Here is a 72,089-nt window from a genome sequence, read left to right as displayed (position 1 = left end):
GTTCCATGCCATTTTTTAATGGAAATTGAAATCTAATATTCCCTTCCTTCACATCAATAATTGCACCAACCGTTCTAAGGAAAGGTCTACCGAGAATAATAGGGCAAGAAGGATTGCAATCTATATCAAGAACGATAAAATCTACGGGCACATAATTCCTATTTGCAACAATAAGAACATCATTAATTCTTCCAATAGGTTTCTTAATAGTGGAATCCGCAAGATGCAAGTTTAGAGAGCAATCATCAAAATCACGGAAATCTAGCAAGTCACACAAAGTTTTGGGAATAGTAGAGACACTAGCACCCAAATCACACAAAGCATAAAACTCATAATTTTTAATTTTAATTTTAATAGTAGGTTCCCACTCATCATAAAGTTTTCTAGGGATATAAACTTCCAATTCAAGTTTTTCTTCATAAGATTGCATCAAGGCATCAACGATATGTTTAGTAAACGCTTTATTTTGACTATAAACGTGAGGAGATTTTAGCACGGATTGCAACAAGGAAATACAATCAATTAAAGAGAAATTTTCATAATTAAATTCCTTGAAATCCAATATAGTGGGTTTAGCAACATCTAGGGTTTTAATTTCTTCAATCCCACTTTTATCAAATTTAGCATCAAGATCAACAAATTCCGAATTCTTAGAACGCCTTCTAGGTAAAGGTGGATCATATTCAGTCCCATCATTATCAAGATTCATATTGAAAAACAAAGATTTAATAGGGGATACATCAATAACTTTTAGATCTTCATCATTATTTTCATAGGAACTAGAAGAACACGCTTTTATAAAGGCATCTTTCTTAGCACGCATCCTAGCAGTTCTTTCTTTGCACTCGTCAATGGAAATTCTCATGGCTTTGAGAGACTCATTGATATCACGCTTAGGTGGAATAGATCTAAGTTTCAAAGAATCAACATCAAGAGCAATTCTATCAACGTTCCTAGCCAAATCATCAATCTTAAGCAATTTTTCTTCAATCATAGCATTAAAATTCTTTTGCGAAGAAATAAATTCTTTAATATTAGATTCAAAATCAGAGGGCATCTTATTATAATTTCCATAAGAATTGTTGTAGGAATTACCATAATTATTAGAGGGATAACTAGGATAAGGCCTAGGGTTGAAATTTCCTCTATACGCGTTGTTACCAAAATTGTTCCTACCAACAAAATTCACATCCATAGATTCATTATTATTCTCAATCAAAGTAGACAAAGGCATATCATTAGGATCAGAGGAAACACTCTTAGTAGCAAATAATTTCATAAGTTCATCCATCTTTCCACTCAAAACATTAATTTCTTCTATCGCATGCACCTTTTTATTAGTAGATCTCTTAGTGTGCCATTGAGAATAATTAACCATAATATTATCTAGGAGTTTAGTAGCATCTCCTAAAGTGATTTCCATAAAAGTGCCTCCCGCGGCCGAATCTAAAAGATTTCTAGAAGCAAAATTTAATCCGGCATAAAATTTTTGTATAATCATCCACAAATTCAAACCATGTGTAGGGCAATTACGTATCATTAATTTCATTCTCTCCCAAGCTTGTGCAACATGTTCATGATCAAGTTGTTTAAAATTCATAATATCGTTTCTAAGAGAGATGATCTTAGCGGGAGGAAAATACTTAGAGATAAAAGCAACTTTGCACTTGTTCCATGAATCAATACTATTTTTAGGCAAAGATGAAAACCAAGATTTAGCACGATCTCTAAGAGAAAAAGGAAATAGCTTCAATTTAAAAATATCATTATCGACATCTTTCTTCTTTTGCATGTCACACAAATTAACGAATCTATTAAGATGGGTAGCGGCATCTTCACTAGGAAGGCCAGAGAGCGGATCTTTCATGACAAGATTTAGCAAAGCAGTATTAATTTCACAAGATTCAGCATTGGTAAGAGGAGCAATCGGAGTGCTAAGGAAATCATTATTGTTGGTATTGGTGAAGTCACACAATTTAGTATTATCTTGAGCCATGATGACAAACAAGCAATCCAACACACGAGCAAACAAAAAGCAAACGGGCAAAAGAGGCAAATAGAGAGAGAGAGGGGGAGGATAGAGAGAGAGAGAGGGCGAATAAAACGGCAAGGGTGAAGTGGGGGAGAGGAAAACGAGAGGCAAATAGCAAATAATGTAAAGCGGGAGATAGGGATTGTGATGGGTACTTGTATGTTGACTTTTGCGCAGACTCTCCGGCAACGGCGCTAGAAATGGCTCATTGTCGGGAGTCAAATCTTGACTTGCGCGAACCTCCCCGGCAACGGCGCCAGAAAAGAGCTTGATGTCTACTACACAACCTTCTTCTTGTAGACGTTGTTGGGCCTCCAAGTGCAGAGGTTTGTAGGACAACAGCAAATTTCCCTCAAGTGGATGACCTAAGGTTTATCAATCCATAGGAGGCGTAGGATGAAGATGGTCTCTCTCAAACAACCCTGCAACCAAATAACAAAGAGTCTCTTGTGTCCCCAACACACCCAATACAGTGGTAAATTGTATAGGTGCACTAGTTCGGCGAAGAGATGGTGATACAAGTGGTATATGGATAGTAGATAAAGGTATTTGTAATATGAAATTATAAAAACAGCAAGGTAACTAATGGTAAAAGTGAGCGTAAACGGTATCGCAATGCATTGAAACAAGGCCTAGGGTTCATACTTTCACTAGTGCAAGTTCCCTCAACAATACTAACATAATTGGATCACATAACTATCCCTCAACATGCAACAAAGAGTCACTCCAAAGTCACTAATAGCAGAGAGCAAATGAAGAGATTATGGTAGGGTACGAAACCACCTCAAAGTTATTCTTTCCAATCAATCCGTTGGGCTATTTCTATAAGTGTCACAAACAACCCTAGAGTTCGTACTAGAATAACACCTTAAGACACAAATCAACCAAAACCCTAATGTCACCTATATACTCCAATGTCACCTCAAGTATCCGTGGGTATGATTATACAATATGCATCACACAATCTCAGATTCATCTATTCAACCAACACAAAGGACCTCAAAGAGTGCCCCAAAGTTCTACCGGAGAATCACGACAAAAACGTGTGCCAACCCCTATGCATAGGTGTGACGCCCGGATAATTAAGCTACAGTGAAACTCCGCTAATGATGCCACGTCACCTCGGTTACTGTTGATAAACCCGCGTAGTTCGAAACCTAGTTCAAAATTCAAATTTAAAATAAAGGCAAATAATAAAAGTTTTCAAACAATGAAACCAAAATGTTCAAGGTGGGTCAGATAAATCAGGTGTAAATACGATGGAGAAACCAAACCTTGATAAAATGTTTAAGGGCTCTAAACTAATTAAAACAGTAGTGAAAACAATTAAACAAATACCTATTGGATTTTATAAAATATTAAAAATATTTTATTATGGGTTAAGAATTGATGTGACAGCAGTTTGTTTATAAATACTACTTTAGGTACCAGTGGTGATTTTTGTAAAAACTAAAGATTAAAAGAAACTAGAAATAAAACAGAAAAGAAAATACAAAAGAAAAAAAAAAAACAAACCCCCCTGGGGCCATGGCCCCAACTGGGCCAACCCACCAGGCCGCCCGACCGGCCCACCCGGCCCAACCTACAGGCCGGCCCACTCCCTCTCCTTATTCCCCCACCCGGTGAGAGCCACTCCGCCACCGACACCACTCCCCCGAAAATATCTCCCCCTCCCTCTTCCCCCGATTGGATCGGGATCGAGAGGAGGAGGTCGCCCGACGCCGCCCCGCGCCCGGAGCTCGCCTCGCCGGACCTCCCTCACTGGTCTTCTTCCACGCCGTCGCCAGACCCCGCCGCCCTGCCTCGTCCCCGCAGCCCCTTTCTCGACTCCTCGTTCGACTCGATCTGGACGGCGCGCCGCTCCCAGCGCCGCCACGCGCTGCTGCCCGAGGACCTCGTCGCCCGGCGCCGCTCCACCGTCGCTGCCTCGCCTCCACCTCGACGGCTCCAACGAGCCTCGCCGACCCCTCTGCTCTCCAACGCTGGTGAGGGCCGTGCCCTCCTCCTCCCTCTGCCCCGTGCGCCATGGCCTCGTCCGCGCGACCGACGTCGTGCCCGCCCACTCCGACCGCTCATCGCACTCGCACGCCCGCGCCGTAGCTCGCGCCGCCCGCCCTCAGTGGCCTCATCCGTCGCACGCTCCACGCCACTAGGCTCCCCTGCCACGGCCCCTGATCGCCGCTTCACCGCGGGCAGCGCACCGCTCCGGCCACGGCCTCGCCCCGGGCACCGCTCGCGCCGGCTGCGCCCCTCACCTGCGCCTCCCCGCTCGTCACCGGTGATGCTGCAGCCCTCCTCCGGCCACGCCACCGCCCCCACTAGATGCGCCTCTGCGCGCTCGTTCGAACGAGCCCAGGCGTGCGCGGATCCGTGCCCTGTGCGCAATTTCCGGCGAACTCCGGCGGGTCTGCGCCGTGCTTTTGGTCGCCGGCGGCGAGGGCCGGCCCTGCTGACCTGGCACTGCGGGTCCCACCACCTGGGCCGCTGACTGGTGGGCCCAGGGCCCCCTGTTGACCGTTGACTGGGTCAACTGCTGACTGGGCCGCCCCTATCTCACTGACCTGTAGGCCCCACTTCAATAAACGAAATAAATAAAAAGAATAATTGGTTAACTAAATAGTTAGCTAATTAAAACCCTAATCTCTCACTAACTGTTGGGTCCCACCCTCTAATTAACCTGTTTAGTTAGTCTAAACCCCCTGTTAATGCCCCTGACAATGACATGTGGGTCCCACTGGACCCACCTGTCTGGTTTGACTGGTCAACCGACCAGTTGACCTGCTGACATCACTCTGATGTCATGCCTACGTCACCACACACTGTTTTGGATAATGTTGGACTTAAATATATAATTAAAATCAGAAAATGATTTAAATCTTTAGAAAATCATATCTTTTAATCCGTAACTCGGATGAAAATACTTTGTACATGAAAGTTGCTCAGAACGACGAGACGAACCCGGATACGTGGTCTGTTCGTCCGCCACACACCCCTAACCTATCGAACTCGCAACTTTTCCCCTCCGGTTCATCTGTCCGAAAATGCGAAACACCGGGAATACTTTCCCGGATGTTTCCCCCCTTCATCGGTATCACCAACTACCGCGATTGGGCGCACCTAGCATCGTTACTTGTCATGTCATGCATCGATATGCATTTGTTTGCATTGTATTCATTGTTTCTTCCCCCTCTTCTCTCCCGTAGACTACGAGACCGACGCTGCTGCTGCCCAGTTCGACTACGGAGTTGACGACCCCTCCTTCTTGCCAGAGCAATCAGGCAAGGCCCCCCTTTGATCACCAGATATCGCCTACTCTTCTCTATACTGCTTGCATTAGAGTAGTGTAGCATGTTACTGCTTTCCGTTAATCCTATTCTGATGCATAGCCTGTCATTGCTGCTACAGTCATTGATACCTTACCCGCAATCCTAAATGCTTAGTATAGGATGCTAGTGTTCCATCAGTGGCCCTACACTCTTGTCCGTCTGCCATGCTATACTACTGGGCTGTGATCACTTCGGGAGGTGATCACGGGCATATACTATATACTTTACACTGTTACATTACTTGTGATACTGTTCGGAGTTGGGGGCTGAAGGGGCAGGTGGCTCCATCCCGGTAGAGGTGGGCCTGGGTTCCCGACGGCCCTCGACTGTTACTTTGTGGCGGAGCGACAGGGCAGGTTGAGACCACCTAGGAGACAGGTGGGCCTGGCCCTGTTCGGCGTTCGCGGATACTTAACACGCTTAACGAGATCTTGGTATTTGATCTGAGTCGGCTACGAGCCTATACGCACTAACCATCTACGTGGGAGTAGTTATGGGTATCCCGACGTCGTGGTATCAGCCGAAGCACTTCAGACGTCAGCGACGGAGCGGCGCGCGCCGGATTGGAACGTAAGCCTGCTCTTGTATTAAGGGGCTAGTTCTGCTTCCGGCCGCCCACGCAACGTGCAGGTGTGCTATGGGCGATGGGCCCAGACCCCTGTGCGCTTAGGTTTAGACCGGCGTGCTGGCCTCTCTGTTTTGCCTAGGTGGGGCTGCGACGTGTTGATCTTCCGCGGCCGGGCATGACCCAGGAAAGTGTGTCCGGCCAAATGGGATCAAGCGTGTTGGGCTATGTGGTGCACCCCTGCAGGGAAGTTAATCTATTCGAATAGCCGTGATCTTCGGTAACAGGACGACTTGGAGTTGTACCTTGACCTTATGACAACTAGAACCGGATACTTAATAAAACACACCCTTCCAAGTTCCACAGACAACCCAGTGATCGCTTTTCCGCAGGGCGACGAGGAGAGGATCGCCGGGTAGAATTATGCTATGCGATGCGACTGGAGATGCGCTTGGAGATGCTACCTGGATATGCTACTTGGAGACGCTACTTGGAGGACTTCAATCTACTCTCTTCTACATGCTGCAAGACGGTGGTCGCGAGAAGCATAGTCTTCGACAGGATTAGCTATCCCCCTCTTATTCTGGCATTCTGCAGTTCAGTCCACTGATATGGCCTCCTTACACATATACCATGCATATGTAGTGTAGTTCCTTGCTTGCGAGTACTTTGGATGAGTACTCACGGTTGCTTTTCTCCCTCTTCCCCCCTTTCCCTTCTACCTGGTTGTCGCAACCAGATGCTGGAGCCCTGGAGCCAGACGCCACCGTCGACGACGACTACTACACTGGAGGTGCCTACTACTACGTGCAGCCCGTTGACGACGACCAAGAGTAGTTAGGAGGATCCCAGGCAGGAGGCCTGCGCCTCTTTCGATCTGTATCCCAGTTTGTGCTAGCCATCTTATGGCAACTTGTTTAACTTATGTCTGTACTCAGATATTGTTGCTTCCGCTGACTCGTCTATGATCGAGCACTTGTATTCGAGCCCTCGCGGCCCCTGGCTTGTATTATGATGCTTGTATGACTTATTTATGTTTTAGAGTTGTGTTGTGATATCTTTCCGTGAGTCCCTGATCTTGATCGTACACATTTGCGTGCATGATTAGTGTACGATTGAATCGGGGGCGTCACAAGTTGGTATCAGAGCCGACTGCCTGTAGGAATCCCCCTTTCCAACTCCTTGGCCGAAGTCGAGTCTAGTCGTTGAAAAACTTTTTACTAACATGGCTGTGTGGCCCATGGGCCCACGTCGCCATCGGGAGGTATTAGGATCTTTTATTCCTCGACCTTTACTCTGGGACTCTGACTCTCTTCTATTCGGGTTAAACGATTTTTACAAAAAACTAACTTTAGGTTCTCGTAAATACTCTCTCCCGGAGAGCCCCGTCAGTCCAGATGGTCACCGACTGCACCAGAAGATTTCGGAGATACTCTTTGATATTCTCTCGAGACTTTGTGCCCATCACTTTTGCTATTCCCGACCACCGATAAATCCTTATGGATAACTACTTACACTTGCCATTCTTACGATCATTCCCCATTGTTCTTGTTATTACAAGATACCCGAAGTTTTCTCTATTGTTCCGAGAATACTTCGTGCCTACTGCCTAGCAGTTCTTTGCCACATGAATACCCCTTCGAATAAATCCTCGCACTTGTCGAGTATCCGCTCATCCCTAGTTGTTCATGTGTTTCACAAGAGTCTTCGAAATAATATTCGATCTTCCGAAAATCCTTTGGGGCCTTTGGATCTTGAAATTCTTGCTTGCTTGCATTATGGATAATCCCATAAGTCTCGTAGTCATATTGACATTCCTTGTCATTACCATTTTGGGTCTGTTGACTCAATATGTTTGCGAATACACGCAATCATCATTGATCCTTATAAATTACTTTTCCGGCTGAGCTGCCATTCTTTTTACTGGAATTGGTTCTCGACCAACCCAATTGTCTTTGATTGTACCCTACGGCTATTCAACTTATCCACCCCTAATCAGAGCATTGCTTCTGATCCCTTGATTTGGAAATCATAATTCCTTTGCATTTGACAATTGAGTTAGTCAGTTGTTTCTATAATTTGCTTCCTCTAGTTGAGTACCGATGCTCACGTCAGATCCCTTGTGGACCACCAGATCCTTTGTTGGATTTTATCTGACAATGCCCTTCATATTCAATAAACTTGTGAGCCTTTTTCTCGGATACATAATGCCTTTGGTAAATTGTATCGTCTGCATCCTCAACCATGCTCTGCCATCGAGTTTGTGTTATTTACTCTTGAAACTTGTGGTATATGTTTCTAAGAAGCCCCTATGGGTTGAACATATGCCTTCTCTAAACCGTGTGAACCCGAAAGTTTTCACGAGTCATACCCTTCTGATGCTTCACCAGACAAAATTTCAACACTACAACTTCATCGAATGTGAGAAGTGAATGAAAGGTTATGCATTGGAGAAGTGGGAGTCGACCATGAACTTGTGTTCATGCCCATGGACGCGATATATATCCTATCATGAAAGCTTCTTGTAACAATAACTATTTCCTTGATAACTAACCTATGGTATCTGTGAATTGATCCCTTGCAACCGTGGTTCCGACCATGATTGTTCTTCTTTGATCTCATTTCTCGGACAAGTTAAAACAATTGTCTTCTATGGATCAATACACCAGTCCAACCTTTACTTTGATCTTGTGTCGAGTATTACCCCCCTGGTATCTCGAGATTATCATGGAACTGCATAACTTTTTATGAGTTCTTCATCAAGTGCTACCTTCCCATCGACTCCAATTTTTCGCGGGCTCTGAGTTATTGAACACTCAAAGACACCGATAACTGAACCGAGTCCGCTCTACGGTTCAACAACTCTTCAGTAAGCTTCTATAAGTACGAGTTTGTTACCCGATCACGCCATTCCTAGCCTGTTTGGCTATATCGTTGTCGTGACGAATTCTAACGGGGCTACCTGGTCCTTATTTTCGGAGCACCAATTTTCGACGATGAACTAACCTTACGTCGATTGTCCTCGTCATACCCTTTCACCTTAAACAACAAGCTTGAGTTCGAGTTTGTGTCGTAACGGTGGTTCCAATAACCTCTTGCTTCATCATTCCTTTGACTTGATGTCGTCGCTGATTGACTACATCTGCATGAAATCTCTCGACAATTGTGTCGTGATCATCATCAACCTTATGAGCTCTTCCAGGAATTCAATTGAATTCATGATGGGTAATACCATCCTTGCCCCTCGATGATTCCTGTTCTCATCGACCACTTTATTGCCTTCCGTTCAACACAACTTGTTCGTGTTTGGTGTAAACCTTGAGATCACTGCTACCCAGCAGTCGATCTTCCTTACCTCGGTAGTATTACCATCTCTTTTTGTCAAGAATGTGGTGAGAATTTCACCACCTCTTAATAATTCTTCATAACATAATACTTCTTGCCATCTTCGTTCATTCCTTGGTCCCCGTATTGTTTTCAACCGGAATACCGACAATGGAGCTATGACGTGTGAATTCAAAACTTCTAACAACCCTATTGCTTTGAAGTGAATGGGCAATAGTTCATTCTAAGTCCTTCGCTAATTGAATCACCATTCTGACATTGGTCGTGCAACCCAACCCATATTTCGGGCGCACCTTTCAACCAATGTTTAATTGTGTATGTTTTCCTCGAGCATACTTCCTTATATCATTTGATCTGACAAATGTTATCTCCTTGTTCACTTAATGATGGAAATCCATCTTTTGGGAATCTCGGTGAATTGCCGTTGAGTCCATCAGCCACCTCATCATCCTCTCCTTGGGTTAATGATGAACTCTTGTTAACGGAAATCACTTCTTAGTTCATTTCCCGAGAATCTTACAGTGTCATCCCGTCAATTTGTGTTGCACCTTTCTTCTCGGGCATCCTGAGCCTGAGGTATCCTGACACCCATCATATCTGAATCTCCATCAGATATGATGGTTGGAACATATTTTCAAGAGTTATAACATTGGTCCTTTGATGACCTGGTAACATGATGTCATGCCTAGCACCCCCCCCCCTGGGTGGAGGACCTATTATTGTAGTATCCTTTTTAGCAAGTTTAGCCATTCTTCCCTGAGGAAATTGTAAGACTTATCCTACACGTTGTTCCTAATGGATCCTTCCTATATCTAAAGTCTGACCTTTTGCTCGAAGCCCATGTCAATGCTATCTCGAAGCATGTCTATGGTACTCCAATTTTCAACAAGAACATTTGAAGCCCAATGATAAATGTTTCCTGCTCAATTATCCAAACACCGCTGTATGGGTAGTATCATGAAATTTTTCTCCCCTACCTAAGGAGTTTTCTACATAATATCCTGTCATGGATATCATGCTCTGCTTGTCCTTGGGAAGGATATACCCCTGATATACGTGTTTAAGCACATTTTCCTTTCCGTTGTTTTGTTCAAACTTACTTGTAAACTACTTAACCGAGCAGTGGTAATCCCCTGCTTAGGTAAACACCTCGGTGTACCCTCCTGTCTGGTGTAACCCTGTTTCTACTGTTGATAACTTCCGGTAACCGCCGATGGACGAGAACTTTGCCTATTGGTCCGCCTCGTTCAACGAGCAGGAAAATGGTTCTCTTCGTCCCTCGCCCTTGGTACCTATGTTGTTGCCGACATGACCCATAGACTCTCCTCTGACATGCCTTGCTTACATGGTTGTGCAAGACGTCACCGCCTTTCCTACTTTTAACCCACATGGTGGGCCCATAACCCACAGTTCCACAGGATCGAAACCTGACTCTCCTGCACCCCTGTTACTAAAGCTAATCCTCACGCTTGGCTTCGTATGAAAGATCACGAGCCACCTTCCTAGTGATCTATTCTGGTATCAGACGCAATGCTTATTCCCGTTGCTCTGAACCCCATTCACACTCTGTTTCAGGCAACGAACGATTGCCTATGCGCTTGAAACTTCTATTTTGCACCTTCTTGCTTTGCTCTCGATATTGTCTTGAATTTCAATTCAAGAGTTACTTTCCGCCACCTTCCTCGTTGTTGTCTACCAAATAATCTACCCTGCAGAGATCCATTCTTCGGTATACCCCCTTAATCTTTCGTTAGTACGATGAAATTTCCGAAGAAAGGATGATGACTTCATCATGATGACCTGAAGCAGAGAAAGGAAGACATCAATATAATGGGTCGACCTCTTCGAGAAGAGCAACCAAGACTGAGAAGATTCGTTAGGATTTCGTAACCAGACCTTCCCCCTTATACCCCCTCTTAAATCTCGGGACGAGATTTCTTGTAGTGGAGGAGAATTGTGACGCCCGGATAATTAAGCTACAGTGAAACTCCGCTAATGATGCCACGTCACCTCGGTTACTGTTGATAAACCCGCGTAGTTCGAAACCCAGTTCAAAATTCAAATTTAAAATAAAGGCAAATAATAAAAGTTTTCAAACAATGAAACCAAAATGTTCAAGGTGGGTCAGATAAATCAGGTGTAAATACGATGGAGAAACCAAACCTTGATAAAATGTTTAAGGGCTCTAAACTAATTAAAACAGTAGTGAAAACAATTAAACAAATACCTATTGGATTTTATAAAATATTAAAAATATTTTATTATGGGTTAAGAATTGATGTGACAGCAGTTTGTTTATAAATACTACTTTAGGTACCAGTGGTGATTTTTGTAAAAACTAAAGATTAAAAGAAACTAGAAATAAAACAGAAAAGAAAATACAAAAGAAAGAAAAAAAGAAAACAAACCCCCCTGGGGCCATGGCCCCAACTGGGCCAACCCACCAGGCCGCCCGACCGGCCCACCCGGCCCAACCTACAGGCCGGCCCACTCCCTCTCCTTATTCCCCCACCCGGTGAGACCCACTCCGCCACCGACACCACTCCCCCGAAAATATCTCCCCCTCCCTCTTCCCCCGATTGGATCGGGATCGAGAGGAGGAGGTCGCCCGACGCCGCCCCGCGCCCGGAGCTCGCCTCGCCGGACCTCCCTCACTGGTCTTCTTCCACGCCGTCGCCAGACCCCGCCGCCCTGCCTCGTCCCCGCAGCCCCTTCCTCGACTCCTCGCTCGACTCGATCTGGACGGCGCGCCGCTCCCAGCGCCGCCACGCGCTGCTGCCCGAGGACCTCGTCGCCCGGCGCCGCTCCACCGTCGCTGCCTCGCCTCCACCTCGACGGCTCCAACGAGCCTCGCCGACCCCTCTGCTCTCCAACGCTGGTGAGGGCCGTGCCCTCCTCCTCCCTCTGCCCCGTGCGCCACGGCCTCGTCCGCGCGACCGACGTCGTGCCCGCCCACTCCGGCCGCTCGTCGCACTCGCACGCCCGCGCCGTAGCTCGCGCCGCCCGCCCTCAGTGGCCTCATCCGTCGCACGCTCCACGCCACTAGGCTCCCCTGCCACGGCCCCTGATCGCCGCTTCACTGCGGGCAGCACACCGCTCCGGCCACGGCCTCGCCCCGGGCACCGCTCACGCCGGCTGCGCCCCTCACCTGCGCCTCCCCGCTCGTCACCGGTGACGCTGCAGCCCTCCTCCGGCCACGCCACCGCCCCCACTAGATGCGCCTCTGCGCGCTCGTTCGAACGAGCCCAGGCGTGCGCGGATCCGTGCCCTGTGCGCAATTTCCGGCGAACTCCGGCGGGTCTGCGCCGTGCTTTTGGTCGCCGGCGGCGAGGGCCGGCCCTGCTGACCTGGCACTGCGGGTCCCACCACCTGGGCCGCTGACTGGTGGGCCCAGGGCCCCCTGTTGACCGTTGACTGGGTCAACTGCTGACTGGGCCGCCCCTATCTCACTGACCTGTAGGCCCCACTTCAATAAACGAAATAAATAAAAAGAATAATTGGTTAACTAAATAGTTAGCTAATTAAAACCCTAATCTCTCACTAACTGCTGGGTCCCACCCTCTAATTAACCTGTTTAGTTAGTCTAAATCCCCTGTTAGTGCCCCTGACAATGACATGTGGGTCCCACTGGACCCACCTGTCTGGTTTGACTGGTCAACCGACCAGTTGACCTGCTGACATCACTCTGATGTCATGCCTACGTCACCACACACTGTTTTGGATAATGTTGGACTTAAATATATAATTAAAATCAGAAAATGATTTAAATCTTTAGAAAATCATATCTTTTAATCCGTAACTCGGATGAAAATACTTTGTACATGAAAGTTGCTCAGAACGACGAGACGAACCCGGATACGTAGTCCGTTCGTCCGCCACACACCCCTAACCTATCGAACTCGCAACTTTTCCCCTCCGGTTCATCTGTCCGAAAACGCGAAACACCGGGAATACTTTCCCGGATGTTTCCCCCCTTCATCGGTATCACCAACTACCGCGATTGGGCGCACCTAGCATCGTTACTTGTCATGTCATGCATCGATATGCATTTGTTTGCATTGTATTCATTGTTTCTTCCCCCTCTTCTCTCCCGTAGACTACGAGACCGACGCTGCTGCTGCCCAGTTCGACTACGGAGTTGACGACCCCTCCTTCTTGCCAGAGCAATCAGGCAAGCCCCCCCTTTGATCACCAGATATCGCCTACTCTTCTCTATACTGCTTGCATTAGAGTAGTGTAGCATGTTACTGCTTTCCGTTAATCCTATTCTGATGCATAGCCTGTCATTGCTGCTACAGTCATTGATACCTTACCCGCAATCCTAAATGCTTAGTATAGGATGCTAGTGTTCCATCAGTGGCCCTACACTCTTGTCCGTCTGCCATGCTATACTACTGGGCTGTGATCACTTCGGGAGGTGATCACGGGCATATACTATATACTTTACACTGTTACATTACTTGTGATACTGTTCGGAGTTGGGGGCTGAAGGGGCAGGTGGCTCCATCCCGGTAGAGGTGGGCCTGGGTTCCCGACGGCCCTCGACTGTTACTTTGTGGCGGAGCGACAGGGCAGGTTGAGACCACCTAGGAGACAGGTGGGCCTGGCCCTGTTCGGCGTTCGCGGATACTTAACACGCTTAACGAGATCTTGGTATTTGATCTGAGTCGGCTACGAGCCTATACGCACTAACCATCTACGTGGGAGTAGTTATGGGTATCCCGACGTCGTGGTATCAGCCGAAGCACTTCAGACGTCAGCGACGGAGCGGCGCGCGCCGGATTGGAACGTAAGCCTGCTCTTGTATTAAGGGGGCTAGTTCTGCTTCCGGCCGCCCACGCAACGTGCAGGTGTGCTATGGGCGATGGGCCCAGACCCCTGTGCGCTTAGGTTTAGACCGGCGTGCTGGCCTCTCTATTTTGCCTAGGTGGGGCTGCGACGTGTTGATCTTCCGCGGCCGGGCATGACCCAGGAAAGTGTGTCCGGCCAAATGGGATCAAGCGTGTTGGGCTATGTGGTGCACCCCTGCAGGGAAGTTAATCTATTCGAATAGCCGTGATCTTCGGTAACAGGACGACTTGGAGTTGTACCTTGACCTTATGACAACTAGAACCGGATACTTAATAAAACACACCCTTCCAAGTTCCACAGACAACCCGGTGATCGCTTTTCCGCAGGGCGACGAGGAGAGGATCGCCGGGTAGAATTATGCTATGCGATGCGACTGGAGATGCGCTTGGAGATGCTACCTGGATATGCTACTTGGAGACGCTACTTGGAGGACTTCAATCTACTCTCTTCTACATGCTGCAAGACGGTGGTCGCGAGAAGCGTAGTCTTCGACAGGATTAGCTATCCCCCTCTTATTCTGGCATTCTTCAGTTCAGTCCACTGATATGGCCTCCTTACACATATACCATGCATATGTAGTGTAGTTCCTTGCTTGCGAGTACTTTGGATGAGTACTCACGGTTGCTTTTCTCCCCTCTTTTCCCCCTTTCCCTTCTTCCTGGTTGTCGCAACCTGATGCTGGAGCCCTAGGAGCCAGACGCCACCGTCGACGACGACTACTACACTGGAGGTGCCTACTACTACGTGCAGCCCGTTGACGACGACCAAGAGTAGTTAGGAGGATCCCAGGCAGGAGGCCTGCGCCTCTTTCGATCTGTATCCCAGTTTGTGCTAGCCATCTTATGGCAACTTGTTTAACTTATGTCTGTACTCAGATATTGTTGCTTCCGCTGACTCGTCTATGATCGAGCACTTGTATTCGAGCCCTCGCGGCCCCTGGCTTGTATTATGATGCTTGTATGACTTATTTATGTTTTAGAGTTGTGTTGTGATATCTTTCCGTGAGTCCCTGATCTTGATCGTACACATTTGCGTGCATGATTAGTGTACGATTGAATCGGGGGCGTCACAATAGGTTCATGGGTGGAACCCGCAAGTTGATCACCAAAACATACATCAAGTGAATCACGTGGTATCCCATTGTCACCACAGATATGCACAGCAAGACATACATCAAGTGTTCTCAAATCTTTAAAGACTCAATCCGATAAGATAACTTCAAAGGAGAAACTCAATCCATTACAAGAGAGTAGAGGGGGAGGAGAAACATAAGATCCAACTATAATAGCAAAGCTCGCGATACATCAAGATCATGCCAAATCAAGAACACGAGAGAGAGAGAGAGAGAGAGAGAGAGATCAAACACATAGCTACTGGTACATACCCTCAGCCCCGAGGGAGAACTACCCCCTCCTCGTCATGGAGAGCACCGGGATGATGAAGATAGCCACCGGAGAGGGATCTCCCCCTCCGGCAGGGTGCCGGAATGGGTCTAGATTGGTTTGTGGTGGCTACGGAGGCTTCTGGCGGCGGAACTCCCGATCTATTGTCTGTTCTGGAAGTTTTAGGGTACGTGAGTATGTATGGGTGCAGGAAGTACGTCGGTGGAGCTCCGGGGGCCCCACGAGGCAGGGGGCGCGCCCTAGGGGGGGGGGCGCCCCCACCCTCGTGAGCACCTCCCTTGGCACCTGACGTGGGGTCCAAGTCCATCCGGTAGCTTTCCTTCCAAAAATAACTTCTCTAGTTGATTTCGTTCTGTTTCGACTCCGTTTGATATTCCTTTTCTTCGAAACACTAAAATTGGTAAAAAAACAGCAATTCTGGGCTGGGCCTCCGGTTAATAGGTTAGTCCCAAAAATAATATAAAAGTGGATAATAAAGCCCAATATTGCCCAAAATAGTAGATAACATAGCATGGAGCAATAAAAAATTATAGATACGTTGGAGACGTATCACTTCTTGGGGAGCATTGTGCCTCCACACCGCTCCAACGGAGACATACTTCCCCTCAAAAGGAAGGAACTTTGGTAACACATCCTCGTCTTCACCGGCTCCACTCTTGGTTATCTCGCACCTTTACTTGTGCAAGCTTATCAATGTTACTTCCCGTGCTTGTTTGTGTGCTTGTTGTTGTTGCATCATATAGGTTGCTCACCTAGTTGCACATCTAGACAACCTACTTTGATGCAAACTTTAATTTGGTAAAGAAAAGCTAAAAATTGTTAGTTGCCTATTCACCCCCCTGTAGTCAACCTTATCGATCCTTTCAGAAACCAACGAGGTTGCTCAAGCAGGCGGTAGCCCTTTGTGCCATTTGTTGATGTAGCCGAGAGCGTGGGTGGTGGAGCCGTGGTCGAGGTAGTCGTGCGAAGAATGCCGTGGTCGATGTCGAGTCGGGGTGGCCGGTGTCGAGGAAGTCGTCGTGAAGCCGCAGGCGCAAGGGGGCGCCGAGTTAGCATGGGCGCAGTGGTGTCGAAGTAGAGGTGCACCGGGAAGAAGATGTGGTTGACGACGCGTGGCGACGGGTTTGCCAAGCCCAGGGACACATCATGGACGAAGACATGCACAGGTGTTGCCAGCACCGGGCATACGTAGACGGACGAAGATGAAGTTGACGAAGTGCCGACCAGGCTTGCCAGGCCCGGGGACACGTCGTGGATGAAGGCACACATCGGTGTTACCAGCACCGGGCATGCGTAGACGAGGGACCTGCATGAGCTGTACGCCATGTCAGAGAATTCGGAGGGGCCATCAGAGAAGAACTCGACGACGATTGCGGCGTCCATCGGCGCGGGGCCGATGTCACCAACGGTGGTCGGAGTAGACGAAGTGGTCGCGCGTAGATGACGGCGATGCTGGCGGCTGGCTGGTGCTTGGACGAAGACGAAGGGGGTGGATGGGCAGCGGCGACTATGAAGGTAACGACGGCAGCGACCAAAGAAGAGCGGCGGCGGCGGCCTGACGGCGGCGGTTAAAAACCCTGACAGCGTGACGAAGACCGGCGCGGATGGTGGCATTCCCGCGCCAAGGAAGACGACACAGCGCATACCACGGGAGGTCGATGCGCTATGACGACGGAGCGGACCACGGGCCGCGACGCTACGGCCCGAGGGGGCAACGCAGCGGCGGCAGGTGGGTCGGGGTGACGGCGGGGACCACGGGCCGCGACGCTGCGGCCCGAAGGGGCGACACAACGGCGGTTCGCGAGTCGGTGCAACCACAGGGACGACCTCAGGGACCGCGTATCGCGACACTACGGCCCGAAGGGGCGACGCAGCAGCGACACACGAGTCGATGCAGCCGCGAGGAGAACCACGGGGCGGCGGCCCGACGGGGCGATGCAGCGGCAGTCCGATGCTCGATCGGTGGAGAGGCGCGCCGAACTCGAGGACGATCTTCACGGGACCAGCGGAGGCGCGCGTAACCGACGGGCCAGGTCGGTCGCGCGGCGGAGATGAGGCGGATCGCAGCGGCGAGCGAGTGATCAAGCTGATCGCGCGCGAGGTCGGGGACGCCGCTCGGTGGAGGCGTGATGGCGGCGGAGTCCGAGATGAAGCCGACGATGACGGATGGCGTGGGACATCGTGCGGACAATCTTGTCAGCACCGGCACCCGGGCCGCCAAAGCAACGCCGGCGCCTGGGCAGCGAGGCCCGAGCGACCAACGGAGCAGCAGCGTCTGAGTTGAGGCAGCCGACGAGCCTGACGCAGCCATCCCGACGCAGACAAGAACGAGGCCGGCGAGGTAGACTGCCGGGCCGCCGTGCAGACACGGCGGAGGCGGGTGATGTCATCGATGGGCGGGCCGGCGTGCGACCGACGACTATGATTGGCCGTTGCATGGTGCAAGGCCGCCGGGTCGGGGCGATGCAGGTGTCCCGGTCGGAGCAGGGCGGTGACGGCCGGCGCAGGGTGACGGCGGACCGACGCATGGACGGCGGCTGGCCCTGACGAGCCTCCTCGGGGCGCATGGCCGCTTGGTCGGAGGAGAGGCCGGCTGGTTGCGCCGGGGTCGGAGTAGAGGCGCTAGGGGTCGATGAGGGCGGTGGGCGACGCAAACCAATCAAGAATAGATCGGAAAACCAAAAAAAACCGTTCGATCAAGATGACCGGCGAGAGAGAGAAAACCCCGGAGCAAGGCTCGAGGAAAAGACTCTCTAGGATAGATGGTCAACACGACCGGCGGACGAACCCTAGGTACGGGCGGCGTGGCCCCCGACGGCGATCATGGAGGCCGACCGTCCCGGGGGCGGCGTGCGGGTGCGGAAGCGGCGGCGGCTAGGGTTTAGGATCGACTTGCGATAGATATCATGTTAGAAGGGAGAGAGGGATTTGGTGGAATAGTTCATTGTATTGCTTGAGCCTCGTGGGTATATATATAGGAGTACAATCATCTACTTAAAGTGCAAGACAAGCCAGATCAAATCTTAGTCTATCTCGTCTTTCCTAATAAATATTGTACTCAACACCTTCATCTAGCATCTCCAATGGAAAATAATTAACTCCCCAGAATCCATTCCCGAAATGAAACTCCTAAAAATCCTCAAGTTTTGGATGCTGCATTAAATTTGAAGTTGTCATTACAAACCATCCATGTTTTTCTTAACAATTAAAACAAACACGTAATCCAAATTCCAGTAGTAGATGAATAATTGCAAATTTGTGTGTGTACGAGATTAGAGTAACTTCAAAATAACATAATTTTGTATTTTCCTGATCAAAAAAATACATGAAAAAGAAAGAAGGTAGAATTAATTTTGGATTTATGGTTAAGGAAGAAAAATAAGAAAACAGAGGTTTTTATCGAATTTCAAGTATTCAGTTTCACCAATAAGATGACAACTCAAAATCTACTAGGAATTAGCAGCTTAATGGTGATATGAAACACTTCCAAAAAAAGTAACCTCAACACCACCTCTATGCTGACTCATGTTTCATTGCATATATGGAGTAAGTTTTGTCAACCAGAACTTAGGTCGAAACTTAATACTTGTCCTCACTTTCTCTTTTGCAGGGCCGGTTTCAAGTGAGATGAAAACTGGTATTTTTACATGGAAAACCCCCACGTTGTCGTGACCATGGGCCGAAACCACTCAAATCTTCTTTCACTATAATCAAATATGGTATACAACAAATTTTCATACATCAAGATCTCTCAATTATTGATGGCATTGAGAAGATTTGGCGCTCAAGAGCTAGGAATGTAAACAATCTCACCAAGGATGATGGAATCACAGGTTGAAGGAGAGAATGTAGTGGATCAAGATCATCGCACCCTTGGGAATAAGCTTCCTTTTCTTACTTGCACGCTCTAACTTCAATCTTCCTCTCTTGTTTTTCTCTTCTTCTTCTTCTTCTTCTTCTTCTCCAATGGAGGCTAACCTAATTTTTGTCACTTGTGGTGGTGGCTAGCTGCTGGATGAAGGGCTAGACGCCCCTTTCCCTCACCCACAAAGACCAAAATGACCCTAGGTCATAACCCTAATGTGTAGTGGGCTTTGGCAGAATTGTGGCCTGCCTAAAGGCTTCAAATGGTCATGGCCTTACATCCAACATGAGGAGTATCAATATCCTAACAAAATCCGAGTATTCTCGCCCTCGAATTCAATTGCTCTCTATGCATCTTTGCCCTAATCCCCCTAATTTGAGTTTCAATCTCAATTTCCTAGATTCTTTTTCTCAAGTTTGTTGTTCTTCTTTGCAACATCCCGAATCACATCTTTTGCCCTGTCTTCCCATACAACATCAATCCACTCCGTGTATTCACAAGCTTTAAAACCATTCAAATGAAAATCTAGAAACCTCTTCCCAGTTGCTCAGTCGTTCCAAACACGGCGAAAAGAGTATATGAGATGCCCACATCGCTTGCACTTCGGGAGCCCAAACTCAAATTCCGGCAAATCCTCTGTCTCCATCAAAGATGAATTTCATCCTATATAATTACATGTTGGGGGTTACCTTGGCTCATGACTCACCGCCGCCCACCTCTCCGGTGGGACCAACGGGCTTCCTCGATGTCGCTGACGACATCATTGCCGCCAAGGTAGATTGGAGGATGAATGGAGGCACACGAGTTGATTGGTGGTGGCGGGCGGCGACGACACTAGCGATGAGGCATTGGTAGGCCTTGAATGGGCCGGGAGAGGCAGCTTGGGTTAGATGGGGGTGGCACCACCGGTGAAAATAGCTAGGTTGACGAACTCGGGGTCGGCGACAATGGTAGTTGGGGGAGGAAAGTTCTCGCGTGCGCAAGTAGGGTCTTAGGCCAACTCCAACGCGCGATCCCATCCTGTCCGGGTGCATCCGTTTGGGGTAAACGGACGAACCAGACAACCCAGCGTGCGGGCTCAAACGGACTTTTGTCCGTTTTCTGTCCGCTTTCGACCCATCCCCGGCCCAAGTTTGCGCCGCTTTTGGGGTGGAACGGATAGTGCGCTGACGGGCGGGCCGTGTGCGCGTGTTCTCCCCTGGCCTGCCCGTCGGTGGCATAGGGACGCGTTTTTCTATCCGCCCCCTCCCTCCCTCCGGTCGCACCCCCTCCACTCTTCTCCACTCTTCCTCTCGCCACCGCCGCCACTGCCATTGCAGCTGTGCAGCTCGGACGCGCGCACACCCCGCCCTTTCCCCTTGGCGCCCTGAGCTACCCAACCACGGCCACCTGATTTGCGCACCCGGCGGTCGGATTTGGAGCGGATCCGGTCGGTCTTGAGCTCTTCCGGCTGTGGGAGGCCGCATCGCGCCATGGACTGGCCAGGCACCGGGCCAGAAGGCCCCGACAAGGCCGCAAGGCCGCATGCAGGTAGTGACTCCTCCTCTAGCCGCTTGGATCTACACCGTCGGTGGTCCGCCGACAGATACATGAATGGCGGTTGGCCGGACTCGGTGCTAGCCCAAAAGCTCGTCGGCGCACCGTTGCCACTCATTAAGTGCGACCACTGCCTAAAGAAGGTCGTGCGCCGCGTGTCTACAACGCCGGAACATCCCGGATGGGTGTTCATCAAGTGCTTAAACGATGGGGTATGTGCTATTTTTAGCTTCAGTTGTGCTCTTGGATTTGACTAATTGTGCTAACTTAAAATTTTATTGTGTAGCATGAATGCAAGTTTTGGTATTGGGAAGAATAGTACATCGATATATTGATAGAGCTCAATTTAGTAGATGTTCGTGCACTTGCTAGAGATGAGACTAGTGCACTTGTTGCTAGAATAGAGGCTAGACATGAGACTAGATGCGAGGAAGCAAGCTCTATTTCTTTAGACTCGAAGAAAAAAGAAGCATGCAACATCGAGCCTTCTCCACATATCAACAATGAATGCATCGAGAAGGCACTAATCCAACTTACAGGAGCAGTTATGGAAGTTGGATATCTTCTAAAATGTATTCTTGTAGTTCTTGTTTTACTTGGTCTTGTTTTTCTAGTTAAAATTTGGTGATGTATTCCCATGTGCCAAAAATGAATGATGAAAAAAAGTTAAGGGCTTGCAAAGAAAAATGTACGTGGACAGGATGCGGCCGGGATGCATCCATGCGTTGGGTGCGCGGCCACCGCATCCCAGAAACTGCCCGGACACGACCCCATTGCCCTACCTAAACGGACAGAATCCGGACAAAACAGACGTCCGTTTGGGGTCGTGCGCTGGAGTTGGCCTTTAGGAGGGGATTTGGAGGTAAAGGTTTCTCCGTATATGTTGGGAGGGGATTTTTTTTGCCAGCTCAAAAGGCCTTTGGGAGTTATAACCGATTAATTAAAAAAATAGTTCTCTAGGAATGAGAGATTTGCTGTGCTTCGACCGTTGCACACCTATAAATAGAGCCTCTACGCCACCCAATCTCGGCAACAACCATCAGGTTAGAGTTCCCCATTCCTCAAGACTTGGTGCTTCTACTACTAGCAAGTAGGTAGCCATGGCTAGGGTCCGAAACCCTCTCGTCGTCGGAAAGGTCATCGGGGAGGTCATTGACAACTTCAACCCCACGGTGAATATGACGGTGACCTACAACTCCGACAAGCAGGTGTCCAATGGCCAGGAGTTCTTGCCGTCGGCGGTCGTGTCCAAGCCACGCATTCAGGTCCCGGGCGGCGACATGAGATCTTTCTTCACTCTGGTTTGCGCTTCCTCTCCTCCTTGGCCACCTGACGCGTACACACAAAGTAAGCTAGCTAGCATCCAGCTGATAACCGAGTATGATTGCTGCTCTTCAGGTCATGACGGACCCGGATGTGCCAGGGCCTAGCGATCCATACCTGAGGGAGCATCTCCACTGGTAATTGTACTAACCCAACCTAGCTCAGTCGATCAGAAGTCCATCCAGTACAAAGAAATATATAGTTAGCTAGATTGGAAAAAAATATCTCATGAGCCATGTATATCGAATTGCTCAGTCCAAGTGATTGAGCACAAATTAATTATCTGGTGTCCCATTAGTGGCTATCCTATGGGCATCAAACCTGTTTTTTGTCTAGTGAGCATAAATTGGCACAAATTTATATGATCAGCTATGCATAAGAATATGTTTATGAATTATGAGGCTATGAGCTTTTGTGTACATGCAGGATCGTCACTGATATTCCTGGCACCACTGATGCTTCTTTTGGTCAGTGCCCCTTTTTCTGATTGACTGACTACATCCTTATTTTTTTCTGGATAAACATGATTAATGCATGCAGGGAGCGAGGTGGTGAGCTACGACAGCCCAATGCCCAACATCGGCATTCACAGGTTCATCTTCGTGCTGTTCAAACAGAAGAAGCGGCAGGCTGTGAACCCTCGAGCTCCCTCCACCAGGGACTGCTTCAACACTCGCCGCTTCGCCGACGAGAACGACCTCGGCCTCCCGGTCGCCGCCGTCTACTTCAACGCGCAGCGGGAGACAGCCGCGCGCCGCCGCTGATGTGAAAAATGCAACAAGCCTCTGGATCAAGCTATGGCTTAGCTACTGGTATTAGCTATATATATATGGCTCCGTTCAAATAAGAGTTTGCTCGTGGTCTTGTGTCCACTGTTTCTGGTAGTCTTCCTACTGTCCACTGTTACTCCTACTAGTCAACCTGTGAGCTTGTGTACGCCACAAGAGTGAATTTAGTTCAACTCCTATTTTGTACGTACGTGTTCACTGGGACTCTGGGAGCAGAATGATAGCTAGGAGAAGACCGTCGACGTGTCTGGTAGTAGTAGGCTAGTGAAAGGTGGAAAAGGCAATGGCTTTGTGGCCCACTACCTGCGCTACTGTTGTTGCCCTCAGGGCCTATAATCTTTCTTACCCGTTTGGAACCTCGTACTATTTTCATTCCTGTAAGGACCTCATCTTAAGGCCGGGCAAGCGTCCCCGCTCTAAAATATATATATATATGTCTTGGTTGATCTTGATTGTCTGATGAGTACGGAGTATATAGATACTAGATCTTGCCGTATCTGTTGTGTGTGTGTGTGCAATTTGTAATATTAATTGATATGGCTGGTTGTGGCTGGTGTGAAGAGGCATCAGTTCTTGGCCCTCCTTTTCCCACCATTTTGGTGTCCCGGCCCCTTTGGTCGATTTGGCAATCTTTGATCATTAGCATATATATGCGCCTACGCAGTAGCGGCGGCAGGAAAAAGGAACGCCCCAGGCAGCCTCCAGGGAACTGTAGCACTGTAGCTACAGTACTGCTACAATGCCCAAAGAAAATGCATCTCACGCCCCAGGCAGCAGCCCAGACTGCCTGGGGCCTGTCTCCGCCACTGCGCCTACGTATGCTTCCTTAATTAAGTTTGTGCACTTTCTGGGTCAACATGCATAGCTATAGTTTATATACACGAAAAACTAACGTTAATATATATGAGTCATAATATCTAACATGATGCATAATAGAAGATTTAACAACCTACTGGTTATAGCAATGGCTAACTAAGACAATCAACAAATATGGAAGGTAAAAGTAGTTTTAACGGATGAAGCAACTAGCAGCTAGTGCGACTCCACTATGGAATAAAGACCAAAATCCGAGTAATATAATCTAGGAATATATGCATCTGCTAACTAGGGTCTAGCCTCCTTTTCAAAAAAGAAAAAAAATGCATCAGCTAAATAGGCCGCATTTATGAAGACACTAAAGTGTAATATAAGCTAGGTGTATATGTATCAATCAAATCTCTCGTAGTGGGCCGGGATATCATAACCCAGTATCATACAGACTTAGTTATCCGATCCGAATTAATTGACATGACCACTATACAATTTAAGTATTAAGACATTTTATAGAGGTTGCATCAATTAATTCAGACAGGAGAGAGTATTAAGTTAGAAAAGAAAGGATACTAATATCATATCATGATACCGTGACATGGTATTGGAATACTAATATTCCCTCAGTCTGGAATTATTTATCGTAGAAATGGATTAAGATGGATGCATCTAGAACTAAAAGTACGTCTTCTAGCTGCATACATTTCTCCGATAAGTATTTCCGGACGGAGAGAGTATGTTTCATCTAAAATAATAAATGCAATCATTTAAAATACCAACACATAATATTATCTAGTCCCTCCCATTTTTGATTTACACCACATATTAGCTTTGTCTTAAGTCCAACTTTGTAAAGTTTGACCAAGTTTATAGAAAAAGTATTAACATCCACAATACAACATAAATATCGTTGGATCCTTCATTAAGTATATTTGCTATAGTAAATGTCGTATTGTTTTCTGCAATTTACAAAATTTGACTTAAAACAAAGCTAATATGCACAGTAAATACAAACAGAGAAATACTATGAAGGTGCAATATCATACACAAAGCTAAGAGCATCTACATGCGGGTGCCTCAAACCCGCTTCGAACACCCCAGCACATGGCCCGGTCAGTAACCGATAAAAGAAGCGACCCAGACCGGTGCATCAAACCGAACTCAAATGCTCGGGCTGACTGACAACCCTCATATCCAGCCCAAATAAGGGGCGGATATGGGGAGGCCCGGGCGTGATCGGACGTGTCCACTATGTCGGACCCTACTGGCCCACCTGACCCCATATATAATCATCCCCATCTGCTCCCTGGACCAAATCCTAGCCACTCCACTCCCCCGCCCTTCACTCCATTCCGCCTCCCTCCACTACACTTCGGCCCCATCCGATGATCTCCGGCATGGCGAGCGGCAGATCCGAGTCCTAAACCTTCAGATCCATCGAGCCCTAGTTCATCCCACGCGGCCCCGAGGAGGAGATGACTGTCCTGTTTGCGCTCCGCCGCTCCCTGGAGGACGACAGCGCTCGGACTCCTTTCATTGGGAATCTATTGCGTCCGCCAAATGGTGCATGGATCCGCGATGATGTGTGACATCGTTGCCCTCATCGGAGTCTGTGCAGTCCGTCCGAATGCGATGGCGGACGAGCAACCCCTCCGTTGGCGCGTTGAGGCGGAGGTGAACGCACCATAGATGTCGGCCAACGCAAACATGGCGCGGCGTGCCCGCCTTGTGAGGCAGCGGGCACGGGAGGCGGCGAGTTTCCTCGCGGCGATGGTTGTTGCAAGGCGGAGTCGCATTCTCCAGCTCCCTGTATGGTGCACCAGTTCGGGCTCCGTAGTCGCGTCGTGGTGGATGTTGCCGGCTCGTCCCAGGACGGATCCATCACCGATTTGATGTCCGCCGGCACCATCAGGATTCCGGGCTCCGGCGAGGAAGAGTAGGGCATGGGATACGATGTCGCCTTGAGTCACATGAGCCGGCTCGTCTCCCATGTCCCACTCTACATCATCGGCGACCGAACCAACACTCTGGGAGGCACAGCCGGCCGCCAGACATGGTCACGACGGAGCCAGACGAGCTCCTCTTAAGATTAGGTTTACGTTGCATGTAGTATGAATGTGAGGTTTCTGATTTAAAGTATTCAGTTGTGGCAGGATTATTTAAGACGTGACCGGTCACTGTCTATGGACACGTCCAGACGCGTCCACAAGTGTTTAAAGGATCGAATTTGCTAAGTCCGATTGTAGTGCTAATGTATGAACAGCCTTACGAGGCATCTGTTATAAAGACAAAGCCGGGTAGCTGTTCGGCCAGTCATCCACATTGTGAAGCATGTCTGACCCAACAACCGGTCATGCATGCATAACAGGGAAGGCTCATGTTCACCTAAAGGCTACATGTACGGATGCAAAAGGGGACAGCATATATCCTCAACTTCACGTCATGATCAATCATAGCATACATATAAACAAGTATGCACAGGAAAATGAACAAGAAAATGGATCCCATGCCTTTTGAGTTTTCTCGTTTCGTGGTCCTTAGTAGTAGGAGTAGTTGTTACCTGAGACTAATCCTGTTCAAGAAGAGTAATGCTAGACCTACGTATAACCGAGGACATGTACACTGATGATATTTTAAGAGTTTCATGTAGGATCAACATAATACTATGGGGACATCCACACCTTATACGGATCTTTTTAGCAATTCAATAAAAAAGTTAAAAAATCTGAAAATATTTTTGAAATATACTTGACCTTCCATTGTCCTCATGAGAAAAAATACACAAAAAGAAAATCCCCCTTTGACTTCTTTTCAAAAAGGGATAATTGGGTTTATGCCCCTAGTTGGGTCACACTCGGGTGGTTTACCCCTAGTTTCCGTAAACACGTGTTCCTGCCCAAACCACTTTGCTCGTCTTATCCTTTTGCCCTTTGACCATTTGACCGTCATTTTGAAACTTCATAACAAATTCATACAAACTTAGGAAAATGCAAATAATATATCAAAATATTCAGAAATACACCAACTATACGTGCATGCCATTTGCATTCACGACAAAAGTGTTGGAAAGTCCCCATCTCATTCATGAGAAAAGTGTTGGAAAGTCCCCATCTCAATTTTAGCTCATATAGGTGATGGGGACTTTCCAACACTTTTGTCATGAATGCAAATGACATGCACATATAGGTGACGTTTTCCTGAACATTTTGATATCTTATTTTAACTTTTCTGAGTTAGTATATATTTTTGATGAAGTTTTCAAATGATGGTCAAGCAGTCAAAGGGCAAAAGCATAAGACGATCCAAGTGGTTTGGGTAGGAACACGCATTTTTGGAAACTAGGGGTAAACCAACAAAGTGTGACCCAACTAGGGGCATAAAACCAATTATCCCTTTAAAAAAGGCAAATTTTTAGCCAAAATAGTGTGAATAGTGACCTATAATAGCAAATAAATTTTGTCTTTTTCGTTGTGAAATCAACTTTGGTTTTTTTCGTCAAAATTTATATACTAGTGCAAAAGTAAGTCAAGTTTACTCTAAAAATAGTTCTTACCTATTTTGACCTTTTGTTTAATTATTAAAAAACTCCCCATATAGGGTGTATCTACAACCAGAAACCAAAGTGTATTTCCTTGCATTTACTGTCATATATAAATTGCATGCAAGCTTTAAGATAATATTGTTTTATCAACTATTGTACATGCTCTAATTATGAGATTAACGTAAGAAGCAACATGGAGAATTATGATTGGCGATAGGGGGAGGAAGAGGCCCACCCAGGTGAGATTTGGGGAGGGGTGGGGGATTTAGTTAGAAAGTGTATGTAAATCTTTAGCAGTTGTCCGTAGATGTAGGATTATTGTTCAAGAAAGCCACACTATCACATACATACCGTATCAAGGAATACTTCCGATTAGAGCATCTACATCCGGCATCCTCAAATCCTCCTCAAATGTCCACGGACGTGACCGGTCAGTGATCAGATAGGAGAGAGAAGAAAAAAAAATGACCCAACCGGACCCCTCATCTCTTCCCGATACGTACGGGCTGTCCGCAAGCCCTCATATTGAGGACAAATGTTGGGAGGATATGAGGGCTCGCAGGCACGTCCGGACGCGTCCGATCAGTCTGCCACATAGGACGCGGCCCACTCTGGATCATATTTTTCTTTCTTTAGTCTTTTTTTTTTCTTTTTCTCCATCTTCATCAATCACGTACAAGTGACCGAAGATATGAGGAAAAAAATAAGTATGGGTGCATGACGAAAAATAGGGGTCCAAAACAAACACGCCTGGTTACTGACTGGGCGCCTTCACAGGCGTCTAGAGTTCAGATTTGGGAAGTCCACCTGTAGATGCTTCTATAGGGTGAGCGCGTACATGGGGTGCTGTTTAAGCTTAGGATGACCACGAATCACAAGATGCTTCCACACTAGAATAGCCAGTTGAAAAAGTGTATGCAAGTATCTCAAGAAAATAGGAATAATTACATGAACGGCTTCAGCTCAGAGTCACATATCCAAATGAACCATAGAGAGAGACCTGGTAAATCTAAGAGCCAAGCAGGTCGTGCCTGCCCTAAACTAATTACGATTTTTATCACTGGCACCCTCTCATCTTACATATAGTGGCTATTGCTAGTTGCTAGTGTTTTTCACTCGTAGTGCATTGAACCGATCCATTACGATTTTCCATGACGTCTCAACTCTCAACTTGGCGGCTCTCAAATGAACTGGTTGTTGAAGAAAATTTGGCGGCAGGAGCACATGCCTGGCAGGCGTAGTACAATCCATGCATGCACGGTGACTGAAAGTGTCAATCTTCTTCAGGGCTTCAGATTGGGTGGGTTCCTGACAGATAAGGCCACTAGTAGTAGCCTCGTCTCGTCGACGTGTCTTGGCAAGACTTGGCAACATCCTGGCTCACGGTGCTACTGACAAGACCTGCAACAAACAAGATACTCAGTCTCCAACGTAATAGTAGCCTCGTCGACGTGTCGACTGCGGGAAGTCGTCTCGACTCTGAGAACCCAACCCCACCCTCACGGAGCCCGTAGGAACAACAGCCGTGGAATCAAACCATGAGCGCCGAGCATTTTCCAGTTGTATAGATGTTTTCCGTACTAGCAAAAGCTGTCCCCTGCCGCGCACATATCCCAGTCCATTGAATTGAACCTATCATATGCATCATTACTCACAACTCTTGCATTGACAGATATGTATGTACCCCATGCAACTTTGTCAGGTACGAGGCTAAGCCCCCCTCTAGCTTTTACGAAAGAAAGACAATTGCCTGGAGCTATGGCCATGCAATTTGGTTTGTAGCTAAGAACATCTACAACCGAGCCCCTTATCGAGGGTCCTACCTAGAAAATGAGAGGCCCTGTGCGAATCAAAATTTAGGAGCATAGTTTGTTAATCGCTGCAGCAGTGTAATTTTCATGTAGAATTGCACCACCACACATGCACACAACTTCAAGAAAGAACAACAAACTGGATAGACTAGTCTACTTATAAACTGGAGTAATAATAAAAGAATAGGGTGCTGAGAAGTGCCACAACCTTCATATCTAGGGCTTCGGTTGTAGATCATGCGAGACTGCACATGAAGCTCCGATGAGTGATTCCAAGAGTACATGACCACAGTTTGCTGCCACTAACGCCTTTCTTTCGGGGAAATCGTAAAGCACATTAGCCCCGAAGAGAATTGGACAAGAAAATGGGAAGGAAACGATGGGTGCATGATTTAATTTGGGGCTTGTGAAATTGATTGTTTTTTGGAATAGCAGCAAAATGCGTCAGTGCATTTAGACTAGTCATAATGGGGAGTAAGATATGCTAGTGTCATGCATATGACACCAGTCTATATTACTATCTTCATAGTGAGGAGTAACATAGAAATAGTGTCATATGTGGTTGTATTTATTAGCTTGTAGACTCATCTTGAAGTGCTATGTGATGGTAACATATTATGTTAGACTACCTACAGTGGGAACAACATAGGTGGTAGGATCACACTTTTCTAGGCAAAATAGATGATGTGACACGTAACAAATGAAGAAAGAGAGGCATGTGATAACATAACTAGTTACTGTAATATATCACATATCAAAAAAGATGAGTCTATAACGTAATAAATGCAGTGATCCATGACACAATACATATGTTACTACCCATTGTGGAGGTAGTAACATAGATTAGTAACATATGCATGTTACTACTCTATGTTACTCCCCACTGTGACTAGTCTTACTCTAAACACCTCTCTCCTCATTAACTACATGTCATATAGGCAAATTTATCTTGGGGTGCGTTATGTTACTAGCTAAGTTACTCTCACTATGACCAGCCTTAGACTAGCCATAGTGGGAGTAACTTCAGCAGTAACATCGAGTCCAGCTCAACAAATTTGCTTATGTGGCAATGAGTTAATGATGAGAGAGGTAGTTTGAGTAACTTAGTTAGTTACTGTAACATCACATGTCCCAATGCAATATGAGTCTATAACCTAATAAATGTAGCTTTGCATGATACCACACTTATGTTACTACCTAGTCTAAGGATATGTGTATATTACTAGCGTATGTTACTCTCCATTGTGGCTAGTCTTAGAGATAGGGGGAGGGAGAGAATGACGCTAGGAGTAATTGACGGATCGATTGGAGAGAAAAGTGGGAGGTCACTTGGGGTGCGATATTTTCATCATTTTTACTCTAATTAATTCTCTGTTTAATTAACACCTTAATTACCTATCAAGTGGGGGGCCTCCAATTTTGAGGGCCATGTTCAGCCGCTCCAGTTGCACTTGCTAACATACGACCCTGCCAATCAGATTGAATGACAAAGATTTCTTATTTTATTTCTTTTTCTAAGAATGTAATAAAGCCCATATATATCTCACTCTAGCATTTACTAATGAAGAAAGATAATTGCCACGCAACTGGAGCTACATCCATGTTTGGTTTGTAGCCTAAGAGCATATACAGCCGGGCACCCCAAACCCACCCAAACGCGCGGCCGGGCCGCCTGGTGGCCCGCTCAGTCATTGACCAGTCACGAAATTTCAACCTAGCCACGCACCTCAAACATGCCTCAAAAGTTCGGACTGGCCAGCACCCCTCATGTCCAGCCCAAATATGGGGTGGATATGGGGTGGTCCGCGTGCGCCCGCTACGTCGGCTTGGCCCAGCATGGCCATGCTTGCCCCACAAATATCCCCATCCAGAAAACCCTAGACCGCAGTAAATCTGAACTCCACTTCACTCCTCCCTCTGTCCACTCCACTTCCGATCCTTCCGTGTGCATTCGATGACCGGCGACCGAAGCAGCGCTGCTTCCGATGGGGAATCTGGCTTCAATGATGACTGGGCAAGTCTGCTATGCGAAGCGGGGCCCGACGATGTGGAGGGGTCGCCCTCCGCATCGCGTTGATGCGTTCGATGGTCAACCAAGGCAGATCCGGCAGTGGCGTGTTCGTTAGAGCCTGGAGCCCGTCAATGCAGCGCTAGCGATGTCGCCTGCCCCTCCCGTCCGATGCGCAGCTCCAGTTGCTTCGCTCCTCGAGGTAAGCTGTCCACCACCACCGCCGCCCTTTGGTCCGGAGGTGGTACCCGGCCACGACTAAGTCCCCGTGCCCGTGCCGGGGCCGACGCGCACTGGACACCCTAGTCCAAGGCACGAGCAGCCTACACGTGAGTGACATAAGGTGAAGGAGAGGGTAGCGACAAGGGAGGTGATCCATGTCAGCGCGCCGGTCTATCCCGAGGCCATGCTCCTCACGTCGGTCCTCCATCGCTCTCTCACGATGGCAAAGACGGATGCGCGGTTTCTCCACCGCAAGAATGCCAAGGTGCTCTGACTTGCCATCGAGTTGTCGGAGCGCGATGCAAACAAGGAGGCGATGGCGAAGGTGGCCCGCCATGTGAAGGAGTAGGACCGCCTGCTCCGCAGGCTGTCGGGAATGAGGTGCAGCTCCGACTCTAACCTGACGGTCGGCTCCACCTCCAGCTCCGGCGACGACTCACCTTCGCACACCGACGTGATAATTTCATCTTTAACTATAACTGGCTCCTCAATCATTTCTTTAACAAGTGGATGATATTTAAACTATTTCTCTTTAGGAAGATCGACATGAGTAGCAAATGATTCACAAAAAGAAGCTAATATCTCAGAGTCAAGTCCATACTTACTGCTAAACTTGTGAAAAGCATAGGCATCCATAAAAGATTTAACACAATCAAACTTAAGTGTTATACCTGAGTCATTACCTTTGTCGAGTTCCCAATCTCCGAAGTTGCATTTAATTCTTTCCAGGAGGTTCCATCTGAATTCAGTAGTTTCCTTCATAAAAGAGCCAGTCGAAGAAGAATCGAGCATGGTTTGATCATTATGAGAAAGCCGAGCTTAAATTTTTTGTAAGATAATTTCCTTTGAGAGCTCATTATTGGGGCATGTATACATCATATATTTAAGCCTCCACCAAGCTTGAGCGATATGATGACCCACAAGTATAGGGGATCAATCGTAGTCCTCTTGATAAGTTAGAGTGTCGAACCCAACGAGGAGCAGAAGGAAATGACAAGCGGTTTTCAGCAAGGTAATTTCCGCAGACACAGAAATTGTCGGTAACAGGTAGTTTGATAGCAAGATAATTTGTAACGAGCAAGTAATAGTAATGGTAACAAAAGTGTAGTAAGGTAACCCCATCCTTTTTGTAGCAAAGGACAGGCCGGAACGGTCTAATAATAAGCAAAGTATTCTTGAGGACACATGGAAATTTCATCTAGTCACTTTCATCATGTTGGTTTGGGTGGACTCGAGAGTTGGTTGGGAGAGAGGGGGTTGATCGACGCCCCCTCTCATGTCGAAGTTACAGGAGTTTTCTTCTAGGGGTTTCGTGGCCTCGAGAGTTTGTCGAGTAGGGGCAGGAGGGGGTAGGAGATCGACAACGCTTTTTTTCTAGGGTTATGGTGGCCTCAAGAGTTGGTCGCCCGATATGTCCACCGCAATATAAAATGATACATAGATGACAACAATTCTTTATTAGAAAGCAAACCCGATATCCGACATATCTACATATCGTCTGATATATCTAGACTTGTTTTTCTGATATATCTAGACTTGTTTCGGTTTGGGGTGGCCTCAACAACACTTTTTCAGTCCCGGTTTGGGTGGACTCGAGAGTTGGTCGGGCGAGAGGGGGTCGATCGACGTCCCCCCTCATGTCGAAGTTACCAGAGTTTTCTATATGTACAAAAAAATTCCACATGACATGTCCGATGAGCGGACCGCCTCTCTCTCATGCATGTCCGACGCCCCCCTCATGTCAAAGTTATCGGGGAGGGGGTAGATCGACAACGACATCGCTTGCATACATATGAACAAATTTCTATGAACAAATCGATGAATGGAGCCAAGGGTCTAAAATCGGTCTATGCACGATAGAAAATCTGATAAAAATACATATAAAACATCTATTTTAAAAAAACATCTATGATCCCTCATACATACATGCATACAAAAAATACATTGATGATCCCTCATACATACATACATACATACATCTAAAAAATCATGAACATCTAAACACATCTAAAAACAACATATAAGAACATCTAAAAACATCTAAAAAACATATAAGAACATCTAAAAACATCTAAAAATAGCATTTAAGAAAAAAGAGTAATGGACGGCAGCAGCGGCGGGGCATGGCAGGGGCGCGGGGGAAGGCGCGGTGCTCACTAGGGGCGGTGTCGGGGCAGGGGGTATGGCGGGCGGCATCGGGGTAGGGCAGGGGCGCGGAGAGCAGCGTCAACGTCGGGGCAGAGGGTGTCGAGGGCGTCGGCGGCGACGACGACACCGACGAGGTGGAGCAGCCTGGCGGCGTTGGGGCAGGGCTCGGCGATGACGGCGACGAGGAGCAGCCTGGGGGCGTCGGGGCACAGAAGAACAAGTGATTTTGGAGAAACTGCTAAGTGTGGGCTTATATACCCAGAGCATTGGTCCCAGTTCGTGGCACTAACTGGGACCAATGCCACCCTTTAGTCCCGGTTGGTGCCACCAATCGGGACCAAATGTCAGTTTTCGTCAGCCCAAAGGGCGGGAAGCAATGACCTTTGGTCCCAATTGGTGCCACGAACCGGGACCAAAGGGGGGCATTGGTCCCGGTTGGTGCCACGAACCGGGACCAAAGGGGGGCATTGGTCCCGGTTCGTGCCACCAACTGGAACCAAAGGCCTTGTGCTGTAATTAACGCGGTGCTATGGGATATTTAGTGAAGGAAATATGCCCTAGAGGCAATAATAAAGTTGTTATTTATATTTCCTTATATCATGATAAATGTTTATCATTCATGCTAGAATTGTATTAACCGGAAACTTAGTACATGTGTGAATACATAGTGTCCCTAGTATGCCTCTAATTGACTAGCTCGTTAATCAAAGATGGTTAAGTTTCCTAGCCATAGACATGTGTTGTCATTTGATGAACGGGATCACATAATTAGATAATGATGTGATGGACAAGACCCATCCGTTAGCTTAGCACTATGATCGTTTAGTTTATTGCTATTGCTTTCTTCATTACTTATACATGTTCCTATGACTATGAGATTATGCAACTCCCGAATACCGGAGGAACACTTAGTGTGCTATCAAACGTCACAACATAACTGGGTGATTATAAAGATGCTCTACAGGTGTCTCCGATGGTGTTTGTTGAGTTGGCATAGATCGAGATTAGGATTTTTCACTCCGGTTGTCGGAGAGGTATCTCTAGGCCCTCTCGGTAATGCACATCACTGTAACCCTTGCAAGCAATGTGACTAATGAGTTAGTTGCGGGATGATGCACTACATAACAAGTAAAGAGACTTGCCGATAACGAGATTGAACTAGGTATGATGATACCGACGACCGAATCTCGGGCAAGTAACATACCAATGACAAAGGGAACAACGTATGTTGTTGTGCGGTTTAACCGATAAATATTTTCATAGAATATGTAGGAACCAATATGGGCATCCAGGTTCCACTGTTGGTTATTGACCAGAGAAGTGTCTTGATCATGTCTACATAGTTCTTGAACCCATTGGGTCCGCACGCTTAACATTCGATGACGATTGGTATTGTGAGTTAATGTGATTTGATGTACCAAAGGTTGTTCGGAGTCCCGGATGAGATCACAGACATGACGAGGAGTATCGAAATGGTCGAGACATAAAGATTGATATATTGGACCATGTTGTTCGGACACCACAAGTGTTCCGGAGAGTTTCGGATAAAACCAGAGTGCCGGAGGGTTACTGGAACCCCCCCCCCCCCGAGAAGTTAATGGGCCACCATGGGCCTTAGAGGAGAGAGGGCCAGCCAGGAGGTGGCGCGCGCCCCCCAGTCCGAATTGGACAAGGGGTGGGGGCGGCGCCCGCCTCCTTCCTTCTCTCCCCTTCCTCCTTCATTCCCCTCCTTGTTGGACTAGGAAAGGGGGGAACCTACTCCTAGTAGGAGTAGGATTCCCCCCTTAGGTGCGCCCCTTGAGGCCAGCTGGCCCCTGCTCCCCTCCTTTATATACGGGGAAGGGGGCACCCCATAGACACACAAGTTGATTTCTTAGCCGTGTGCGGTGCCCCCTCCACAGTTTTCCACCTCGGTCATATTGTCGTAGTGCTTAGGCGAAACACTGCGTCGGTAACTTCATCATCACCGTCACCATGCCGTCGTGCTGACGAAACTCTCCCTTGGCCTCAGCTGGATCTAGAGTTCGAGAGACGTCGCCGAGATGAACGTGTGTAGATCACGGAGGTGCGGTGCGTTTGGTACTTGATCGGTTGGATCGCAAAGACATTCGACTACATCAACCACGTTACTAAACGCTTCCGGTTTCGGTCTATGAGGGTACATGGACACACTCTCCCCGCTCGTTGCTATGCTTCTCCTAAATAGATCTTGTGTGATTGTAGGAAAGTTTTGAAATACTGCGTTCCCCAACAGTGGCATCCGATTTAGGTCTATGCGTAGATGTTATATGCATGAGTAGAACACAAAGAGTTGTTGGCGATAATAGTCGTACTACTTACTAGCATGTCATACTTTGATTCAGCGGTATTGTTGGATGAAGTGGCCCAGACCGACATTACATGACCGCGTTCATGAGACTGGTTCTACCGCCGTGCTTTGCACACAGGTGGCTAGTGGGTGTCTGTTTCACCAACTTTTGTTGAATCGAGTGTGACTACGTCCGGTCCTTGTTGAAGGTAACGACGGCAGCGACCAAAGAAGAGCGGCGGCGGCGGCCTGACGGCGGCGGTTAAAAACCCTGACAGCGTGACGAAGACCGGCGCGGATGGTGGCATTCCCGCGCCAAGGAAGACGACACAGCGCATACCACGGGAGGTCGATGCGCTATGACGACGGAGCGGACCACGGGCCGCGACGCTACGGCCCGAGGGGGCAACGCAGCGGCGGCAGGTGGGTCGGGGTGACGGCGGGGACCACGGGCCGCGACGCTGCGGCCCGAAGGGGCGACACAACGGCGGTTCGCGAGTCGGTGCAACCACAGGGACGACCTCAGGGACCGCGTATCGCGACACTACGGCCCGAAGGGGCGACGCAGCAGCGACACACGAGTCGATGCAGCCGCGAGGAGAACCACGGGGCGGCGGCCCGACGGGGCGATGCAGCGGCAGTCCGATGCTCGATCGGTGGAGAGGCGCGCCGAACTCGAGGACGATCTTCACGGGACCAGCGGAGGCGCGCGTAACCGACGGGCCAGGTCGGTCGCGCGGCGGAGATGAGGCGGATCGCAGCGGCGAGCGAGTGATCAAGCTGATCGCGCGCGAGGTCGGGGACGCCGCTCGGTGGAGGCGTGATGGCGGCGGAGTCCGAGATGAAGCCGACGATGACGGATGGCGTGGGACATCGTGCGGACAATCTTGTCAGCACCGGCACCCGGGCCGCCAAAGCAACGCCGGCGCCTGGGCAGCGAGGCCCGAGCGACCAACGGAGCAGCAGCGTCTGAGTTGAGGCAGCCGACGAGCCTGACGCAGCCATCCCGACGCAGACAAGAACGAGGCCGGCGAGGTAGACTGCCGGGCCGCCGTGCAGACACGGCGGAGGCGGGTGATGTCATCGATGGGCGGGCCGGCGTGCGACCGACGACTATGATTGGCCGTTGCATGGTGCAAGGCCGCCGGGTCGGGGCGATGCAGGTGTCCCGGTCGGAGCAGGGCGGTGACGGCCGGCGCAGGGTGACGGCGGACCGACGCATGGACGGCGGCTGGCCCTGACGAGCCTCCTCGGGGCGCATGGCCGCTTGGTCGGAGGAGAGGCCGGCTGGTTGCGCCGGGGTCGGAGTAGAGGCGCTAGGGGTCGATGAGGGCGGTGGGCGACGCAAACCAATCAAGAATAGATCGGAAAACCAAAAAAAACCGTTCGATCAAGATGACCGGCGAGAGAGAGAAAACCCCGGAGCAAGGCTCGAGGAAAAGACTCTCTAGGATAGATGGTCAACACGACCGGCGGACGAACCCTAGGTACGGGCGGCGTGGCCCCCGACGGCGATCATGGAGGCCGACCGTCCCGGGGGCGGCGTGCGGGTGCGGAAGCGGCGGCGGCTAGGGTTTAGGATCGACTTGCGATAGATATCATGTTAGAAGGGAGAGAGGGATTTGGTGGAATAGTTCATTGTATTGCTTGAGCCTCGTGGGTATATATATAGGAGTACAATCATCTACTTAAAGTGCAAGACAAGCCAGATCAAATCTTAGTCTATCTCGTCTTTCCTAATAAATATTGTACTCAACACCTTCATCTAGCATCTCCAATGGAAAATAATTAACTCCCCAGAATCCATTCCCGAAATGAAACTCCTAAAAATCCTCAAGTTTTGGATGCTGCATTAAATTTGAAGTTGTCATTACAAACCATCCATGTTTTTCTTAACAATTAAAACAAACACGTAATCCAAATTCCAGTAGTAGATGAATAATTGCAAATTTGTGTGTGTACGAGATTAGAGTAACTTCAAAATAACATAATTTTGTATTTTCCTGATCAAAAAAATACATGAAAAAGAAAGAAGGTAGAATTAATTTTGGATTTATGGTTAAGGAAGAAAAATAAGAAAACAGAGGTTTTATCGAATTTCAAGTATTCAGTTTCACCAATAAGATGACAACTCAAAATCTACTAGGAATTAGCAGCTTAATGGTGATATGAAACACTTCCAAAAAAAGTAACCTCAACACCACCTCTATGCTGACTCATGTTTCATTGCATATATGGAGTAAGTTTTGTCAACCAGAACTTAGGTCGAAACTTAATACTTGTCCTCACTTTCTCTTTTGCAGGGCCGGTTTCAAGTGAGATGAAAACTGGTATTTTTACATGGAAAACCCCCACGTTGTCGTGACCATGGGCCGAAACCACTCAAATCTTCTTTCACTATAATCAAATATGGTATACAACAAATTTTCATACATCAAGATCTCTCAATTATTGATGGCATTGAGAAGATTTGGCGCTCAAGAGCTAGGAATGTAAACAATCTCACCAAGGATGATGGAATCACAGGTTGAAGGAGAGAATGTAGTGGATCAAGATCATCGCACCCTTGGGAATAAGCTTCCTTTTCTTACTTGCACGCTCTAACTTCAATCTTCCTCTCTTGTTTTTCTCTTCTTCTTCTTCTTCTTCTTCTTCTCCAATGGAGGCTAACCTAATTTTTGTCACTTGTGGTGGTGGCTAGCTGCTGGATGAAGGGCTAGACGCCCCTTTCCCTCACCCACAAAGACCAAAATGACCCTAGGTCATAACCCTAATGTGTAGTGGGCTTTGGCAGAATTGTGGCCTGCCTAAAGGCTTCAAATGGTCATGGCCTTACATCCAACATGAGGAGTATCAATATCCTAACAAAATCCGAGTATTCTCGCCCTCGAATTCAATTGCTCTCTATGCATCTTTGCCCTAATCCCCCTAATTTGAGTTTCAATCTCAATTTCCTAGATTCTTTTTCTCAAGTTTGTTGTTCTTCTTTGCAACATCCCGAATCACATCTTTTGCCCTGTCTTCCCATACAACATCAATCCACTCCGTGTATTCACAAGCTTTAAAACCATTCAAATGAAAATCTAGAAACCTCTTCCCAGTTGCTCAGTCGTTCCAAACACGGCGAAAAGAGTATATGAGATGCCCACATCGCTTGCACTTCGGGAGCCCAAACTCAAATTCCGGCAAATCCTCTGTCTCCATCAAAGATGAATTTCATCCTATATAATTACATGTTGGGGGTTACCTTGGCTCATGACTCACCGCCGCCCACCTCTCCGGTGGGACCAACGGGCTTCCTCGATGTCGCTGACGACATCATTGCCGCCAAGGTAGATTGGAGGATGAATGGAGGCACACGAGTTGATTGGTGGTGGCGGGCGGCGACGACACTAGCGATGAGGCATTGGTAGGCCTTGAATGGGCCGGGAGAGGCAGCTTGGGTTAGATGGGGGTGGCACCACCGGTGAAAATAGCTAGGTTGACGAACTCGGGGTCGGCGACAATGGTAGTTGGGGGAGGAAAGTTCTCGCGTGCGCAAGTAGGGTCTTAGGCCAACTCCAACGCGCGATCCCATCCTGTCCGGGTGCATCCGTTTGGGGTAAAACGGACGAACCAGACAACCCAGCGTGCGGGCTCAAACGGACTTTTGTCCGTTTTCTGTCCGCTTTCGACCCATCCCCGGCCCAAGTTTGCGCCGCTTTTGGGGTGGAACGGATAGTGCGCTGACGGGCGGGCCGTGTGCGCGTGTTCTCCCCTGGCCTGCCCGTCGGTGGCATAGGGACGCGTTTTTCTATCCGCCCCCTCCCTCCCTCCGGTCGCACCCCCTCCACTCTTCTCCACTCTTCCTCTCGCCACCGCCGCCACTGCCATTGCAGCTGTGCAGCTCGGACGCGCGCACACCCCGCCCTTTCCCCTTGGCGCCCTGAGCTACCCAACCACGGCCACCTGATTTGCGCACCCGGCGGTCGGATTTGGAGCGGATCCGGTCGGTCTTGAGCTCTTCCGGCTGTGGGAGGCCGCATCGCGCCATGGACTGGCCAGGCACCGGGCCAGAAGGCCCCGACAAGGCCGCAAGGCCGCATGCAGGTAGTGACTCCTCCTCTAGCCGCTTGGATCTACACCGTCGGTGGTCCGCCGACAGATACATGAATGGCGGTTGGCCGGACTCGGTGCTAGCCCAAAAGCTCGTCGGCGCACCGTTGCCACTCATTAAGTGCGACCACTGCCTAAAGAAGGTCGTGCGCCGCGTGTCTACAACGCCGGAACATCCCGGATGGGTGTTCATCAAGTGCTTAAACGATGGGGTATGTGCTATTTTTAGCTTCAGTTGTGCTCTTGGATTTGACTAATTGTGCTAACTTAAAATTTTATTGTGTAGCATGAATGCAAGTTTTGGTATTGGGAAGAATAGTACATCGATATATTGATAGAGCTCAATTTAGTAGATGTTCGTGCACTTGCTAGAGATGAGACTAGTGCACTTGTTGCTAGAATAGAGGCTAGACATGAGACTAGATGCGAGGAAGCAAGCTCTATTTCTTTAGACTCGAAGAAAAAAGAAGCATGCAACATCGAGCCTTCTCCACATATCAACAATGAATGCATCGAGAAGGCACTAATCCAACTTACAGGAGCAGTTATGGAAGTTGGATATCTTCTAAAATGTATTCTTGTAGTTCTTGTTTTACTTGGTCTTGTTTTTCTAGTTAAAATTTGGTGATGTATTCCCATGTGCCAAAAATGAATGATGAAAAAAAGTTAAGGGCTTGCAAAGAAAAATGTACGTGGACAGGATGCGGCCGGGATGCATCCATGCGTTGGGTGCGCGGCCACCGCATCCCAGAAACTGCCCGGACACGACCCCATTGCCCTACCTAAACGGACAGAATCCGGACAAAACAGACGTCCGTTTGGGGTCGTGCGCTGGAGTTGGCCTTTAGGAGGGGATTTGGAGGTAAAGGTTTCTCCGTATATGTTGGGAGGGGATTTTTTTTTGCCAGCTCAAAAGGCCTTTGGGAGTTATAACCGATTAATTAAAAAAAATAGTTCTCTAGGAATGAGAGATTTGCTGTGCTTCGACCGTTGCACACCTATAAATAGAGCCTCTACGCCACCCAATCTCGGCAACAACCATCAGGTTAGAGTTCCCCATTCCTCAAGACTTGGTGCTTCTACTACTAGCAAGTAGGTAGCCATGGCTAGGGTCCGAAACCCTCTCGTCGTCGGAAAGGTCATCGGGGAGGTCATTGACAACTTCAACCCCACGGTGAATATGACGGTGACCTACAACTCCGACAAGCAGGTGTCCAATGGCCAGGAGTTCTTGCCGTCGGCGGTCGTGTCCAAGCCACGCATTCAGGTCCCGGGCGGCGACATGAGATCTTTCTTCACTCTGGTTTGCGCTTCCTCTCCTCCTTGGCCACCTGACGCGTACACACAAAGTAAGCTAGCTAGCATCCAGCTGATAACCGAGTATGATTGCTGCTCTTCAGGTCATGACGGACCCGGATGTGCCAGGGCCTAGCGATCCATACCTGAGGGAGCATCTCCACTGGTAATTGTACTAACCCAACCTAGCTCAGTCGATCAGAAGTCCATCCAGTACAAAGAAATATATAGTTAGCTAGATTGGAAAAAAATATCTCATGAGCCATGTATATCGAATTGCTCAGTCCAAGTGATTGAGCACAAATTAATTATCTGGTGTCCCATTAGTGGCTATCCTATGGGCATCAAACCTGTTTTTTGTCTAGTGAGCATAAATTGGCACAAATTTATATGATCAGCTATGCATAAGAATATGTTTATGAATTATGAGGCTATGAGCTTTTGTGTACATGCAGGATCGTCACTGATATTCCTGGCACCACTGATGCTTCTTTTGGTCAGTGCCCCTTTTTCTGATTGACTGACTACATCCTTATTTTTTTCTGGATAAACATGATTAATGCATGCAGGGAGCGAGGTGGTGAGCTACGACAGCCCAATGCCCAACATCGGCATTCACAGGTTCATCTTCGTGCTGTTCAAACAGAAGAAGCGGCAGGCTGTGAACCCTCGAGCTCCCTCCACCAGGGACTGCTTCAACACTCGCCGCTTCGCCGACGAGAACGACCTCGGCCTCCCGGTCGCCGCCGTCTACTTCAACGCGCAGCGGGAGACAGCCGCGCGCCGCCGCTGATGTGAAAAATGCAACAAGCCTCTGGATCAAGCTATGGCTTAGCTACTGGTATTAGCTATATATATATGGCTCCGTTCAAATAAGAGTTTGCTCGTGGTCTTGTGTCCACTGTTTCTGGTAGTCTTCCTACTGTCCACTGTTACTCCTACTAGTCAACCTGTGAGCTTGTGTACGCCACAAGAGTGAATTTAGTTCAACTCCTATTTTGTACGTACGTGTTCACTGGGACTCTGGGAGCAGAATGATAGCTAGGAGAAGACCGTCGACGTGTCTGGTAGTAGTAGGCTAGTGAAAGGTGGAAAAGGCAATGGCTTTGTGGCCCACCTACCTGCGCTACTGTTGTTGCCCTCAGGGCCTATAATCTTTCTTACCCGTTTGGAACCTCGTACTATTTTCATTCCTGTAAGGACCTCATCTTTAAGGCCGGGCAAGCGTCCCCGCTCTAAAATATATATATATATGTCTTGGTTGATCTTGATTGTCTGATGAGTACGGAGTATATAGATACTAGATCTTGCCGTATCTGTTGTGTGTGTGTGTGCAATTTGTAATATTAATTGATATGGCTGGTTGTGGCTGGTGTGAAGAGGCATCAGTTCTTGGCCCTCCTTTTCCCACCATTTTGGTGTCCCGGCCCCTTTGGTCGATTTGGCAATCTTTGATCATTAGCATATATATGCGCCTACGCAGTAGCGGCGGCAGGAAAAAGGAACGCCCCAGGCAGCCTCCAGGGAACTGTAGCACTGTAGCTACAGTACTGCTACAATGCCCAAAGAAAATGCATCTCACGCCCCAGGCAGCAGCCCAGACTGCCTGGGGCCTGTCTCCGCCACTGCGCCTACGTATGCCTTCCTTAATTAAGTTTGTGCACTTTCTGGGTCAACATGCATAGCTATAGTTTATATACACGAAAAACTAACGTTAATATATATGAGTCATAATATCTAACATGATGCATAATAGAAGATTTAACAACCTACTGGTTATAGCAAATGGCTAACTAAGACAATCAACAAATATGGAAGGTAAAAGTAGTTTTAACGGATGAAGCAACTAGCAGCTAGTGCGACTCCACCTATGGAATAAAGACCAAAATCCGAGTAATATAATCTAGGAATATATGCATCTGCTAACTAGGGTCTAGCCTCCTTTTCAAAAAAGAAAAAAAATGCATCAGCTAAATAGGCCGCATTTATGAAGACACTAAAGTGTAATATAAGCTAGGTGTATATGTATCAATCAAATCTCTCGTAGTGGGCCGGGATATCATAACCCAGTATCATACAGACTTAGTTATCCGATCCGAATTAATTGACATGACCACTATACAATTTAAGTATTAAGACATTTTATAGAGGTTGCATCAATTAATTCAGACAGGAGAGAGTATTAAGTTAGAAAAGAAAGGATACTAATATCATATCATGATACCGTGACATGGTATTGGAATACTAATATTCCCTCAGTCTGGAATTATTTATCGTAGAAATGGATTAAGATGGATGCATCTAGAACTAAAGTACGTCTTCTAGCTGCATACATTTCTCCGATAAGTATTTCCGGACGGAGAGAGTATGTTTCATCTAAAATAATAAATGCAATCATTTAAAATACCAACACATAATATTATCTAGTCCCTCCCATTTTTGATTTACACCACATATTAGCTTTGTCTTAAGTCCAACTTTGTAAAGTTTGACCAAGTTTATAGAAAAAGTATTAACATCCACAATACAACATAAATATCGTTGGATCCTTCATTAAGTATATTTGCTATAGTAAATGTCGTATTGTTTTCTGCAATTTACAAAATTTGACTTAAAACAAAGCTAATATGCACAGTAAATACAAACAGAGAAATACTATGAAGGTGCAATATCATACACAAAGCTAAGAGCATCTACATGCGGGTGCCTCAAACCCGCTTCGAACACCCCAGCACATGGCCCGGTCAGTAACCGATAAAAGAAGCGACCCAGACCGGTGCATCAAACCGAACTCAAATGCTCGGGCTGACTGACAACCCTCATATCCAGCCCAAATAAGGGGCGGATATGGGGAGGCCCGGGCGTGATCGGACGTGTCCACTATGTCGGACCCTACTGGCCCACCTGACCCCATATATAATCATCCCCATCTGCTCCCTGGACCAAATCCTAGCCACTCCACTCCCCCGCCCTTCACTCCATTCCGCCTCCCTCCACTACACTTCGCCCCATCCGATGATCTCCGGCATGGCGAGCGGCAGATCCGAGTCCTAAACCTTCAGATCCATCGAGCCCTAGTTCATCCCACGCGGCCCCGAGGAGGAGATGACTGTCCTGTTTGCGCTCCGCCGCTCCCTGGAGGACGACAGCGCTCGGACTCCTTTCATTGGGAATCTATTGCGTCCGCCAAAATGGTGCATGGATCCGCGATGATGTGTGACATCGTTGCCTCATCGGAGTCTGTGCAGTCCGTCCGAATGCGATGGCGGACGAGCAACCCCTCCGTTGGCGCGTTGAGGCGGAGGTGAACGCACCATAGATGTCGGCCAACGCAAACATGGCGCGGCGTGCCCGCCTTGTGAGGCAGCGGGCACGGGAGGCGGCGAGTTTCCTCGCGGCGATGGTTGTTGGCAAGGCGGAGTCGCATTCTCCAGCTCCCTGTATGGTGCACCAGTTCGGGCTCCGTAGTCGCGTCGTGGTGGATGTTGCCGGCTCGTCCCAGGACGGATCCATCACCGATTTGATGTCCGCCGGCACCATCAGGATTCCGGGCTCCGGCGAGGAAGAGTAGGGCATGGGATACGATGTCGCCTTGAGTCACATGAGCCGGCTCGTCTCCCATGTCCCACTCTACATCATCGGCGACCGAACCAACACTCTGGGAGGCACAGCCGGCCGCCAGACATGGTCACGACGGAGCCAGACGAGCTCCTCTTAAGATTAGGTTTACGTTGCATGTAGTATGAATGTGAGGTTTCTGATTTAAAGTATTCAGTTGTGGCAGGATTATTTAAGACGTGACCGGTCACTGTCTATGGACACGTCCAGACGCGTCCACAAGTGTTTAAAGGATCGAATTTGCTAAGTCCGATTGTAGTGCTAATGTATGAACAGCCTTACGAGGCATCTGTTATAAAGACAAAGCCGGGTAGCTGTTCGGCCAGTCATCCACATTGTGAAGCATGTCTGACCCAACAACCGGTCATGCATGCATAACAGGGAAGGCTCATGTTCACCTAAAGGCTACATGTACGGATGCAAAAGGGGACAGCATATATCCTCAACTTCACGTCATGATCAATCATAGCATACATATAAACAAGTATGCACAGGAAAATGAACAAGAAAATGGATCCCATGCCTTTTGAGTTTTCTCGTTTCGTGGTCCTTAGTAGTAGGAGTAGTTGTTACCTGAGACTAATCCTGTTCAAGAAGAGTAATGCTAGACCTACGTATAACCGAGGACATGTACACTGATGATATTTTAAGAGTTTCATGTAGGATCAACATAATACTATGGGGACATCCACACCTTATACGGATCTTTTTAGCAATTCAATAAAAAAGTTAAAAAATCTGAAAATATTTTTGAAATATACTTGACCTTCCATTGTCCTCATGAGAAAAAATACACAAAAAGAAAATCCCCCTTTGACTTCTTTTCAAAAAGGGATAATTGGGTTTATGCCCCTAGTTGGGTCACACTCGGGTGGTTTACCCCTAGTTTCCGTAAACACGTGTTCCTGCCCAAACCACTTTGCTCGTCTTATCCTTTTGCCCTTTGACCATTTGACCGTCATTTTGAAACTTCATAACAAATTCATACAAACTTAGGAAAATGCAAATAATATATCAAAATATTCAGAAATACACCAACTATACGTGCATGCCATTTGCATTCACGACAAAAGTGTTGGAAAGTCCCCATCTCATTCATGAGAAAAGTGTTGGAAAGTCCCCATCTCAATTTTAGCTCATATAGGTGATGGGGACTTTCCAACACTTTTGTCATGAATGCAAATGACATGCACATATAGGTGACGTTTTCCTGAACATTTTGATATCTTATTTTAACTTTTCTGAGTTAGTATATATTTTTGATGAAGTTTTCAAATGATGGTCAAGCAGTCAAAGGGCAAAAGCATAAGACGATCCAAGTGGTTTGGGTAGGAACACGCATTTTTGGAAACTAGGGGTAAACCAACAAAGTGTGACCCAACTAGGGGCATAAAACCAATTATCCCTTTAAAAAAGGCAAATTTTTAGCCAAAATAGTGTGAATAGTGACCTATAATAGCAAATAAATTTTGTCTTTTTCGTTGTGAAATCAACTTTGGTTTTTTTCGTCAAAATTTATATACTAGTGCAAAAGTAAGTCAAGTTTACTCTAAAAATAGTTCTTACCTATTTTGACCTTTTGTTTAATTATTAAAAAACTCCCCATATAGGGTGTATCTACAACCAGAAACCAAAGTGTATTTCCTTGCATTTACTGTCATATATAAATTGCATGCAAGCTTTAAGATAATATTGTTTTATCAACTATTGTACATGCTCTAATTATGAGATTAACGTAAGAAGCAACATGGAGAATTATGATTGGCGATAGGGGGAGGAAGAGGCCCACCCAGGTGAGATTTGGGGAGGGGTGGGGGATTTAGTTAGAAAGTGTATGTAAATCTTTAGCAGTTGTCCGTAGATGTAGGATTATTGTTCAAGAAAGCCACACTATCACATACATACCGTATCAAGGAATACTTCCGATTAGAGCATCTACATCCGGCATCCTCAAATCCTCCTCAAATGTCCACGGACGTGACCGGTCAGTGATCAGATAGGAGAGAGAAGAAAAAAAAATGACCCAACCGGACCCCTCATCTCTTCCCGATACGTACGGGCTGTCCGCAAGCCCTCATATTGAGGACAAATGTTGGGAGGATATGAGGGCTCGCAGGCACGTCCGGACGCGTCCGATCAGTCTGCCACATAGGACGCGGCCCACTCTGGATCATATTTTTCTTTCTTTAGTCTTTTTTTTTCTTTTTCTCCATCTTCATCAATCACGTACAAGTGACCGAAGATATGAGGAAAAAAATAAGTATGGGTGCATGACGAAAAATAGGGGTCCAAAACAAACACGCCTGGTTACTGACTGGGCGCCTTCACAGGCGTCTAGAGTTCAGATTTGGGAAGTCCACCTGTAGATGCTTCTATAGGGTGAGCGCGTACATGGGGTGCTGTTTAAGCTTAGGATGACCACGAATCACAAGATGCTTCCACACTAGAATAGCCAGTTGAAAAAGTGTATGCAAGTATCTCAAGAAAATAGGAATAATTACATGAACGGCTTCAGCTCAGAGTCACATATCCAAATGAACCATAGAGAGAGACCTGGTAAATCTAAGAGCCAAGCAGGTCGTGCCTGCCCTAAACTAATTACGATTTTTATCACTGGCACCCTCTCATCTTACATATAGTGGCTATTGCTAGTTGCTAGTGTTTTTCACTCGTAGTGCATTGAACCGATCCATTACGATTTTCCATGACGTCTCAACTCTCAACTTGGCGGCTCTCAAATGAACTGGTTGTTGAAGAAAATTTGGCGGCAGGAGCACATGCCTGGCAGGCGTAGTACAATCCATGCATGCACGGTGACTGAAAGTGTCAATCTTCTTCAGGGCTTCAGATTGGGTGGGTTCCTGACAGATAAGGCCACTAGTAGTAGCCTCGTCTCGTCGACGTGTCTTGGCAAGACTTGGCAACATCCTGGCTCACGGTGCTACTGACAAGACCTGCAACAAACAAGATACTCAGTCTCCAACGTAATAGTAGCCTCGTCGACGTGTCGACTGCGGGAAGTCGTCTCGACTCTGAGAACCCAACCCCCACCCTCACGGAGCCCGTAGGAACAACAGCCGTGGAATCAAACCATGAGCGCCGAGCATTTTCCAGTTGTATAGATGTTTTCCGTACTAGCAAAAGCTGTCCCCTGCCGCGCACATATCCCAGTCCATTGAATTGAACCTATCATATGCATCATTACTCACAACTCTTGCATTGACAGATATGTATGTACCCCATGCAACTTTGTCAGGTACGAGGCTAAGCCCCCCTCTAGCTTTTACGAAAGAAAGACAATTGCCTGGAGCTATGGCCATGCAATTTGGTTTGTAGCTAAGAACATCTACAACCGAGCCCCTTATCGAGGGTCCTACCTAGAAAATGAGAGGCCCTGTGCGAATCAAAATTTAGGAGCATAGTTTGTTAATCGCTGCAGCAGTGTAATTTTCATGTAGAATTGCACCACCACACATGCACACAACTTCAAGAAAGAACAACAAACTGGATAGACTAGTCTACTTATAAACTGGAGTAATAATAAAAGAATAGGGTGCTGAGAAGTGCCACAACCTTCATATCTAGGGCTTCGGTTGTAGATCATGCGAGACTGCACATGAAGCTCCGATGAGTGATTCCAAGAGTACATGACCACAGTTTGCTGCCACTAACGCCTTTCTTTCGGGGAAATCGTAAAGCACATTAGCCCCGAAGAGAATTGGACAAGAAAATGGGAAGGAAACGATGGGTGCATGATTTAATTTGGGGCTTGTGAAATTGATTGTTTTTTGGAATAGCAGCAAAATGCGTCAGTGCATTTAGACTAGTCATAATGGGGAGTAAGATATGCTAGTGTCATGCATATGACACCAGTCTATATTACTATCTTCATAGTGAGGAGTAACATAGAAATAGTGTCATATGTGGTTGTATTTATTAGCTTGTAGACTCATCTTGAAGTGCTATGTGATGGTAACATATTATGTTAGACTACCTACAGTGGGAACAACATAGGTGGTAGGATCACACTTTTCTAGGCAAAATAGATGATGTGACACGTAACAAATGAAGAAAGAGAGGCATGTGATAACATAACTAGTTACTGTAATATATCACATATCAAAAAAAGATGAGTCTATAACGTAATAAATGCAGTGATCCATGACACAATACATATGTTACTACCCATTGTGGAGGTAGTAACATAGATTAGTAACATATGCATGTTACTACTCTATGTTACTCCCCACTGTGACTAGTCTTACTCTAAACACCTCTCTCCTCATTAACTACATGTCATATAGGCAAATTTATCTTGGGGTGCGTTATGTTACTAGCTAAGTTACTCTCACTATGACCAGCCTTAGACTAGCCATAGTGGGAGTAACTTCAGCAGTAACATCGAGTCCAGCTCAACAAATTTGCTTATGTGGCAATGAGTTAATGATGAGAGAGGTAGTTTGAGTAACTTAGTTAGTTACTGTAACATCACATGTCCCAATGCAATATGAGTCTATAACCTAATAAATGTAGCTTTGCATGATACCACACTTATGTTACTACCTAGTCTAAGGATATGTGTATATTACTAGCGTATGTTACTCTCCATTGTGGCTAGTCTTAGAGATAGGGGGAGGGAGAGAATGACGCTAGGAGTAATTGACGGATCGATTGGAGAGAAAAGTGGGAGGTCACTTGGGGTGCGATATTTTCATCATTTTTACTCTAATTAATTCTCTGTTTAATTAACACCTTAATTACCTATCAAGTGGGGGGCCTCCAATTTTGAGGGCCATGTTCAGCCGCTCCAGTTGCACTTGCTAACATACGACCCTGCCAATCAGATTGAATGACAAAGATTTCTTATTTTATTTCTTTTTCTAAGAATGTAATAAAGCCCATATATATCTCACTCTAGCATTTACTAATGAAGAAAGATAATTGCCACGCAACTGGAGCTACATCCATGTTTGGTTTGTAGCCTAAGAGCATATACAGCCGGGCACCCCAAACCCACCCCAAACGCGCGGCCGGGCCGCCTGGTGGCCCGCTCAGTCATTGACCAGTCACGAAATTTCAACCTAGCCACGCACCTCAAACATGCCTCAAAAGTTCGGACTGGCCAGCACCCCTCATGTCCAGCCCAAATATGGGGTGGATATGGGGTGGTCCGCGTGCGCCCGCTACGTCGGCTTGGCCCAGCATGGCCATGCTTGCCCCACAAATATCCCCATCCAGAAAACCCTAGACCGCAGTAAATCTGAACTCCACTTCACTCCTCCCTCTGTCCACTCCACTTCCGATCCTTCCGTGTGCATTCGATGACCGGCGACCGAAGCAGCGCTGCTTCCGATGGGGAATCTGGCTTCAATGATGACTGGGCAAGTCTGCTATGCGAAGCGGGGCCCGACGATGTGGAGGGGTCGCCCTCCGCATCGCGTTGATGCGTTCGATGGTCAACCAAGGCAGATCCGGCAGTGGCGTGTTCGTTAGAGCCTGGAGCCCGTCAATGCAGCGCTAGCGATGTCGCCTGCCCCTCCCGTCCGATGCGCAGCTCCAGTTGCTTCGCTCCTCGAGGTAAGCTGTCCACCACCACCGCCGCCCTTTGGTCCGGAGGTGGTACCCGGCCACGACTAAGTCCCCGTGCCCGTGCCGGGGCCGACGCGCACTGGACACCCTAGTCCAAGGCACGAGCAGCCTACACGTGAGTGACATAAGGTGAAGGAGAGGGTAGCGACAAGGGAGGTGATCCATGTCAGCGCGCCGGTCTATCCCGAGGCCATGCTCCTCACGTCGGTCCTCCATCGCTCTCTCACGATGGCAAAGACGGATGCGCGGTTTCTCCACCGCAAGAATGCCAAGGTGCTCTGACTTGCCATCGAGTTGTCGGAGCGCGATGCAAACAAGGAGGCGATGGCGAAGGTGGCCCGCCATGTGAAGGAGTAGGACCGCCTGCTCCGCAGGCTGTCGGGAATGAGGTGCAGCTCCGACTCTAACCTGACGGTCGGCTCCACCTCCAGCTCCGGCGACGACTCACCTTCGCACACCGACGTGATAATTTCATCTTTAACTATAACTGGCTCCTCAATCATTTCTTTAACAAGTGGATGATATTTAAACTATTTCTCTTTAGGAAGATCGACATGAGTAGCAAATGATTCACAAAAAGAAGCTAATATCTCAGAGTCAAGTCCATACTTACTGCTAAACTTGTGAAAAGCATAGGCATCCATAAAAGATTTAACACAATCAAACTTAAGTGTTATACCTGAGTCATTACCTTTGTCGAGTTCCCAATCTTCGAAGTTGCATTTAATTCTTTCCAGGAGGTTCCATCTGAATTCAGTAGTTTCCTTCATAAAAGAGCCAGTCGAAGAAGAATCGAGCATGGTTTGATCATTATGAGAAAGCCGAGCTTAAATTTTTTGTAAGATAATTTCCTTTGAGAGCTCATTATTGGGGCATGTATACATCATATATTTAAGCCTCCACCAAGCTTGAGCGATATGATGACCCACAAGTATAGGGGATCAATCGTAGTCCTCTTGATAAGTTAGAGTGTCGAACCCAACGAGGAGCAGAAGGAAATGACAAGCGGTTTTCAGCAAGGTAATTTCCGCAGACACAGAAATTGTCGGTAACAGGTAGTTTGATAGCAAGATAATTTGTAACGAGCAAGTAATAGTAATGGTAACAAAAGTGTAGTAAGGTAACCCCATCCTTTTTGTAGCAAAGGACAGGCCGGAACGGTCTAATAATAAGCAAAGTATTCTTGAGGACACATGGAAATTTCATCTAGTCACTTTCATCATGTTGGTTTGGGTGGACTCGAGAGTTGGTTGGGAGAGAGGGGGTTGATCGACGCCCCCTCTCATGTCGAAGTTACAGGAGTTTTCTTCTAGGGGTTTCGTGGCCTCGAGAGTTTGTCGAGTAGGGGCAGGAGGGGGTAGGAGATCGACAACGCTTTTTTTCTAGGGTTATGGTGGCCTCAAGAGTTGGTCGCCCGATATGTCCACCGCAATATAAAATGATACATAGATGACAACAATTCTTTATTAGAAAGCAAACCCGATATCCGACATATCTACATATCGTCTGATATATCTAGACTTGTTTTTCTGATATATCTAGACTTGTTTCGGTTTGGGGTGGCCTCAACAACACTTTTTCAGTCCCGGTTTGGGTGGACTCGAGAGTTGGTCGGGCGAGAGGGGGTCGATCGACGTCCCCCCTCATGTCGAAGTTACCAGAGTTTTCTATATGTACAAAAAAATTCCACATGACATGTCCGATGAGCGGACCGCCTCTCTCTCATGCATGTCCGACGCCCCCCTCATGTCAAAGTTATCGGGGAGGGGGTAGATCGACAACGACATCGCTTGCATACATATGAACAAATTTCTATGAACAAATCGATGAATGGAGCCAAGGGTCTAAAATCGGTCTATGCACGATAGAAAATCTGATAAAAATACATATAAAACATCTATTTTAAAAAAACATCTATGATCCCTCATACATACATGCATACAAAAAATACATTGATGATCCCTCATACATACATACATACATACATCTAAAAAATCATGAACATCTAAACACATCTAAAAACAACATATAAGAACATCTAAAAACATCTAAAAAACATATAAGAACATCTAAAAACATCTAAAAATAGCATTTAAGAAAAAAGAGTAATGGACGGCAGCAGCGGCGGGGCATGGCAGGGGCGCGGGGGAAGGCGCGGTGCTCACTAGGGGCGGTGTCGGGGCAGGGGGTATGGCGGGCGGCATCGGGGTAGGGCAGGGGCGCGGAGAGCAGCGTCAACGTCGGGGCAGAGGGTGTCGAGGGCGTCGGCGGCGACGACGACACCGACGAGGTGGAGCAGCCTGGCGGCGTTGGGGCAGGGCTCGGCGATGACGGCGACGAGGAGCAGCCTGGGGGCGTCGGGGCACAGAAGAACAAGTGATTTTGGAGAAACTGCTAAGTGTGGGCTTATATACCCAGAGCATTGGTCCCAGTTCGTGGCACTAACTGGGACCAATGCCACCCTTTAGTCCCGGTTGGTGCCACCAATCGGGACCAAATGTCAGTTTTCGTCAGCCCAAAGGGCGGGAAGCAATGACCTTTGGTCCCAATTGGTGCCACGAACCGGGACCAAAGGGGGGCATTGGTCCCGGTTGGTGCCACGAACCGGGACCAAAGGGGGGCATTGGTCCCGGTTCGTGCCACCAACTGGAACCAAAGGCCTTGTGCTGTAATTAACGCGGTGCTATGGGATATTTAGTGAAGGAAATATGCCCTAGAGGCAATAATAAAGTTGTTATTTATATTTCCTTATATCATGATAAATGTTTATCATTCATGCTAGAATTGTATTAACCGGAAACTTAGTACATGTGTGAATACATAGTGTCCCTAGTATGCCTCTAATTGACTAGCTCGTTAATCAAAGATGGTTAAGTTTCCTAGCCATAGACATGTGTTGTCATTTGATGAACGGGATCACATAATTAGATAATGATGTGATGGACAAGACCCATCCGTTAGCTTAGCACTATGATCGTTTAGTTTATTGCTATTGCTTTCTTCATTACTTATACATGTTCCTATGACTATGAGATTATGCAACTCCCGAATACCGGAGGAACACTTAGTGTGCTATCAAACGTCACAACATAACTGGGTGATTATAAAGATGCTCTACAGGTGTCTCCGATGGTGTTTGTTGAGTTGGCATAGATCGAGATTAGGATTTTTCACTCCGGTTGTCGGAGAGGTATCTCTAGGCCCTCTCGGTAATGCACATCACTGTAACCCTTGCAAGCAATGTGACTAATGAGTTAGTTGCGGGATGATGCACTACATAACAAGTAAAGAGACTTGCCGATAACGAGATTGAACTAGGTATGATGATACCGACGACCGAATCTCGGGCAAGTAACATACCAATGACAAAGGGAACAACGTATGTTGTTGTGCGGTTTAACCGATAAATATTTTCATAGAATATGTAGGAACCAATATGGGCATCCAGGTTCCACTGTTGGTTATTGACCAGAGAAGTGTCTTGATCATGTCTACATAGTTCTTGAACCCATTGGGTCCGCACGCTTAACATTCGATGACGATTGGTATTGTGAGTTAATGTGATTTGATGTACCAAAGGTTGTTCGGAGTCCCGGATGAGATCACAGACATGACGAGGAGTATCGAAATGGTCGAGACATAAAGATTGATATATTGGACCATGTTGTTCGGACACCACAAGTGTTCCGGAGAGTTTCGGATAAAACCAGAGTGCCGGAGGGTTACTGGAACCCCCCCCCCCCCGAGAAGTTAATGGGCCACCATGGGCCTTAGAGGAGAGAGGGCCAGCCAGGAGGTGGCGCGCGCCCCCCAGTCCGAATTGGACAAGGGGTGGGGGCGGCGCCCGCCTCCTTCCTTCTCTCCCCTTCCTCCTTCATTCCCCTCCTTGTTGGACTAGGAAAGGGGGGAACCTACTCCTAGTAGGAGTAGGATTCCCCCCTTAGGTGCGCCCCTTGAGGCCAGCTGGCCCCTGCTCCCCTCCTTTATATACGGGGAAGGGGGCACCCCATAGACACACAAGTTGATTTCTTAGCCGTGTGCGGTGCCCCCTCCACAGTTTTCCACCTCGGTCATATTGTCGTAGTGCTTAGGCGAAACACTGCGTCGGTAACTTCATCATCACCGTCACCATGCCGTCGTGCTGACGAAACTCTCCCTTGGCCTCAGCTGGATCTAGAGTTCGAGAGACGTCGCCGAGATGAACGTGTGTAGATCACGGAGGTGCGGTGCGTTTGGTACTTGATCGGTTGGATCGCAAAGACATTCGACTACATCAACCACGTTACTAAACGCTTCCGGTTTCGGTCTATGAGGGTACATGGACACACTCTCCCCGCTCGTTGCTATGCTTCTCCTAAATAGATCTTGTGTGATTGTAGGAAAGTTTTGAAATACTGCGTTCCCCAACAGTGGCATCCGATTTAGGTCTATGCGTAGATGTTATATGCATGAGTAGAACACAAAGAGTTGTTGGCGATAATAGTCGTACTACTTACTAGCATGTCATACTTTGATTCAGCGGTATTGTTGGATGAAGTGGCCCAGACCGACATTACATGACCGCGTTCATGAGACTGGTTCTACCGCCGTGCTTTGCACACAGGTGGCTAGTGGGTGTCTGTTTCACCAACTTTTGTTGAATCGAGTGTGACTACGTCCGGTCCTTGTTGAAGGTAACGACGGCAGCGACCAAAGAAGAGCGGCGGCGGCGGCCTGACGGCGGCGGTTAAAAACCCTGACAGCGTGACGAAGACCGGCGCGGATGGTGGCATTCCCGCGCCAAGGAAGACGACACAGCGCATACCACGGGAGGTCGATGCGCTATGACGACGGAGCGGACCACGGGCCGCGACGCTACGGCCCGAGGGGGCAACGCAGCGGCGGCAGGTGGGTCGGGGTGACGGCGGGGACCACGGGCCGCGACGCTGCGGCCCGAAGGGGCGACACAACGGCGGTTCGCGAGTCGGTGCAACCACAGGGACGACCTCAGGGACCGCGTATCGCGACACTACGGCCCGAAGGGGCGACGCAGCAGCGACACACGAGTCGATGCAGCCGCGAGGAGAACCACGGGGCGGCGGCCCGACGGGGCGATGCAGCGGCAGTCCGATGCTCGATCGGTGGAGAGGCGCGCCGAACTCGAGGACGATCTTCACGGGACCAGCGGAGGCGCGCGTAACCGACGGGCCAGGTCGGTCGCGCGGCGGAGATGAGGCGGATCGCAGCGGCGAGCGAGTGATCAAGCTGATCGCGCGCGAGGTCGGGGACGCCGCTCGGTGGAGGCGTGATGGCGGCGGAGTCCGAGATGAAGCCGACGATGACGGATGGCGTGGGACATCGTGCGGACAATCTTGTCAGCACCGGCACCCGGGCCGCCAAAGCAACGCCGGCGCCTGGGCAGCGAGGCCCGAGCGACCAACGGAGCAGCAGCGTCTGAGTTGAGGCAGCCGACGAGCCTGACGCAGCCATCCCGACGCAGACAAGAACGAGGCCGGCGAGGTAGACTGCCGGGCCGCCGTGCAGACACGGCGGAGGCGGGTGATGTCATCGATGGGCGGGCCGGCGTGCGACCGACGACTATGATTGGCCGTTGCATGGTGCAAGGCCGCCGGGGTCGGGGCGATGCAGGTGTCCCGGTCGGAGCAGGGCGGTGACGGCCGGCGCAGGGTGACGGCGGACCGACGCATGGACGGCGGCTGGCCCTGACGAGCCTCCTCGGGGCGCATGGCCGCTTGGTCGGAGGAGAGGCCGGCTGGTTGCGCCGGGGTCGGAGTAGAGGCGCTAGGGGTCGATGAGGGCGGTGGGCGACGCAAACCAATCAAGAATAGATCGGAAAACCAAAAAAAACCGTTCGATCAAGATGACCGGCGAGAGAGAGAAAACCCCGGAGCAAGGCTCGAGGAAAAGACTCTCTAGGATAGATGGTCAACACGACCGGCGGACGAACCCTAGGTACGGGCGGCGTGGCCCCGACGGCGATCATGGAGGCCGACCGTCCCGGGGGCGGCGTGCGGGTGCGGAAGCGGCGGCGGCTAGGGTTTAGGATCGACTTGCGATAGATATCATGTTAGAAGGGAGAGAGGGATTTGGTGGAATAGTTCATTGTATTGCTTGAGCCTCGTGGGTATATATATAGGAGTACAATCATCTACTTAAAGTGCAAGACAAGCCAGATCAAATCTTAGTCTATCTCGTCTTTCCTAATAAATATTGTACTCAACACCTTCATCTAGCATCTCCAATGGAAATAATTAACTCCCCAGAATCCATTCCCGAAATGAAACTCCTAAAAATCCTCAAGTTTTGGATGCTGCATTAAATTTGAAGTTGTCATTACAAACCATCCATGTTTTTCTTAACAATTAAAACAAACACGTAATCCAAATTCCAGTAGTAGATGAATAATTGCAAATTTGTGTGTGTACGAGATTAGAGTAACTTCAAAATAACATAATTTTGTATTTCCTGATCAAAAAAATACATGAAAAAGAAAGAAGGTAGAATTAATTTTGGATTTATGGTTAAGGAAGAAAAATAAGAAAACAGAGGTTTTATCGAATTTCAAGTATTCAGTTTCACCAATAAGATGACAACTCAAAATCTACTAGGAATTAGCAGCTTAATGGTGATATGAAACACTTCCAAAAAAAGTAACCTCAACACCACCTCTATGCTGACTCATGTTTCATTGCATATATGGAGTAAGTTTTGTCAACCAGAACTTAGGTCGAAACTTAATACTTGTCCTCACTTTCTCTTTTGCAGGGCCGGTTTCAAGTGAGATGAAAACTGGTATTTTTACATGGAAAACCCCCACGTTGTCGTGACCATGGCCGAAACCACTCAAATCTTCTTTCACTATAATCAAATATGGTATACAACAAATTTTCATACATCAAGATCTCTCATTATTGATGGCATTGAGAAGATTTGGCGCTCAAGAGCTAGGAATGTAAACAATCTCACCAAGGATGATGGAATCACAGGTTGAAGGAGAGAATGTAGTGGATCAAGATCATCGCACCCTTGGGAATAAGCTTCCTTTTCTTACTTGCACGCTCTAACTTCAATCTTCCTCTCTTGTTTTCTCTTCTTCTTCTTCTTCTTCTTCTTCTCCAATGGAGGCTAACCTAATTTTTGTCACTTGTGGTGGTGGCTAGCTGCTGGATGAAGGGCTAGACGCCCCTTTCCCTCACCCACAAAGACCAAAATGACCCTAGGTCATAAACCCTAATGTGTAGTGGGCTTTGGCAGAATTGTGGCCTGCCTAAAGGCTTCAAATGGTCATGGCCTTACATCCAACATGAGGAGTATCAATATCCTAACAAAATCCGAGTATTCTCGCCCTCGAATTCAATTGCTCTCTATGCATCTTTGCCCTAATCCCCCTAATTTGAGTTTCAATCTCAATTTCCTAGATTCTTTTTCTCAAGTTTGTTGTTCTTCTTTGCAACATCCCGAATCACATCTTTTGCCCTGTCTTCCCATACAACATCAATCCACTCCGTGTATTCACAAGCTTTAAAACCATTCAAATGAAAATCTAGAAACCTCTTCCCAGTTGCTCAGTCGTTCCAAACACGGCGAAAAGAGTATATGAGATGCCCTACATCGCTTGCACTTCGGGAGCCCAAACTCAAATTCCGGCAAATCCTCTGTCTCCATCAAAGATGAATTTCATCCTATATAATTACATGTTGGGGGTTACCTTGGCTCATGACTCACCGCCGCCCACCTCTCCGGTGGGACCAACGGGCTTCCTCGATGTCGCTGACGACATCATTGCCGCCAAGGTAAGATTGGAGGATGAATGGAGGCACACGAGTTGATTGGTGGTGGCGGGCGGCGACGACACTAGCGATGAGGCATTGGTAGGCCTTGAATGGGCCGGGAGAGGCAGCTTGGGTTAGATGGGGGTGGCACCACCGGTGAAAATAGCTAGGTTGACGAACTCGGGGTCGGCGACAATGGTAGTTGGGGGAGGAAAGTTCTCGCGTGCGCAAAGTAGGGTCTTAGGCCAACTCCAACGCGCGATCCCATCCTGTCCGGTGCTGCATCCGTTTGGGGTAAAACGGACGAACCAGACAACCCAGCGTGCGGGGCTCAAACGGACTTTTGTCCGTTTTCTGTCCCGCTTTCGACCCATCCCCGGCCCAAGTTTGCGCCGCTTTGGGGTGGAACGGATAGTGCGCTGACGGGCGGGCCGTGTGCGCGTGTTTTCTCCCCCTGGCCTGCCCGTCGGTTGGGCATAGGGACGCGTTTTTCTCTATCCGCCCCCTCCCTCCCTCCGGTCGCACCCCCTCCACTCTTCTCCACTCTTCCTCTCGCCACCGCCGCCACTAGCCCATTGCAGCTGTGCAGCTCGGACGCGCGCACACCCCGCCTTTCCCCTTGGCGCCCTGAGCTACCCAACCACGGCCACCTGATTTGCGCACCCGGCGGTCGGATTTGGAGCGGATTCCGGTCGGTCTTGAGCTCTTCCGGCTGTGGGAGGCCCGCATCGCGCCATGGACTGGCCAGGCACCGGGCCAGAAGGCCCCGAACAAGGCCGCAAGGCCGCATGCAGGTAGTGACTCCTCCTCTAGCCGCTTGGATCTACACCGTCGGTGGTCCGCCGACAGATACATGAATGGCGGTTGGCCGGACTCGGTGCTAGCCCAAAAGCTCGTCGGCGCACCGTTGCCAACTCATTAAGTGCGACCACTGCCTAAAGAAGGTCGTGCGCCGCGTGTCTACAACGCCGGAACATCCCGGATGGGTGTTCATCAAGTGCTTAAACGATGGGTATGTGCTATTTTTAGCTTCAGTTGTGCTCTTGGATTTGACTAATTGTGCTAACTTAAAATTTTTATTGTGTAGCATGAATGCAAGTTTCTGGTATTGGGAAGAATAGTACATCGATATATTGATAGAGCTCAATTTAGTAGATGTTCGTGCACTTGCTAGAGATGAGACTAGTGCACTTGTTGCTAGAATAGAGGCTAGACATGAGACTAGATGCGAGGAAGCAAGCTCTATTTCTTTAGACTCGAAGAAAAAAGAAGCATGCAAATCGAGCCTTCTCCACATATCAACCAATGAATGCATCGAGAAGGCACTAATCCAACTTACAGGAGCAGTTATGGAAGTTGGATATCTTTCTAAAATGTATTCTTGTAGTTCTTGTTTTTACTTGGTCTTGTTTTTCTAGTTAAAATTTGGTGATGTATTCCCATGTGCCAAAAATGAATGATGAAAAAAGTTAAGGGCTTGCAAAGAAAAAGTACGTGGACAGGATGCGGCCGGGATGCATCCATGCGTTGGGCTGCGCGGCCACCGCATCCCAGAAACTGCCCGGACACGACCCCATTGCCCTACCTAAACGGACAGAATCCGGACAAACAGACGTCCGTTTGGGGTCGTGCGCTGGAGTTGGCCTTTAGGAGGGGATTTGGAGGTAAAGGTTTCTCCGTATATGTTGGGAGGGGATTTTTTTTTGCCAGCTCAAAAGGCCTTTGGGAGTTATAACCGATTAATTAAAAAAATAGTTCTCTAGGAATGAGAGATTGCTGTGCTTCGACCGTTGCACACCTATAAATAGAGCCTCTACGCCACCCAATCTCGGGCAACAACCATCAGGTTAGAGTTCCCCATTCCTCAAGACTTGGTGCTTCTACTACTAGCAAGTAGGTAGCCATGGCTAGGGTCCGAAACCCTCTCGTCGTCGGAAAGGTCATCGGGGAGGTCATTGACAACTTCAACCCCACGGTGAATATGACGGTGACCTACAACTCCGACAAGCAGGTGTCCAATGGCCAGGAGTTCTTGCCGTCGGGCGGTCGTGTCCAAGCCACGCATTCAGGTCCCGGGCGGCGACATGAGATCTTTCTTCACTCTGGTTTGCGCTTCCTCTCCTCCTTGGCCACCTGACGCGTACACACAAAGTAAGCTAGCTAGCATCCAGCTGATAACCGAGTATGATTGCTGCTCTTCAGGTCATGACGGACCCGGATGTGCCAGGGCCTAGCGATCCATACCTGAGGGAGCATCTCCACTGGTAATTGTACTAACCCAACCTAGCTCAGTCGATCAGAAGTCCATCCAGTACAAAGAAATATATAGTTAGCTAGATTGGAAAAAAATATCTCATGAGCCATGTAATATCGAATTGCTCAGTCCAAGTGATTGAGCACAAATTAATTATCTGGTGTCCCATTAGTGGCTATCCTATGGGCATCAAACCTGTTTTTTGTCTAGTGAGCATAAATTGGCACAAATTTATATGATCAGCTATGCATAAGAATACTGTTTATGAATTATGAGGCTAATGAGCTTTTGTGTAACATGCAGGATCGTCACTGATATTCCTGGCACACTGATGCTTCTTTTGGTCAGTGCCCCTTTTTTCCTGATTGACTGACTACATCCTTATTTTTTTCTGGATAAACATGATTAATGCATGCAGGGAGCGAGGTGGTGAGCTACGAACAGCCCAATGCCCAACATCGGCATTCACAGGTTCATCTTCGTGCTGTTCCAAACAGAAGAAGCGGCAGGCTGTGAACCCTCGAGCTCCCTCCACCAGGGACTGCTTCAACACTCGCCGCTTCGCCGACGAGAACGACCTCGGCCTCCCGGTCGCCGCCGTCTACTTCAACGCGCAGCGGGAGACAGCCCGCGCGCCGCCGCTGATGTGAAAAAATGCAAACAAGCCTCTGGATCAAGCTATGGCTTAGCTACTGGTATTAGCTATATATATATGGCTCCGTTCAAATAAGAGTTTGCTCGTGGGTCTTGTGTCCACTGTTTCTGGTAGTCTTCCTACTGTCCACTGTTACTCCTACTAGTCAACCTGTGAGCTTGTGTACGCCACAAGAGTGAATTTAGTTCAACTCCTATTTTGTACGTACGTGTTCACTGGGACTCTGGGAGCAGAATGATAGCTAGAGAAGACCGTCGACGTGTCTGGTAGAGTAGGGCTAGTGAAAGGTGGAAAAGGCAATGGCTTTGTGGCCCCACTACCTGCGCTACTGTTGTTGCCCTCAGGGCCTATAATCTTCTTACCCGTTTGGAACCTTCGTACTATTTTCATTTCCTGTAAGGAACCTCATCTTTAAGGCCGGGCAAGCGTCCCCGCTCTAAAATATATATATATATGTCTTGGTTGATCTGATTGTCTGATGAGTACGGAGTATATTAGATACAGATCTTGCCGTATCTGTTGTGTGTGTGTGTGCAATTTGTAATATTAATTGATATGGCTGGTTGTGGCTGGTGTGAAGAGGCATCAGTTCTTGGCCCTCCTTTTCCCACCATTTTTGGTGTCCCGCCCCTTTGGTCGATTTGGCAATCTTTGATCATTAGCATATATATGCGCCTACGCAGTAGCGGCGGCAGGAAAAGGACGCCCCAGGCAGCCTCCAGGGAACTGTAGCACTGTAGCTACAGTACTGCTACAATGCCCAAAGAAAATGCATCTCACGCCCCAGGCAGCAGCCCAGACTGCCTGGGGCCTGTCTCCGCCACTGCGCCTACGTATGCCTTCCTTAATTAAGTTTGTGCACTTTCTGGTCAACATGCATAGCTATAGTTTATATACACGAAAAACTAACGTTAATATATATGAAGTCATAATATCTAACATGATGCATAATAGAAGATTTAACAACCTACTGGTTATAGCAAATGGCTAACTAAGACAATCAACAAATATGGAAGGTAAAAGTAGTTTTAACGGATGAAGCAACTAGCAGCTAGTGCGACTCCACCTATGGAATAAAGACCAAAATCCGAGTAATATAATCTAGGAATATATGCATCTGCTAACTAGGGTCTAGCCTCCTTTTCAAAAAAGAAAAAAAATGCATCAGCTAAATAGGCCGCATTTATGAAAGACACTAAAGGTGTAATATAAGCTAGGTGTATATGTATCAATCAAATCTCTCGTAGTGGGCCGGGATATCATAACCCAGTATCATACAGACTTAGTTATCCGATCCGAATTAATTGACATGACCACTATACAATTTAAGTATTAAGACATTTTATAGAGGTTGCATCAATTAATTCAGACAGGAGAGAGTATTAAGTTAGAAAAGAAAGGATACTAATATCATATCATGATACCGTGACATGGTATTGGAATACTAATATTCCCTCAGTCTGGAATTATTTATCGTAGAAATGGATTAAGATGGATGCATCTAGAACTAAAGTACGTCTTCTAGCTGCATACATTTCTCCGATAAGTATTTCCCGGACGGAGAGAGTATGTTTCATCTAAAATAATAAATGCAATCATTTAAATACCAACACATAATATTATCTAGTCCCTCCCATTTTTGATTTACACCACATATTAGGCTTTGTCTTAAGTCCAACTTTGTAAAGTTTGACCAAGTTTATAGAAAAAGTATTAACATCCACAATACAACATAAATATCGTTGGATCCTTCATTAAGTATATTTGCTTATAGTTAAATGTTCGTATTGTTTTCTGCAATTTACAAAATTTGACTTAAAACAAAGCTAATATGCACAGTAAATACAAACAGAGAAATACTATGAAGGTGCAATATCATACACAAAGCTAAGAGCATCTACATGCGGGTGCCTCAAACCCGCTTCGAACACCCCAGCACATGGCCCGGTCAGTAACCGATAAAAGAAGCGACCCAGACCGGTGCATCAAACCGAACTCAAATGCTCGGGCCTGACTGACAACCCTCATATCCAGCCCAAATAAGGGCGGATATGGGGAGGCCCGGGCGTGATCGGACGTGTCCACTATGTCGGACCCTACTGGCCCACCTGACCCCATATATAATCATCCCCATCTGCTCCCTGGACCAAATCCTAGCCACTCCACTCCCCGCCCTTCACTCCATTCCGCCTCCCTCCACTACACTTCGCCCCATCCGATGATCTCCGGCATGGCGAGCGGCAGATTCCGAGTCCTAAACCTTCAGATCCATCGAGCCCTAGTTTCATCCCACGCGGCCCCGAGGAGGAGATGACTGTCCTGTTTGCGCTCCGCCGCTCCCTGGAGGACGACAGCGCTCGGACTCCTTTCATTGGGAATCTATTGCGTCCGCCAAAATGGTGCATGGATCCGCGATGATGTGTGACATCGTTGCCTCATCGGAGTCTGTGCAGTCCGTCCGAATGCGATGGCGGACGAGCAACCCCTCCGTTGGCGCGTTTGAGGCGGAGGTGAACGCACCATAGATGTCGGCCAACGCAAACATGGCGCGGCGTGCCCGCCTTGTGAGGCAGCGGGCACGGGAGGCGGCGAGTTTCCTCGCGGCGATGGTTGTTGGCAAGGCGGAGTCGCATTCTCCAGCTCCCCTGTATGGTGCACCAGTTCGGGCTCCGTAGTCGCGTCGTGGTGGATGTTTGCCCGGCTCGTCCCAGGACGGATCCATCACCGATTTGATGTCCGCCGGCACCATCAGGATTCCGGGCTCCGGCGAGGAAGAGTAGGGCATGGGATACGATGTCGCCTTGAGTCACATGAGCCGCTCGTCTCCCATGTCCCACTCTACATCATCGGCGACCGAACCAACACTCTGGGAGGCACAGCCGGGCCGCCAGACATGGTCACGACGGAGCCAGACGAGCTCCTCTTAAGATTAGGTTTACGTTGCATGTAGTATGAATGTGAAGGTTTCTGATTTAAAGTATTCAGTTGTGGCAGGATTATTTTAAGACGTGACCGGTCACTGTCTATGGACACGTCCAGACGCGTCCACAAGTGTTTAAAGGATCGAATTTGCTAAGTCCGATTGTAGTGCTAATGTATGAACAGCCTTACGAGGCATCTGTTATAAGACAAAGCCGGGTTAGCTGTTCGGCCAGTCATCCACATTGTGAAGCATGTCTGACCCAACAACCGTCATGCATGCATAACAGGGAAGGCTCATGTTCACCTAAAGGCTACATGTACGGATGCAAAAGGGGACAGCATATATCCTCAACTTCACGTCATGATCAATCATAGCATACAGTATAAACAAGTATGCACAGGAAAATGAACAAGAAAAATGGATCCCATGCCTTTTGAGTTTTCTCGTTTCGTGGTCCCTTAGTAGTAGGAGTAGTTGTTACCTGAGACTAATCCTGTTCAAGAAGAGTAATGCTAGACCTACGTATAACCGAGGACATGTTACACTGATGATATTTTAAGAGTTTCATGTAGGATCAACATAATACTATGGGGAATCCACACCTTATACGGGATCTTTTTAGCAATTCAATAAAAAAGTTAAAAAATCTGAAAATATTTTTGAAAATATACTTGACCTTCCATTGTCCTCATGAGAAAAAATACACAAAAAAGAAAATCCCCCCTTTGACTTCTTTTCAAAAAAGGGATAATTGGGTTTATGCCCCTAGTTGGGTCACACTCGGTGGTTTACCCCTAGTTTCCGTAAACACGTGTTCCTGCCCAAACCACTTTGCTCGTCTTATCCTTTTGCCCTTTGACCATTTGACCGTCATTTTGAAACTTCATAAACAAATTCATACAAACTTAGAAAATGCAAATAATATATCAAAATATTCAGAATACACCAACTATACGTGCCATGCCATTTGCATTCACGACAAAAGTGTTGGGAAAGTCCCCATCTCATTCATGAGAAAAGTGTTGGAAAGTCCCCATCTCAATTTTAGCTCATATAGGTGATGGGGACTTTCCAACACTTTTGTCATGAATGCAAATGACATGCACATATAGGTGACGTTTTCCTGAACATTTTGATATCTTAATTTTAACTTTTCTGAGTTAGTATATATTTTTGATGAAGTTTTCAAATGATGTCAAGCAGTCAAAGGGCAAAAGCATAAGAACGATCCAAGTGGTTTGGGTAGGAACACGCATTTTTGGAAACTAGGGGTAAACCAACAAAGTGTGACCCAACTAGGGGCATAAAACCAATTATCCCTTTAAAAAAAGGCAAATTTTTAGCCAAAATAGTGTGAATAGTGACCTATAATAGCAAATAAATTTTGTCTTTTTCGTTGTGAAATCAACTTTGGTTTTTTTCGTCAAAATTTAATATACTAGTGCAAAAGTAAGTCAAGTTTACTCTAAAAATAGTTCTTACCTATTTTGACCTTTTTGTTTAATTATTAAAAAACTCCCCATATAGGGTGTATCTACAACCAGAAACCAAAGGTGTATTCCTTGCATTTACTGTCATATATAAAATTGCATGCAAGCCTTTAGATAATATTGTTTTTATCAACTATTGTACATGCTCTAATTATGAGATTAACGTAAGAAGCAACATGGAGAATTATGATTGGCGATAGGGGGAGGAAGAGGCCCACCCAGGTGAGATTTGGGGAGGGGTGGGGGATTTAGTTAGAAAGTGTATGTAAATCTTTAGCAGTTGTCCGTAGATGTAGGATTATTGTTTAAGAAAGCCACACTATCACATACATACCCGTATCAAGGAATACTTCCGATTAGAGCATCTACATCCGGCATCCTCAAATCCTCCTCAAATGTCCACGGACGTGGACCGGTCAGTGATCAGATAGGAGAGAGAAGAAGAAAAAAAATGACCCAACCGGACCCCTCATCTCTTCCCGATACGTACGGGCTGTCCGCAAGCCCTCATATTGAGGACAAATGTTGGAGGATATGAGGCTCGCAGGCACGTCCGGACGCGTCCGATCAGTCTGCCACATAGGACGCGGCCCACTCTGGATCATATTTTTCTTTTCTTTAGTCTATTTTTTTTCTTTTCTCCATCTTCATCAATCACGTACAAGTGACCGAAGATATGAGGAAAAAAATAAGTATGGGTGCATGACGAAAAATAGGGGTCCAAAAACAAACACGCCTGGTTACTGACTGGGCGCCTTCACAGGCGTCTAGAGTTCAGATTTTGGGAAGTCCACCTGTAGATGCTTCTATAGGGTGAGCGCGTACATGGGGTGCTGTTTAAGCTTAGGATGACCACGAATCACAAGACTGCTTCCACACTAGAATTAGCCCAGTGAAAAAGTGTATGCAAAGTATCTCAAGAAATTGGAATAAATTACATGAACGGCTTCAAGCTCAGAGTCACATATCCAAAATGAAACCATAGAGAGAGACCTGGTAACAATCTTAAGAGCCAAAGCAGGTCGTGCCTGCCCTAAACTAATTCCGATTTTTATCACTGGCAACCGCTCCTCATCTTACATATAGTGGGCCTATTGCATAGTTTGGCCTAGTGTTTTCAAGCTCGTAGCTGCAATTGAAACCGGACCATTACGATTTTCCAGACGTCTCAAACTCTCAACTTGGCGGCTCTCCAAATGAACTGGTTGTTTGAAGAAAAATTTGGCGGCAGGAGCACATGCCTGGCAGGCGTAGTAACAAAATCCATGCATGCACGGTGACTGAAAGTTCAACTACTTCTCAGGGGCTTCAGATTGGGTGGGTTCCTGACACGATAAGGTTCCACTAAGTAGTAGGCCTCGTCTCGTCCGACGCTGGTCTTGGCAAGAACTTGGCAACATCCTGGCTCACGGGTGCTACTGACAAGACCTGCAACAAACAAGATACTCAGTCTCCAACGTAATAGTAGCCTCGTCGACGTGTCGACTGCGGAAGTCGTCTCGACTCTGAGAACCCAACCCCCCACCCTCACGGAGCCCAGTAGGAAGCAACAGCCGTGGAATCAAACCATGAGCGCCGAGCATTCTTTGCCAGTTGTATAGATGTTTTCCGTACTAGCAAAAGCTGTCCCCCCTGCCGCGCACATATCCCAGTCCATTGAATTGAACCTATCATATGCAATCATTACTCACAACTCTGCATTGACAGATATGTATGTACCCCATGCAACTTTGTCAGGTACGAGGCTAAGCCCCCCTCTAGCTTTTACGAAAGAAAGACAATTGCCTGGAGCTATGGCCATGCAATTTGGTTTGTAGCTAAAGACATCTACAACCGAGCCCCTTATCGAGGGTCCTACCTAGAAAATGAGAGGCCCTGTGCGAATCAAAATTTAGGAGCATAGTTTGTTAATCGCTGCAGCAGTGTAATTTTCATGTAGAATTGCACCACCACACATGCACACAACTTCAAGAAAAGAACAACAAACTGGAGTAGACTTAGTCTACTTATAAACTGGCAGTAATAATAAAAGAATAGGGTGCTGAGAAGTGCCACAACCTCATATCTAGGCTTCGGTTGTAGATCATGCGAGACTGCACATGAAGCTCCGATGAGTGATTCCAAGAGTACATGACCACAGTTTGCTGCCACTAACGCCTTTCTTTCGGGGAAATCGTAAAGCACATTAGCCCCGAAGAGAATTGGACAAGAAAATGGGAAGGAAACGATGGGTGCAATGATTTAATTTGGGCTTGTGAAATTTGGATTGTTTTTTGGAATAGCAGCAAAATGCGTCAGGTGCATTTAGACTAGTCATAATGGGGAGTAAGATATGCTAGTGTCATGCATATGACACCAGTCTATATTACTATCTTCATAGTGAGGAGTAACATAGAAATAGTGTCATATGTGGTTGTATTTATTAGCTGTAGACTCATCTTGAAGTGCTATGTGATGCGTAACATATTATGTTAGACTACCTACAGTGGGAACAACATAGGGGTAGGATCACACTTTTCTAGGCAAAATAGATGATGTGACACGTACACAATGAAGAAAGAGAGGCATGTGATAACATAACTAGTTACTGTAATATATCACATATCAAAAAAAGATGAGTCTATAACGTAATAAATGCAGTGATCCATGACACAATACATATGTTACTACCCATTGTGGAGGGTAGTAACATAGATAAGTAACATATGCATGTTACTACTCTATGTTACTCCCCACTGTGACTAGTCTTACTCTAAACACCTCTCTCCTCATTAACTACATGTCATATAGGCAAATTTATCTTGGGGTGCGTTATGTTACTAGCTAAGTTACTCTCACTATGACCAGCCTTAGACTAGCCATAGTGGGAGTAACTTCAGCAGTAACATCGAGTCCAGCTCAACAAATTTGCTTATGTGGCAATGAGTTAATGATGAGAGAGGTAGTTTGAGTAACTTAGTTAGTTACTGTAACATCACATGTCCCAATGCAATATGAGTCTATAACCTAATAAATGTAGCTTTGCATGATACCACACTTATGTTACTACCTAGTCTAAGGATATGTGTATATTACTAGCGTATGTTACTCTCCATTGTGGCTAGTCTTAGAGATAGGGGGAGGGAGAGAATGACGCTAGGAGTAATTGACGGATCGATTGGAGAGAAAAGTGGGAGGTCACTTGGGGTGCGATATTTTCATCATTTTTACTCTAATTAATTCTCTGTTTAATTAACACCTTAATTACCTATCAAGTGGGGGGCCTCCAATTTTGAGGGCCATGTTCAGCCGCTCCAGTTGCACTTGCTAACATACGACCCTGCCAATCAGATTGAATGACAAAGATTTCTTATTTTATTTCTTTTTCTAAGAATGTAATAAAGCCCATATATATCTCACTCTAGCATTTACTAATGAAGAAAGATAATTGCCACGCAACTGGAGCTACATCCATGTTTGGTTTGTAGCCTAAGAGCATATACAGCCGGGCACCCCAAACCCACCCCAAACGCGCGGCCGGGCCGCCTGGTGGCCCGCTCAGTCATTGACCAGTCACGAAATTTCAACCTAGCCACGCACCTCAAACATGCCTCAAAAGTTCGGACTGGCCAGCACCCCTCATGTCCAGCCCAAATATGGGGTGGATATGGGGTGGTCCGCGTGCGCCCGCTACGTCGGCTTGGCCCAGCATGGCCATGCTTGCCCCACAAATATCCCCATCCAGAAAACCCTAGACCGCAGTAAATCTGAACTCCACTTCACTCCTCCCTCTGTCCACTCCACTTCCGATCCTTCCGTGTGCATTCGATGACCGGCGACCGAAGCAGCGCTGCTTCCGATGGGGAATCTGGCTTCAATGATGACTGGGCAAGTCTGCTATGCGAAGCGGGGCCCGACGATGTGGAGGGGTCGCCCTCCGCATCGCGTTGATGCGTTCGATGGTCAACCAAGGCAGATCCGGCAGTGGCGTGTTCGTTAGAGCCTGGAGCCCGTCAATGCAGCGCTAGCGATGTCGCCTGCCCCTCCCGTCCGATGCGCAGCTCCAGTTGCTTCGCTCCTCGAGGTAAGCTGTCCACCACCACCGCCGCCCTTTGGTCCGGAGGTGGTACCCGGCCACGACTAAGTCCCCGTGCCCGTGCCGGGGCCGACGCGCACTGGACACCCTAGTCCAAGGCACGAGCAGCCTACACGTGAGTGACATAAGGTGAAGGAGAGGGTAGCGACAAGGGAGGTGATCCATGTCAGCGCGCCGGTCTATCCCGAGGCCATGCTCCTCACGTCGGTCCTCCATCGCTCTCTCACGATGGCAAAGACGGATGCGCGGTTTCTCCACCGCAAGAATGCCAAGGTGCTCTGACTTGCCATCGAGTTGTCGGAGCGCGATGCAAACAAGGAGGCGATGGCGAAGGTGGCCCGCCATGTGAAGGAGTAGGACCGCCTGCTCCGCAGGCTGTCGGGAATGAGGTGCAGCTCCGACTCTAACCTGACGGTCGGCTCCACCTCCAGCTCCGGCGACGACTCACCTTCGCACACCGACGTGATAATTTCATCTTTAACTATAACTGGCTCCTCAATCATTTCTTTAACAAGTGGATGATATTTAAACTATTTCTCTTTAGGAAGATCGACATGAGTAGCAAATGATTCACAAAAAGAAGCTAATATCTCAGAGTCAAGTCCATACTTACTGCTAAACTTGTGAAAAGCATAGGCATCCATAAAAGATTTAACACAATCAAACTTAAGTGTTATACCTGAGTCATTACCTTTGTCGAGTTCCCAATCTTCGAAGTTGCATTTAATTCTTTCCAGGAGGTTCCATCTGAATTCAGTAGTTTCCTTCATAAAAGAGCCAGTCGAAGAAGAATCGAGCATGGTTTGATCATTATGAGAAAGCCGAGCTTAAATTTTTTGTAAGATAATTTCCTTTGAGAGCTCATTATTGGGGCATGTATACATCATATATTTAAGCCTCCACCAAGCTTGAGCGATATGATGACCCACAAGTATAGGGGATCAATCGTAGTCCTCTTGATAAGTTAGAGTGTCGAACCCAACGAGGAGCAGAAGGAAATGACAAGCGGTTTTCAGCAAGGTAATTTCCGCAGACACAGAAATTGTCGGTAACAGGTAGTTTGATAGCAAGATAATTTGTAACGAGCAAGTAATAGTAATGGTAACAAAAGTGTAGTAAGGTAACCCCATCCTTTTTGTAGCAAAGGACAGGCCGGAACGGTCTAATAATAAGCAAAGTATTCTTGAGGACACATGGAAATTTCATCTAGTCACTTTCATCATGTTGGTTTGGGTGGACTCGAGAGTTGGTTGGGAGAGAGGGGGTTGATCGACGCCCCCTCTCATGTCGAAGTTACAGGAGTTTTCTTCTAGGGGTTTCGTGGCCTCGAGAGTTTGTCGAGTAGGGGCAGGAGGGGGTAGGAGATCGACAACGCTTTTTTTCTAGGGTTATGGTGGCCTCAAGAGTTGGTCGCCCGATATGTCCACCGCAATATAAAATGATACATAGATGACAACAATTCTTTATTAGAAAGCAAACCCGATATCCGACATATCTACATATCGTCTGATATATCTAGACTTGTTTTTCTGATATATCTAGACTTGTTTCGGTTTGGGGTGGCCTCAACAACACTTTTTCAGTCCCGGTTTGGGTGGACTCGAGAGTTGGTCGGGCGAGAGGGGGTCGATCGACGTCCCCCCTCATGTCGAAGTTACCAGAGTTTTCTATATGTACAAAAAAATTCCACATGACATGTCCGATGAGCGGACCGCCTCTCTCTCATGCATGTCCGACGCCCCCTCATGTCAAAGTTATCGGGGAGGGGGTAGATCGACAACGACATCGCTTGCATACATATGAACAAATTTCTATGAACAAATCGATGAATGGAGCCAAGGGTCTAAAATCGGTCTATGCACGATAGAAAATCTGATAAAAATACATATAAAACATCTATTTTAAAAAAACATCTATGATCCCTCATACATACATGCATACAAAAAATACATTGATGATCCCTCATACATACATACATACATACATCTAAAAAATCATGAACATCTAAACACATCTAAAAACAACATATAAGAACATCTAAAAACATCTAAAAACATATAAGAACATCTAAAAACATCTAAAAATAGCATTTAAGAAAAAAGAGTAATGGACGGCAGCAGCGGCGGGGCATGGCAGGGGCGCGGGGGAAGGCGCGGTGCTCACTAGGGGCGGTGTCGGGGCAGGGGGTATGGCGGGCGGCATCGGGGTAGGGCAGGGGCGCGGAGAGCAGCGTCAACGTCGGGGCAGAGGGTGTCGAGGGCGTCGGCGGCGACGACGACACCGACGAGGTGGAGCAGCCTGGCGGCGTTGGGGCAGGGCTCGGCGATGACGGCGACGAGGAGCAGCCTGGGGGCGTCGGGGCACAGAAGAACAAGTGATTTTGGAGAAACTGCTAAGTGTGGGCTTATATACCCAGAGCATTGGTCCCAGTTCGTGGCAC

The 72,089-nt window shown here is 47.7% G+C and overlaps 2 protein-coding genes and 1 pseudogene across 4 annotated transcripts; all 3 read left to right on the top strand.

Moving 5' to 3' along the window:
- Positions 1 to 21,956: 21,956 nt before the first annotated feature.
- LOC123083109 (CEN-like protein 2) lies at positions 21,957 to 23,210 on the top strand. 2 transcript variants are annotated; one of them, XM_044505241.1, is made up of 4 exons: positions 21,957 to 22,224; positions 22,322 to 22,383; positions 22,673 to 22,713; positions 22,787 to 23,210. In XM_044505241.1, exons 1-4 carry the CDS (start codon positions 22,024 to 22,026, stop codon positions 23,008 to 23,010), a joined length of 528 nt encoding a protein of 175 aa, XP_044361176.1. In that variant the 5' UTR covers positions 21,957 to 22,023; the 3' UTR covers positions 23,011 to 23,210. The 2 variants fall into 2 exon arrangements, with proteins under 2 accessions (XP_044361176.1, XP_044361177.1); XM_044505242.1 differs by lacking the exon at positions 22,673 to 22,713 and having other exon boundaries at positions 22,787 to 23,023.
- A 17,802-nt stretch (positions 23,211 to 41,012) lies between these two features.
- On the top strand, positions 41,013 to 42,538 carry LOC123083108 (CEN-like protein 2). Of its 2 annotated transcripts, XM_044505238.1 has the most exons (4): positions 41,013 to 41,280; positions 41,378 to 41,439; positions 41,729 to 41,769; positions 41,843 to 42,538. In XM_044505238.1, the coding sequence occupies exons 1-4, from the start codon at positions 41,080 to 41,082 to the stop codon at positions 42,064 to 42,066; spliced, it is 528 nt and encodes a 175-aa protein (XP_044361173.1). In that variant the 5' UTR covers positions 41,013 to 41,079; the 3' UTR covers positions 42,067 to 42,538. The 2 variants fall into 2 exon arrangements, with proteins under 2 accessions (XP_044361173.1, XP_044361175.1); XM_044505240.1 differs by lacking the exon at positions 41,729 to 41,769 and having other exon boundaries at positions 41,843 to 42,079.
- A 17,554-nt stretch (positions 42,539 to 60,092) lies between these two features.
- Positions 60,093 to 61,156, top strand: LOC123084269 (CEN-like protein 2; annotated as a pseudogene).
- Positions 61,157 to 72,089: the final 10,933 nt, after the last annotated feature.

This window comes from Triticum aestivum, chromosome 4A (genome assembly GCF_018294505.1).
Source record: "Triticum aestivum cultivar Chinese Spring chromosome 4A, IWGSC CS RefSeq v2.1, whole genome shotgun sequence".
Classification (NCBI taxonomy): Eukaryota; Viridiplantae; Streptophyta; class Magnoliopsida; order Poales; family Poaceae; genus Triticum; species Triticum aestivum.
This window is presented reverse-complemented; position numbering and strand designations above follow the sequence as displayed.

Bases quoted from the DNA above. Each gene is read 5' to 3' on its own strand.
- LOC123083108 (XM_044505238.1), top strand. From the start codon at position 41,080: ATGGCTAGGGTCCGAAACCCTCTCGTCGTCGGAAAGGTCATCGGGGAG. The intron at 41,281-41,377 runs GTTTGCGCTTCC...GCTGCTCTTCAG, and splicing joins TGAGATCTTTCTTCACTCTG to GTCATGACGGACCCGGATGT. The intron at 41,440-41,728 runs GTAATTGTACTA...GTGTACATGCAG, and splicing joins CTGAGGGAGCATCTCCACTG to GATCGTCACTGATATTCCTG.
- LOC123083109 (XM_044505241.1), top strand. From the start codon at position 22,024: ATGGCTAGGGTCCGAAACCCTCTCGTCGTCGGAAAGGTCATCGGGGAG. The intron at 22,225-22,321 runs GTTTGCGCTTCC...GCTGCTCTTCAG, and splicing joins TGAGATCTTTCTTCACTCTG to GTCATGACGGACCCGGATGT. The intron at 22,714-22,786 runs GTCAGTGCCCCT...TAATGCATGCAG, and splicing joins CACCACTGATGCTTCTTTTG to GGAGCGAGGTGGTGAGCTAC.